Raw genomic sequence first — 72089 nt, forward strand, 5'->3', positions numbered from 1 at the left:
TTTGAATTCATAAAAAATACAGATACTTTACATACATGTACATAATTCAACTATATACTAACTTTTGGGAAAAATAATTTCATCACTTATTTCAGTCTTTGTTAGCTTCTCTCTTTCCATGGTGCAACATAATAAATAATAACTAACACCTTCTACATTTTTTGATTCTGCCATGATTGCAAAAACATTTCCTACACAAACTTATATATGTCAAAATTTTGGGTACATGTGTCATGTACATAAGTACATATATATAATAAAAATTAACCAAAATTATGAAAAATTTATACATGTACATGATCCAGGTATATATATAGTTCATACTTACCAACTCTAATCAATCTTAAAACATGGTTATAATCACTAGAAATCAATGGAATATCATCATAGTTTTCATCCTCAAACTCATTCGTATTAATAACATCTAGTGGCACCAAAGTCCATTCACCCAGATATCCACGTTCTTGATTAATGCAACCAGCATAGTCTTCATCAATACAATTAGGACAAAAACATGACTATTCTCTTATGTACAATGACCACACATTACTATTTGTACTCATAACTGAATGCAAAGATCGTGTCTTCTCTACCCTCTTCCATGCATGCATTGATCTTCTATCAACACCTTAATGTACACAAGGTCTGTAATTTAGTTAGAGATCACCTAAAGTAACATATTAAATATAAATTTAAGATTCAATTTAAAAATATGAACAAATTAATTTATATATACCTGATACCTCCCAAAAGACTCTAAATGGTATGACTCAATCCACTTGTGATGATGTGTTATCTATATTTGTTGGCAACAAAAAATGTGTTTTGCACCACCCAACCACATCCTGAGCATTATTAATGTGATATCCTTTATAGTCCATTTGATACTTTCTTAAAGCACATTTGATACAAGCTCCTACACCATCATGCTCACCCTTTCCATGTCCACTCTTAAAAAAAATCCAAATGTGTGGTATATTAAGGTATCGATGATATCTACATAATGCATAAAATGGTTTAGCTGATTTAAATTGTTCTGCACATCCATCTGACCATGCACAATGTTTTTATATTTTAATGTTTTTGTTTTTCAAATATTCAAAAACTGTCTTAAAATAATGTTCCACAAAATGTGTGTCATGTTCTTTGTCATCACTAATGTAAAAGTGATACTCTTTTTTAATGACTCGTGCTTGATTTGTACTTTCCACACCATCTAGATCAATTTGTGCATGTCGATAAGACACTTGAACCATAATAGTAACCTGCTCTATATAGTAGTATTTTGCTTCAAGTTGTTTTTGAGATACAAAAGAGTAATTCTTTGCAAAGTCAACAACAGATAGAATTGTTCTGAGTGGGAAAGTTTCTCCTAGTGTTTGGAATTGTTCTGCTTGCCACTTAGCAAAAAATGCAAGCTTATATATGGTTGAATCAATATACAAAAATTTGACATAAATTCTCAAGCCAATATCTCATCCTCTACTTATTCTAACCTTGTTGATTCTTTTCCAGCTTTTATTTTTGACTTTATGTACTTATATCTCTTACATTTTACCATCCTTGTTGTATTAGTATCTTCTCCTCTCAAAGGAAATTTAGTCAAGTTACCACATGTTTCACAAGTTCCTCTTATGTAGTCTATTTCACCTATTGCACAATCATTTGGTTTGTCACATAAGATTGATGTTATGAATTGACTCGGTCATTTAGGAAAAGTATTTTGAGAAGTTCCACCACTTTCTTCTATCATTTTTCTAAACCCTTCATAGTATAGATCAAATTCAACATGATATCAACAACAACATGTTTCAAAAGATTTATTTATCTTCACAAAATTGGACTTCAATCTTTCAAACATTGTTTGTCCAAACTTTATGTAAGGATTTAAATTACAAAATGAGAGATACAATTCATGTTGAGTGACATCCAACCAATTTTTTGCATGTTGAATATATTCCTTAGGCCCAATCCTCTACTTTATGATATCTCTTCTATTTGGTGAAGGACGAGTATTATCAATCCAAAATTGAATAACTAAGTTCTTAACTGTTTCCCCAATCTTGTCAGATTGAGGAGCTCTACACATTAGTGCCCAATTGCCTTCTAATGTACTATCATTCAAATTGTTTCTCCTTTTTAGATAATGTAGTATTGTCTTTCGACTATACCCGAAATGAGATGATAATGAAGAGATCTATCTATTTTGGGATGTTTTCTTATTTAAAATAGATGTCAGTATCACTCTTCATGCAATGGATTTATTTGCAAATCTAGTTTTTTCCCCAATGGAATCTAACCCTTCCTTAACACTTTCAACAATATCTTTTTCTAGTTTAGAAGTCCTCTTTTTTATACTTGTATCTATACCCAATAGTCTCAATGACTCTTTTAGTTCATCTTTAAAAAGTAAAATTGATAATAGTTGAGTTTTCTCCACTATCGACAGATTCTCAAATTGTGCAATTATGTCTTTAGACTTTTTATTCAATTTCCTCTTTGTAGTATGTGTAGGTTGATTAGCATATTCTCTCAATTTTTGCACATCCATTTCAATTAAATGATCTATGTTTCTATGATTAATTTTTCTCTTCAATCTTTGAGCTAGATTAACATTCTCATTTGTTGTTTGATCTTAGGCTGCACAAGAAAAAATGAAACAAAGTCTTAAGATACAATCTCTTTAGGGGACATATATGTATACATATATACATGTTTAACTTGAGTGAAATATTATGTACTTGATTAAATTATCTAACCTTCAAATGGTCCTTCTTCAATGTCCATTGCTTCATCTTCAATTTCCTCATGTCCAACATTTTCATCATCTACTAGAGTTGCACGTGCATGATATAACAAATAAAATCAAGTAATTTTATAAGGGGAAATATCGCTCGCTAAATTTAAAAATTAAAGATATAAAGTTTGATAGAGACTTAGAAATCTTGAGAGATCTATATTATATACTTGCACGAGATGCACATGTACTTGTTTGAACTTAGGACAAACCTTCTCCAATGTTGGTAGGTTGTCTTGGTTGACTACATCCTAAATAAATTCATTTATTTAAATTTTATCATAATCTAATAAACCTTAATGGACTATAAATTATTAACATAATTGAATAAACAAGGTAATTCCCATGCTAAATAAATTCATAATTTAAATTTATTCATAATGTAATATTTACCCTAAGGACTAAATATGGACATAATTGAATAAACCCTAATGGCCTAAATATTAACATAATTTCAAATAAACTCTTAATATTAAGTTAATAGTAATGCTAATTTAAGATAAATATCATATTCCTAATTGGATTTAAACCCTAATCCTAACTAAATAAACTAATTAAATACATTGGAAAAAAGATTGTGCATGTGTACCTGATCCAAGATAGTATCTTGCTAGCATTTTTCGATAATTTTCATCTTCTTGTTCCTTAGTTCTTCTTTGTGGATTTTTACTTACTCTTTTATCTTTATTGCCCATGTCATAAATTCTATCTCCAAAATTTGAAAATAGGTTGAAGTTTGTCAAATATTTCTTTCTTCCCAATTCAAAAGCCAATAACTTGCTTTCACATAAATGCAAATTGAAAAAAATGAAACTCATATCTATATAAGTTTTTTTATTTTTTAAAAAAACAACCTTATTAGCCTACTAGGAAAAAAACCCTAGGGCCAACTAGAGAAACACCCCTAGGGGTGGACTGGGCAAGATCCCACACTATCTTTTCCTAGTTTTGATCAAAACTACCAGAGTACTTTTGATCAAAACTATGGAAGGTTTGTTAACTATACGGTTAAACTGCCCATAGTTTTGATAGAAACTAAGTGATTTAGTTTCTATCGAAAGTTCAAAAAAAAGGTTTGATAGAAACTAAGTTTTTATTGAAACTAGCTAGATAGAAGGTTATATGAATAGTTTGAAGTTTGTTCAGTGATTTCCTTTCTTTGGAACTGAATTACTAGGTTCAAATGGAGCATTGAAGACCTAAAATTTTGCATGACTAAAGTACTCTGAATTAGCTTTCTAATGACTATGAATTTGGTGCTTTTCAATTTTTTTAGATATATATTTTTAAACGTGAATTGAATATAGGTTTATTATAAAAAATAAGTTGAGATATTCAGCGCTCATGGAAAAATAGTAAATAAAAAAATATTTTTTTTGAAAAATAAGTACGGTCTCCATATTTGTGTCACCTTTCAATCGATTTTTTTTTTGAAATTGGGTAAATATATAATAAGTCACATGTGTCAAAAGCCATGTATGTCTAAATTAGTGTTATGTCAACTTTAAACTATAATAAAATATGAAATACTAATGATAAAGATATAAGACCAACTCTACTATTTAGGTATGGATGTTAACAAACTAAATTCAAAAGAATCGCGTTGATATCTATCATAGAAATTTTTTTATGTGTGTCAAAAATAACTTCACTCTTTAAAAAGTAGGTTTTTGATATCATACAAATTTTCGTAGGAGAAAAATTAATTCAATAAATTCAATTTAAAATTTTTTAAATAAATATATTTAAAATCTAGATGAAAAATCCTAAAAGACTCCTGAGTTATCCATCCAAATGGCTCATCTTATTGGAGATTGTAGGAAAACTCACATCTGCATATGATAGAGTGAGCGAATAACATAAGAAGACATGGGTATGGCCTATTACAATAGGTCCATTTGAAGTAAAGAAAAAGTAGGATATCATGACCTTTGATGTAGAATGGGATCAATATCCCTTGGAAGATTACAAGTCTCCTCATCCATTTTTTGATAATATTGGCAGAGTTTAGCTTTTGGTAAGGAAGCAATTTGTTCATGAAGATGTAGTAGAAGATCATTGGATGAACATGATAGATGACTATGATATCCAAATAAGGGATTATTTTAGGATGACTCTATATTTGGTAGGAAGTTTCTTGAAGATAAAGATCCCATTGAAGGTTTTTTGACAAGACACTCAAGATGTCTTGGACCCCTTGTATAATCATGATAAGATATTTGATAGGCCAATCATGAATGAAGAGATTAAGAGAGAAGAGAATGAAAATATCATTCCTAGGGTGAGACACATAATACAATTGACAAGGGACTAGATCAATAAGCCCTTTAAGATGCACCTAGTTGCTCAGACTATCACCATTCCCATTAAAGAGTAAAGGTGGAAAAGTTACAATTCCAACATTCCATTCCTAGTCTCCACTTAGGCTATAGATGATATATAAACATAATAGGGATGTTGGGTACTTTAGAGTGGAAAAATGAAAGAATAAAAGGAAAAGATATTCTCCTATGAAAGTTGAGCCTAAAGCTAAAGAAAGTCAAGCAGAAGAGGCAACTCAAGTACCTGAGAATCAAAAGCCTCAAAATGAAGAAGCAACTCGAACTTAGGATACTCTACAAGTGCCTCCACTAGAACAAGAACAAGAGTAAGAATAGAAACCAAAGTAGGGAGCACAAGAGGTGTCACCACCTATACAAGAGGAAGATGCCTCTCCCTCAATTGCTAAGAAAGATAAGGTTAAACCTATGGTCAGAAGGACTAGAAGGAAAAAGATACAAATAAAGGTTATACCTATTCCTTTAGTCCCAAAAACCATCCCTGAGGTGGATGAAGAAGATGAGAAACATCAATAAGACAATCTCCTATTGAATGAAAGGAGACACTTGGAAGGGGCTACCTAGGAAGAGAAAAGAAGAAGTCCCACCATTATGTTGCCATCTATTCCCAAGCAACTTATTGGGGTTACAACTTTGGAGGATGTGAAGTAACAGTGGATGGATGAGCAAGTGGGGCATGAAAGAAATATTTTCAACATATTTGATTTCAAATTTATGCTAGTAGTAACTAAAATGGTGTGTGATAAAATATGAGATACACTCATGAACCAACCTCTGGGAGAGGATTGGAACCAAATGCCACCTCTACCACAAGGATCTATAGTTATCTCACCACCATCATTTTAGGATTTATCATTTTTGGACAAAGGATTAACCACTCCTCTCCCTCCTATTGCCAGAGAAGAATGAGTAGGGTATGAAGAAGAGCTAGAAAAAAGGCTAGCTTATGAAGTATTAGAGGAAGGAAAGAACCTAGAGAACCTTAGCAAATGTTTAATGATATAGAGGAAATAATATTGGATACTATAGATATAGGGATGCCAAATCTAGATCTCTCTCTAAAGGAAAAGACTCTGAAAAGGAGAGATAATGGAAAAGGGACTACAAGGCAACCCTCCTCTTCAACCAAATACATGTCTCTTATGGGCATTGCCTTGACTTGGCTGAAGGGGGAGGTTATGGTTTGACAAAAGAGGTAGCTAAACTTGAATGAAGAGGACAGTATGGATGCACTAGTAGAATCCATCAAGACACCTAAGACACCTATGGGTGATGCACAACAATTGACCTTCATAATGAAGAATAAAGATTAGGACTTACTTTTTCATATAGCCATTCCTCCTCCACATGCTGAGACTAAAGATTTCACTCCTAAGGACCATTAGATTAAAGAAGTCCTATTAGGAAAGCCCACAGTAGATATGACTAAAGTAATGATCACTATGGGTGTCAAGGAGGTGTTTAGGCATTGAGATGTAAATCAGAATGAATCGATAAAGGTGCACAAAGAGAATGAGCTACTAAGAGGCTATCTACATCGAATTGTAGGTACATTGGATCAAGATCATCCAGAGGTTACTCTCACTATAGAACTAGAAAGGAGAGATAAGAGATTGACCAAGTTGATTCATTTTTTGAAGCATGTCAACAATGGTGTGACAATTTTGAGTAGAAAGGTGTAGAGATAATACATGCTAATTTGAATTTGTTGCATAATGTTCACTCTTGTGTAGAGAAACTAGTATCTATAGTAGACTAGGATTTTGGGTTTATGGATGAGGTATATACTTGGGGAAAAGACCTTCAAGAACTCCAAACAATAAAAGGTAAAAGGTATCATACATTCACAAAAGTGTATACAATAGATGAGATTGATAACTTGATGATTGGATTGAAAAGATAGCTACTAAAAATAAGGTCATGGAAGAACTTCATGAAGATATTCAAAAGATAAAAGGTCAATCTCAAGAGAAAATTTTGGATGCAAATAGGTATTATGATGCTATTTCCCTTGATATTTTTGAAGATGAGTCAAAGATGAAGCTCAAGTCACTGCAAGCAATGGTTGAACAATTCTAAAGAATTTTTGGGGATGCTTCATTTGATGAAGATATTAGGCAACCATTTAAGATTGAAGAGGTATTACTTAAACTTACTATTAGAATTGAAGATTTTGTAGAAAATCAAATGGATATCAGTAATTATTGACAAATGGTCAAGAATAAATATGAGGTTTTATATTTTTAAGAATATTTCCAAGTGATGGAGATTATAGAGAAATTCTAGAGCAAACATCTAGACATCACTCTAGTAGAAAGGGAAAGAAAACCCAAAAGCTAGAAATTTAGTTTTGACACTTGAGAAAAGTTTGGATTTTTTGAACCTACCAATAAGGTGAACTAATCCAAAGGTGAACAAGGTACACTACTCCAAATATGTGTTAGAAATTTTGAATAAGTCAGAGGTGTGTTGACAGTTAATAGAGTTCTAATTTAGAACTTTATATGCTTTGAAAACACATTCTAATGATAGTTTAACCCCTAGAAACATTTAGAGAAGGCCAAGCTTCCATTTTTAGAGCTTCTAGTGACTCCTAGATCTTCTTATAGCTTCCTTCTTCTTATCCATTGCTTTTTTTTTTTTTTAAGACATGCAAAGGCTCATGCACCCATTAATTGATATAAATAAAGGTGGAGTCATACTTAGCACCATTTAGAGAGTCAGTTTATACATAAATCAATTTATTTTATTAGTTTAGAAGTATATGATTGAATTTAGAGATCTCTCACTCTCAAAAAAAATTGAGGAGATGATTTCTTATAAGTATAGGAATGTAACATGTATTCCAAGCCATTATTTTGAAGCAATAATATATGCTATTGGTGCTTCTATTATGAGTATAGTTATTTATGTCAGAGTGTGTTATTTTTTTGAGTTATTGTTCCTGATAATAATGGAGCCAATGGTTTTGTTTTGTTGATTTTATTGTGCAATGTTTTAGTTATAGTATTTGTCGCATGCTAATGAATTCCATTGAGATAATAAGTTGGAGAAGAGATCACACTATTGCTCCTACACAGCTTCTCATCTTGTATGAGCATACTTTTCATGGCCTTGTTATTTGATAAGAATAGAAACATCTTTCAATTTTACTGAATTCCCATTGACAATTACATTAGCGGATTTCAAGAAGTGTTACTCCTATTTTCATTGGTTTCCTACCTAATCATTTTTGACAATCTATCTCATAGATGTGTTTTTACCATTGTTTATGTCCTTTAGGAATGTCCACTTTAAGTTATTTTATTTCATCTCTTGTTACCTTATCTTCATTATTTTCTTTACTAACACTTGGTTAAATTAGAAATTCATAAAGTTGCATTGTTAGATTGCATTCATTTAAAAATATATAAAATACCAAAAACATATCTCTCTTGTGGTTATTTTAAAACACCAAGCAGATTGAACATCTTATCATAAATTGGTTTGAACCAAAATATCCCTCCCTATGAACAAATACATTTATCTTCGACCAAGAGGATTTGAGTAGGTTGGAAGATCACCCATATCCTTGGAGTTGATCTTAGATCAACTTTTCAAGAGAGGAGTTCAAAAGGATTCCTTCTATTAAGCATCATTCAAAATGATAGCTCAACACCTTCAAGTTTGATTAGGCTCCACATCACAATAATATCCCACTTGGAGACTAATATGACTCCATAATAATAACCTCCCACTTGAAGATTGGTCATAGCACTGCCATACCTATAGCTTCTACTAGAATATCAAACCACCCTGGACTCTATTGTCCTTTTATCATGTTTAGTCTAGATGAGGAACCAAATATGAAGAGGATTTTAGCTTCTCCCTTGTTACTAACTTAGTAAAAATATCTATTGGATTATCATCTATACATATCTTCTCTAGCTTCAACCATCCATCATCCAAAACTAACCTAATGAAATGGTACCACAACAATGTGTTTTGTCTTTGAATGTAGACAAGAATTATTGGCAAGATTAATAACACTCTAGCTATCTATAAACAAATAATTATCCCTCTGTGGGTGTCCCAATTCTTCCATGAAGAATTTAAGCCATATCATCTCCTTTCTTTCCTTGTTAGAAGAAACATACTCTCCCTCTGTAGTGGATAAAGCATTCACCTTCTATAACTAAGAAACCCAGCTCACTGCTACCCCACCAATAGTAAATAAATAACCTCAAGTACTCCACATGGTATTGATATGATGCAGTGCAAGGAAGGAGAATCCATAAAGGAGATGTCCTATCCCCCAACAAATAAGCACACAATGGAAACACAACAACAATTCAAAAACAATGCAAGGTCTAATACCAAATGCAACTCTTTATTTATAAAACAATTGTTTACATGTAATATGACTAACTATAAGGCCTTTTAAGTTACAAACAATTACAACAACAATCACAAAAATAATTCTACAAGATCCCTCAAGATCCAACTCAATCCTAGCTAGCCCAAATCTATAACATAATAGCAAGCTGGTAGAAACCTCCAAGATCTCAACTTGTGCTCATAGGCCACCAATCAACCTCCTTGTTTCCAAACTATAACCACTAGCTTTCCTCCAAAATCATAACTCCACCACACTCCTTCTCTAAACTACCTCCCATTCAACTCTCTATCCACAGATTTGGAAAAACTCACTCTTCAACGGCTCTCTAGACTCACTCCTACTATAAATGAATGGATCACTCCTTGAATGAATGAATAAAGAATCCACAAAACCCCTTACTTATACCAAACTAAGCCACAAGTCAGCCTAGTGATTACAAAATTAAATAAGCCCCTTGCATTAAATGCATATTTAAGCCACAAGTCAGCTCACAACAAGCATTAAATACAAAATGTTAACCCTCATGTTGACCCATAGTTAACACACAAAAACTACACAAAAATACTTAGGACAAGCCCCAAGTTTACAACCAAGATTAAATACACATAAGATAGATACCCAAGACCATAAATAGGTCCACAAAAACTCCTAGATAAATCCATGTCATGATCACACACTACATGAATTAAATGCACCAAGATCTCTAGTCGACACCAACAAGCTGTCGAGTGTCAATAAACTCCCAAGCATTGCTGAGCTCCCACAAGCATCGCTAAGCTCCAAGACCATGTCGAGCTCCCTTCAAAGACCAAGCACCTCAACCACCACTAAACTCAATAGTGACTAAGCACCACTCCAAATCAACTGATGAGCCTCCTCCCATGATGTCCAAAGTAGTCATCGAGAAAACCCAAGATGCTCCTACATCAAACTCCCTAGGTAAATAGAAAAGTGTGTCCCATACTTTAATGTCCAAAGAAAGATCAACAAATATATTCATCTTTATCAAAAGCTTCCAGTTCAACATAGACAAGAAAGCCAATTTTCACATCATCAACATTTGCATTATTCTATCAAACACCAAAATATCAATCATCCAATCAACATGCTCACTCCCAGAAACAAACTGAACATAATGCTTCAACAATAAGACCTCATTCACATCAACAACTAGTGAATTCACACTAGCAGCCAAAAACTCCACATTAGAAGCAATATATAGATCTCCATTAACACATTCCAAACTCACACCACAAACAATCTCATTGCTCACAACAAGATGTTTTGCAACACATAGCTCACCACCAACAACAATAGGATCATCCATGACCAAGTGCTCTGCAATTTCCATACCATACCCAACTAGCTAATATTGAGAACATATCTACATCTCAAAATAAAAAAGGTTAGGAATATCCTCAACAAGAACCTCTAGTTTCTCTATAGGTTTTGTATAAAATTCCACAAAATGATCAACAAAACCAATCTCTTCCACCTCAACCTTGTTATGCCACCTTTTCTCTTGAACAAGTCTTCTAACCAGTTAGAAAATTCTCTTCTAGATTAGTAGAATCCAAATCCACAAACATCAATGGAATTCCTTCCTCATTTTATCCTTATCTTGATCAGCCAAACTAGTTGCAAACTGAGTAGACACCTCCTTAGCTCAATGAACCAAACTAGCTTCAAACTGAGTAGGCATCTTAGAAAACCTCCCCTCCACCCCATCATGGAGATTCAAAATCATCTTAGGGTCTAATACTCTTATAGCCATCTCCCAAGGTCTTTGCAAACCCTCTATAATAAATTCTTTTTCATGTCCCCTTTTCAAATAATTAAAAAAATATAATAACTTTTGCTAAGGCTAGCAAGCTCAAAAAGTGAAGTTTTAGGAAAAGGGGCTAATCTTTGGAAACCAATGGATTAAAAAATTAAAATTAATATTAAAATATGTATTATTTACCCCTATTGTTCATGATTTAGGTTTATTCTCTCTTTTAAAGTGGTTTGAAGGCATTTCAAGCTCATTCTAGAACTTGATTTTTGCTCATTGCTTTGTTGTTCTTCAGAGGCTGCCAAACCTGTGGAGAAAGAGACCTAAGGATGGTAGTTTTAAATTTTCCAAGAAGGTTAAGGATGAGAATTTGAGTCCATTCCATGTACAAGCTCATGCAGAGTTTTCCCTTGTGTTGAACAATGCAAATTTGTGGGCTTTCAGGTGTGTTTCTTGTAAGAGTTTGGTGTTTCCAATTGAGTATTTCATATCAGTTTGATTTAATACTATATTGTAGATATTTAGATGTTAAAATAGATCTAAATATATGTATTGGGTTGTGGTTATACTTTTGTGATATAATATTGGTGTTATTTGGTGTTTTTAGGGCAATTTTGTGTTGTTTTCGGGAGCACAATGAGCATTGTTTTTGTCCTCTATTTGGGAGCTTTTGTGTAAACTCTATATAGATCTAGAAATATAATTTTTTAGGCTTTTATGATGGAAAAATTCCTATACAAATTTCTAATTTCAAATTCATTAATAATATGTGAAGCTATGAAGTTTTTGGCACTTTTTTGGGCATACTCGATTTGGATTTTATTGAGAAATTGGTTGATCTTTTGAAATATTGGTTGTTTGATTTTAAAATATGATTAGAGGTTTTAAATATCATATAAAATTAGAAAGGGGAAAATTTAGTGGTATTAGAGTCTATGATCTTGCCAGCCTAAGGGTTGTAGAAGTTTGTATGCAACTAAGTGAAAGAGAAAATAGATATTTGTAGCGAGAAAAGAATAAAGGAATTCTGATCAAGCCTCCAATTAAAAATAGAAGTACAAAATCCAAGGAAGGAAAAACTATGGCTGACCCAGATGAGATGGAAAAGAAATTCTTCCAAGACATCTAGGATACATAGAAGCAAATAGTGGATAGGTTGGCATAAACTAGAGAGGCTTTGCAGATATTGATAGAAAAACTGCAAGGAGTTGTATATACTAATGAGAAAGGGAGCACATTAGAGGAGCCAATAAATTTGAAACCCACACCCTCTAAATCAAAAAAAACTATTTTCCTACCTGTTGATGAGCCACCAGTACCAAATCCAACCCTTAGTCCTATGGAAGAGGTTACATGTAACTTGATTGCATTAAGAGCTACTTACAATGGCTTAGATGATGACTTTCACAGTTTAGTTCCTTTTAGAGAATATGTGGATATGATGAACACTCTGATGCCCAAGAAAGAATACAAGAGAGAGCATGAAATATGTGGAAGAGGGCTCAAAAATAAAATAAGAAAGTTTATAGAACCTACTTTTGATGGAACAAATAAAATTTCAGCTAGAGCATGACTATAAAAATTACAGAACTTCTCCACACTTAAACCCATGAAGGAAAGTGATGCCATTCAATTCGCAAGTTTACACTTGGAAGATGTAGCCTATGATTGGTGGTGTCATGGAATGACTACTCAAGGTCATGATTAGGTAACTACATTTGATGATTTTAGTCAAAGAGTGATAGATAGATTTGACCTCAAGGATGATGAAGAGTATTTTAAAGAATTGTCAAAGTTGAAGCAAATCAAATTAGTTAATGAGTATATAGAGGAGTTTCAAAAAGTTGTTGTTATGGTACCTGATATGAGTGAAAAGAGGATTGCTTATCTTTTTCTTGATGGGTTGGAAGATTTTTTTAATGGTTTGGTTAAGGCTTTCTCACCCTTAACCTTATAGGAAGCTATCAAAAGAAGCTTGCAATTTCAAACTTGTGTGCCTATGAAACTAGTCACTAATCAAAAACCCCCAAATCTTTGGCAACATAAGGGGAATTTTCAAAAAATAACTTTTCCATAACTACCACCAACGAATGTGATAAATGTAGCAAAAAAGAAGGTAGATGAAGAGACTAGGAGTGAATTACGAAGGAAAAAGCTTTGTTTCACTTGTAGAGAGCCATGGGTTCTAGGACATAGATATTTGGGGAAGGTCAAGTGCACTATATTGAAGTTACTTCAAAATCTAATTTAGATGAGCATGAGGAATTTCATGACACTAAGGAGGAGGAAGAAGAAGAGGAAGAAAATGAAATCAGCAAGGATGGCACTTTAGAAACATTATCAAGAGTCCCAAGATACCATCCCTTTCAAATTCAAGGGGTACTACTAGGGAAAAGGTTGAAAATTCTTCTTGATAGTGGGGCAACTAATAATTTTATTGATGAGGGATTTGTCATGAAAAGAAGGTTTAAAGAAAAAGATTTTAAGGGATTCAATGTTACTGTAGCTGATGGATTCACTATGCCCTGCACACAAGTGGTGAAACAACTTAGGATGACCTTAGGAGATTATGAGTTGTGTGATGATCTCTATGTTGTTTGCATTGGGGAGACAAATCTTGTATTGAGTGTTCAATGGTTGCACTCTATTGGAGGCTATTATATGAACCATCAAACTATGGAGTTGAAATTTCATTCCAATGGGAAAGAAGTCTTATTGAGAGGCTTATCAAATGGAGCACCTAAGGTGGTCACTACAAAGAGAATGGAGATGACTTTTCGTAGAGGACAAGTAGCATGGGCAATAGGAGTCATAATCTATCCAACAAGCTCTCCAAAGAATCAAGGTAATTTCCATTTTGAAATTCAAAATATTCTTGATAAGCATAGTATTGTTAGATTGTGGTGACTGATCAGGAAAGTACTATACATACTTCATAAATAGCGGGATTCAGAAAAAAATTTTTGGGCTGTGGCTAACATGGTAGCTGACATATTATGGCCAACATATGGCCGACATGTTATAACCATAAAGCAGTTTAATACTTGTATAAAAGGGCTTAGGGTTGGGTATTTTTCATTATGTTGTGATGCGAAATTGGTTCTTGTGGTAGTATTGAGCTGTAAGGGATTACAGATTGTAATCAGGTTGTAATCACTAGACTGTAATAAGACCAGACTTGCTGTTTGGTGGACATAGCACAGGGATTGGGTGAACCACATTAAATCTTGGTGCCTTGTGTTCATTTCTGTGTGATCTATTATTTTTTCAGTTATTGGTTATATTTGCATGTAGTTTTTTATTTTTGTCTGTGGTTTATCCTAACAAGTGGTATTAGAGCGAGGTTGTCTTTCAGTTATCCTCTGCAAGAAAGTCTCACGGTTAAGTGGGAGTCTCACAGTTGAGTGGGAGTGATGGTAGATGAGGGTAAGCTAAGGTTTGACAAGTTTAATGGGCAGAACTTCTAGTTATGGAAGATGCAAATGGAAGACTATCTATATTAGAAGGATTTATGGAAGCCGTTGGAAGGCAAAGCCAAGAATCAGGGAACTATGTCAGAGGCTGAATCAGATCTTTTGGAAAAAAAGGGACTCATAAGCATTTGGTTATGCTTGGAACCATCGGTGGTATTTAATATTACAAAAGCAAAGATGATAGAAGATTTTATGAAAAGCCTAGCGACACTATATGAAAAGCCCTCCGCTTCAAACAAGGTATTTCTCATGAAGCATTTATTTAATATGAAAATGGCAAAAGGTGGATCTATTGCAGATCATTTAAATGAGTTTAATACTATTAATAGTCAATTATCTTCTATGGGTATCAATTTTGTTGAAGAAATTAGGGCTCTCTTGATTTTGTGTTCTTTACCTAAAAGCTGGAATGGCTTGGTAATGGTTGTGAGTAATTATGTTCCTAGATCTAGTACCCTAAAATATGATGATTTGATTGGTTTTATTTTAAGTGAGGAAATTCGTAGAAAATCCTCAAGTGGATCTACATTAGGAAGTGCTTTGAATGCACAAAGCAGGGGCAGAATGACTGAAAGATGAAGTAACTCTGGAAATTGTGGAAAATCAAGAGGAAAGTCAAAGGGGAGGAGGTCTCAATTGAGAGGACCAAATGATTGTTGGTACTGTGGGAAACTAGGGCACAAAAAGAAAGATTTTTGGAATCGAAAGAAAAATGAAGGAGATAACTCAAATGGAGACAAGGAGGAAAATGTGGTAAGTAACAAATCTGAAGAGGATGCTTTGCTTCTGTCTTTAGAGAGTGTTGATCATTCATGGGTTTTAGATTCTGGTGCTTCATTTCATGCTACACCTCATAGAGGTTATTTCTTTGATTATGTCCAAGGGGATTTTGGGCTTGTTTATTTGGGGGATAATGAACCCTGTCAAATTGTTGAAAAGGGAAAAATTAAGATTAAGTTGCAGAATGGGAATCATTGGCTACTACATGAGGTAAGACATGTTCCAAAACTAAGTAGGAATTTAATTTCAGCAGGGCAACTCGGTGATGAGGGTTGTGTAGTCACTTTTAATGATAAAAATTGGAAGGTTTCAAAAGGTTCCCTTGTAGTAGAAAAAGGTGTGAAAGTAGGCACCTTATATCTCTGTATAGGTCATATTGTTCCTTCTACTTTGATTGTTTCAGAGAAAAATGAATGTTCAGGAACAATTGCTGCAGTTGAGCAGGGAGAACAAATAACTGTTGTAGATTGTAATACATCGTTGTGGCACAATAAACTTGGGTACATGAGTGAGAAAGGTATGAAATTACTTCATTCAAAGAAAGTTTTACCAGATCTAAAATGTGTGAATATGGATTTTCATGAAAGTTGTGTGTATGGAGACAAAAGAGAGTGAGTTTTGTAAAGACTGGGAAGGAAAACAAAAAGGAGAAATTAGAGCTTGTGCATACAAATGTATGGGGACCAACTCAAGTATCTTCCCTTGGTGGCTCTCATTATTATGTTATATTTATTGATGACACAACTAGAAAAGTATGGGTTTATTTCCTTGGACAGAAATCTGATGTATTTCAAACTTTTAAGAAATGGAAATGCTTGGTTGAAAATGAGACTGGTAAGAAATTAAAATGTCTCAGATTTGATAATGGTGGTGAGTATTGTAGTCATGAATTTGAAGATTATTGCTCCACTAATGGTATTCATAGACAGAAAACTATTCCAAGGACTCCACAGGAAAATGGAGTGGCTAAATGCATGAACAGGACTATAATGGAGCATGCAAGGAGCATGAGGTTGCATGTTGGGTTGCACTTACACATGTGGGTGGAGGCTGTTAATACTGCAGTAAATTTGATTAATAGAGGTCCCTGTACTCCTTTGGGCTGTGGTATTCCAGAGGAAGCATGAACTGGTAAGAAGGTGAGTTATTCTTTTCTCAAGATCTTCGGTTGTGAAGCTTTTGCTCATATAGACTCTGAAAATAGAACCAAGCTAGAAGCTAAATCAAAAAAATGTGTCTTTGTTGGATATGGCATTAATGAATTTGGTTATAGGCTTTGGGATTTTGAAAATCTTAAAATTTTTAGAAGTCGAGATGTCATATTCAATGAGAAAGTGTTGTACAAAGATCTATTGTAGCAACATGAGAAGAAAGAAGATGATTATGTAGTGTTGGATGATACTCCAAAAGCTGATGTTCCAGCCATTCCTCATGATGTGAAACAATTGCAACAAAAAATACCACACACTAGTGAATGTTAGATGGTCAACAAGGAAAATTAGACCTCCACAAAGGTTTTCTCCCTCTTTGTATTCTATTTTACTTACTGATGTTGGTGAACCTGAAAGTTATTATGAAGCTATGCAGGTGGATACTAAGATTCAATGGCAGTCTGCAATGAAAGATGAAATGGACTCTTTGCTGAAAAATAGGACATGTGATTTGTGCAAGTTCTTGCAGGTAAAAAGGCTTTACAGAATAAGTGGGTTTACAAGTTGAAAGAAGAGGAAGGAGGTAAGAAAAGATTTAAGGCCAGGTTAGTTGTAAAAGGATTTGCACAGAAAAAGGGAATTTATTTTGATGCGATATTTTCTCCTATTTTTAAAATGATTTCTATTCGTACTGTTTTAAGTCTTGTGGCTACTAAAGATTTGCATTTGCATTTAGAGTAGATGGATGTTAAAACAACCTTTCTTCATGGTGATTTGGATGAAGAAATATATATGGCTCAGCCATAGGGTTTTGAGGTCAAAGGTAAGGAGAAATTAGCGTGCAAATTGAAGAAAAGTTTATATGGCTTGAAGCAAGCACCTTGGCAATGGTATCTAAAATTTGACAGTTTTATGCATGAGCATGGATATAACAGGTGTCATTCAGATTATTGTGTTTATTTTAAGAGGTTGGATGATGATAGCTACATTATTTTATGTTTATATGTTGATGATATGCTTGTAACTGGGTCTAACATGGATTATATTAAGGGGCTGAAATGCCTGTTAGCACATGCATTTTCTCTGAAGGATTTGGGGGCAGCAAAACAAATCCTTGGTATGAAGATTTTTAGAGATAGGAAGAACAGAACATTGACGCTATCTCAAGCTGATTATGTTGAGAAGGTGTTGCAACGTTTCTCTATGGAGAATACTAAAGCTGTCAACACACCTTTACCCAGTCATTTGAAATTGACTAAGGAAATGTGTCCCAAGACACAGGAAGAGGAGGATAAGATGTCCAAGGTACCCTATGCTTCAACTATAGGAAGCTTGATGTAAGCTATGGTATGCACTAGGCCAGATATTGCACATGTAGTGGGAGTTAGCAGGTATATGAGTCATCCATGATTTGAGCATTGGAATGTTGTCAAGTGGATTCTCATATATTTGAGAGGAACATCCAATAAGTGTTTACACTTTGGGGGCTCTACTACTAATTTACAGGGCTATGTTGACTTAGATTTGGCTGGGGATATTGATACCAAGTGAAGTACTATAGGTTATGTCTTTACTGTTGGTGGGGCAGCCATGAGCTGGGTTTCTATTTTACAAAAGATTAATGCTCTATCCACTACAGAGGCAGGGTATGTTGCTGCTACAGAGGCCGCCAAGGAGATGATATGGCTTCAGTTCTTCTTGGAAGAATTGGGACATCCTCAGAAGGATAATTATTTGTTCACAGATAGTCAGAGTGCCATTCATCTTGCTAAGAATTCAGCTCTGCATTCTAAGACCAAACACATACAGTTGTGGTACCATTTCATTCTGTCAATTTTGGAGGATGGAAAGTTAAAGATGGAGAAGATACATACCAATGACAATCCAACAGATATGTTGACAAAGGTTGTAACAAGGGAGAAGTTGAACTCCTCTTCAGCTTCAATTGGTCTTTTAGACTGAACATGAATAAAAGAACAGTAGAGTCCAGGGTGGTTTGATCCAGTGGGAGCCCCATGTGGTAGTGGTATTGCTACAGGATCAGTCTCCAAGTGGGAGATTATTGTTTAGTGTGGAGCTTGATCAGTCCCCAAGTGGGAGATTGTTAGATTGTGGTGACTGATCAGGAAAGTACTGTACATACTTCATAAATAGTGGGGTTGAAATTTTTTTTTGGCTGTGGCTGACATGGTAGCTGACATATTATGGCCGACATGTTATAACCCTAAAGTGGTTTAATACTTGTATAAAAGGGCTTAGGGTTGGGTATTTTTCATTATGTTGTGATGCGAAATTGGTTCTTGTGGCGGTATTGAGCTATAAGGAATTATGGATTGTAATCAGATTGTAATCACTAGATTGTAATAAGACCAGAGTTGCTATTTGGTGGATGTAGCCCAGGGATTGGGTGAACCATGTTAAATCTTGGTGCCTTGTGTTCATTTCTGTATGATCTATTATTTTTTTAGTTATTCGTTATATTTGCATGTAGTTTTTTATTTATGTCCTTGGTTTATCCTAACAAGTATAGTTTTTAATGATTTGCCTCCAAGATTACCACCAGATAGAGGTTTTGAGCATGTTATAGAGTTAGAATAGAGTACCAAACCAATTATAACAACTCCATACCACCATCCAAGAGGTCATAAGGAAGAAATAGAAAAAACTATTAAGGAACTCATAGACATGGGATTCATAAGGCCTAGCTCTAGTCCATTTGCATCATTTGTGGTACTTGTCAAGAAAAAGGATGGTACATTGAGAATGTGTATAGAGTATAGAGCTCTAAACAAGAAGACCATAAAAAATAGCTATCCCATCCCATGCATAGATGAACTCATTGATGAGTTACATGGTGTTGTATGCTTCTCAAAAATTGACTTAAGATCAGGGTACCATCAAATCTGCATGAGGAGAGAAGATGTGGAAAAGACCATTTTCAGATGTCACTATGGGCACTTTGAATATTTTTGTTGTGCCATTTGGCCTCACTAATGCACCAGAAACATTCCAATATTTTATGAATAAGATATTCAAAAAGCATCTTCGAAAATTTGTTTTGGTATTTTTTGATGATATCTTGATTTATAGTAAAACATGGGAAGAGCTTCTAAAGCACATAGACACTATTTTGGGAATCTTGGAGCAACAATCCTTCTATTCTAAGCTATCTAAATGTGAGTTTGGTTTGATAGAGATCCTATATTTGGCACATATTATAAGTTCTAAAGGAGTACAGGTTGATCAACAAAAAATTTAGGCAATTTTGGATTGGCCTCCACCCACTAATCTTATATAATTGAGAGGTTTTTTCGGGTTGTATAGCTACTATAGGAGATTTTCCAAGGGATTTTCTCAGCTTTCTGCCCCCTTGACTGATTTGATGAGGAAAGGAGCTTTTATTTGGATAGAAGAGGCACAAAAAACATTTGATAAGCTTAAGGAGGTAATGAGCTCATGCCCTATGCTTGTAATTCTAGATTTCTCTTTACCTTTTGTTGTTGAATGTGATGCTTCTAGAGAAGGTATAGGGGTTGTCATAACTCAAAGGGGACATCCAATAGAATTTGAGAGTAGAAAATTAAATCAATTAGAGAAAGGTTACTCCATCTATGATAAGGAAATGTTGGCAATCATGTATGCACTTCATAAGTTTAGACAAGATTTAGTATGTGGGAGATTCATTGTAAAGACAGACCATAATAGCCTCAGGCTCTTCTTCAGCCAAAGGGATTTGAATGATAGTCAAAAAAAATGGGTAAGAAAATTGCAAGCTTATGATTTGGATATTGAATGCATGAAAGGAAAGAATAATTTGGTTGTTGATGCTCTCTCAAGAAAACCCACTTTGTGTTTCTTAAACATCTATCTCTACTAATTGGAAAGTCTCCATAATTTTAGAGTATGCTAAAGATTCCTTTGCCACCAAGATTTTGGATAAGTTAGTGGATGATGATAGGTACAAGGTTGTTGATGAATTGATTTATTACAAGAATAGGATCTTCTTAGTGCCAGGATAAAAAACTAAGGAGAGGATAATGAGGACCTTTCATGACACACCTTTGGTTGGTCATCAAGGATACTTTAAGACATATAGGAAACTTCAAGATTAGTTTTCATGGAAGGGTGTGAAGGAGGATGTCCTTAAACACATTAAGGAATGTATGGTATGCCAACAAAGAAATAGTGAGAAAATTTTTCTTGCAGGGTTGTTGCAGCCACTTCCTATTCTTGAACAAAAATGGGAAAGTATTTTCATGAACTTCATCACTGGGTTGCCCAAGGTTCAAGGTAAGGATTGCATATATGTGGTGGTAGATAGACTAAGTATGAACATTTCTTTCCCATCACATTTGATTTCAAGGCATCACAAGTGACCAAATTGTTCTTCAAGGAAATTTTTAGGTTGCATGGCTTGCCTAGAAACATCATCAGTGACTAGGACAATAGATTCCTCAACTCTTTTTGCAAGGAGTTCTTTCATTTGGTAGGAATTGAACTCACTCCTTGTACTATCTATCACCCTCAAATAGATGGACAAATATAGATAGTTAATAAATGGATAGAGGGATATTTGAAGAATGATGTTTCAAATCAACAACATGCTTGGGTGAAATGGTTGCACCTAGGGGAGTATTGTTACAATACATCTCATCACATGTCTATTTTTATGCCTCCTTTTCATTATATTTATGGTTATGATCCCCTTTCCTTTGTTGATATAGTACTTTCAGATAGCAGAGTACTTGTAGCAAGTGATTTTGTCAAGCAAAGACAAGACATAGTAAGATCCCTCAAGTATAATCTACAACATGCACAGAACCAATAGAAGTTGTATGTTAATAGGAAGAGGACTAAAATATATTTTGAGGTGGGATATTTGGTATTTTTTAGGATGTAGAAATATAAGCAAATCACCTTAAAGAGGAGTGGGGTAGAGAAGCTCAAGCCAAGGTTCTATGGGCCTTATAAGATCATTAAGAGGGTAGGAGAGGTAGCTTATGAATTGGAGCTCCTACTAAACAACAAAATACATAATGTTTTCCATGTCTCTTGCCTAAAGAAGGTTCTATGCTATAAAATCATAGTGTCTACAGAATTACCACCTCTTGATGATGAAGGGAAATTAGTTTTGATACTAGAAGAGGTTTTGGATACAAGAGGGAAAAGATTGAGAAATAGGAGCATCATAGAGGATTTGTTCAAATGGAAAGGATTTCCATTGAAGGATGAAACTTGGGAAGGATAAAATTTTCTTGAGCATCCCAACCTTAATTATTTGAGTACAAGCAATATTTTGGATGGAGGACTTGTCATGTCCCCTTTTCAAATAATTAAAAATAATAATAACTTTTGCTAAGGCTGGTAGGCTCAAAATGTGAAGTTTCAGGAAAAGGGCTAATCTTTGGAAACCAATGGATTAATAAATAAAAATTATTATTAAAATATGTATTATTGACCACTCTTGGTCATGAGTTAGGTTTATGCCCTCTTTTAAAGGGGTTTGGAGGCATTTTGGGCTTATTCTAGAACTCAATTTTTGCTCATTGCTTTGTTGTTCTACAGAGGTTGCCAAACCTATGGAGAAGGAGACCCAAGGATGTGATGTTTTAGGTTTCTAGGAAGGCTAATGATGGGATTTTGAGGCCATTCCATGTGCAAGCTCATGCAGATTTTTGCCTTGTGCTGAATAGTGCAAATTTGTGAGTTTTCGAGTGTGTTTCTTGTAAGAGTTTGGTGTTTTTGGTTGAGTATTTCATGTCATTTTGGTTTGCTACTGTATTGAAGACATTTATATATTAAAATAGATCTTAATATATGTATTGGTTTGTGGTTATACTTTTTTTGATAGATTATTAGTGTTTTGTGGTGTTTTCTAGGCTATTTTATGTTATTTTCAGGAGTCCAATGAGCATTGTTTTTGTCCTCCATTTGGGAGCTATTGTGTAAACTACATAGAGATCTAGAAATTTAATTTTTTAGGCCATTATGTTGGCAATTTTTTTATAAAAATTTTTACTTTCAAATTTATTAATAATATGTGAAGCTGTGAAGTTTTTGGCACTTTTTCAGGCATATCCGATTTGGGTTTTATTGAGAAGTTGGTTGATCTTTTAAAATATTGGTTTTTTGATTTTAAAATATGATTATAGGTTTTAAATATCATATAAAATTAGAAAAGAGACATTTAATTCTTTCATTGTTCATTGTGATAATCTCAAATTGACTGCAAGTTAGATTGCAACCTGCCAACTTGCATGAACAAATAGGAACAAATCACAAGTCTAGGAACATAGATCTACAATACACAAACTCTCTATGATCATGTATCAAAAAAGCTCAATATTCCATCTTTGCATCCATCAAGCCATATACAAGCCCTCTATAATTACAAGTCTGAATCATGATCTGTCACCTTACAACCAAGAGATTTAGGATTGTAGAAAGAATAATCCATCACCAGATCAAGATCAACTCAAATTCAACCCAAGTCTTGGTGCAAACTACCTTAACTTTAGTGATCTATCTACACACTTGGGGACAACCTTCACTCTTATACCACCTAATGTAGTGCAAGGCATGAGAACCCACAAAGGATATGTCCTAGCCCTCAAAATGTAAACACTTACTATATGTTCCTCTCAAATATCTAAGAATCCATTTAAGTGTATTCCAATACTCAAGCCCTAGATGACTCATATACTTGCTAACAACTCCTACTACATGTGCAATATTTGGCCTAATACATACCATAACATACATTTAAGCTTCCTATAGGTGAAGCATAAGGTACCTTAAACATCTTAGCCTCCTCTTTTGGTGTCTTTGGACACATCTCCTTAGTTAACTTTAAATTACTGGGTAAAAGTGTGCTAACAACTCTAGTATTCTCCATAGAGAAACATTGCAACACCTTCACAATATAATCAACTTGAGATAATGCCAATTTTCTATTCTTCCTATCTCTACAAATTTTTATACCAAAGATATTTTTTTTCTTCCCCCAAATCCTTCAAAGAAAATGAATGCTTTAACTATCCTTTTAACCCCTTAATGTGATCTAGGTTAGACCCAATGACAAGCATATCATCAACGTACAAACATAAAATAATGTAGTTTTCATCATCTAATTGCTTAAAATAAAAAAATGATTTGAATGAAACCTACTATATCCATACTCATGCATAAAACTATCAAATTTTAGATACCATTAACCAAATTTATCAATGTCATATCCAAGAAGTACACATTTCCTTGACTTAGCTTCCAGCTTGGTTCTATTTTTAGAATCTATATGTGCAAATGCTTTACAACCTAAGGTTTTGAGAAAAGAATAACTCACCTTTTAATTATTCCATTCTTCCTCTACAATACCACAATCCAAAGGAGTAGAGGGACCTCTATTAATCAAATATACAATAGTATTAATAGTCTTTGCCCACATGTTTAAGGGCAGCCCAACATGCTGCCTCATGCTCCTTGTAAACTCCATTATTGTCCTATTCATGCATTTACTCACTATTTTCTTGTGGAGTCATTGGAAATTTTTTTTTTCCATGAATACCATTAGTAGAGAAATAATATTCAAATTTTTTGTACAATATTAACCACCATTATTAGATCTAAGACATTTTAATCTTTTACTAGTCTTTTTTTCATTCAAGAATTTCCACTTCTTAAAAGTTTGAAATACATCATATTTTTATCTAAGGAAATAAACCTATACTTTTCTAGTTGCATCAATAATAAATTTAACATAATAACTAGAGCCACCAAGGGAAGATACCTAAGCTGGTCTGCATACATTTGTATGCACAAGCTATAATTTCTAATTTTTTTCTTCCTTCCCACTCTTTACAAAACTCACACTCTTTTGTTTTCCATACACACAACTTTCATAGAAATCCATGTTGACACATTTTAGACCCGATAGAATTTCTTTGAATGAAGTAATTTCACACCTTTCTTACTCATGTGTGCAAGTCTATGGTGCCATAGTGCTATATCAAAATCTACAACAAGTGTTTGTTCTCCCTACCTAACAGCATCAATTTTTTTTGAATATTCATTTTTCTTTGAAACAATTAAAGTAGAAGGAACAGTATGACTTGTACAAAAAAAAAATTATTACTTTGTAACCTTTGCTACTACAAGGGAACCTTTTAAAACCATCCAATTTTTATCATTAAACACAACTACATAACCCTCATCACTCAATTGCCTTGCTGAAATTAAATTCCTACTCAGCCTTAGAACATGTCTTACCTCATGTAGTAGTCAATGATTCCCATTTTGCAACTTAATCTTAACTTTTCCCTTTCCAAAAATTTGACAGATCCCCTAAATAAACAAGCCCAAAATCCCCTTGGACATAATCAATAAAATAACCTCTATTGGGTGTAGCATGAAATGAAGCCCTAGAATCTAAAACTCAAAAATCATAAATACTTTCTAAAGAAAGAAGCAAAGCATCCTCTTTGGTTTGTTACTTACCACATTTTCCACCTTGTTCTCTTCTCATTTATCTCCTTCATTGTTCTTTCAAGTCCACCAATATTTCTTCTTATGTTTTGGTTTCTCATAGTACCAAAAATCTTTTGGTCCTTTGGATTGAGACATATTTCCCTTTGACTTTCTTCTTGATTTCCCATGATTTCTAGAATTGTTTCCTCTCTCAGTCATTAAACCTCTACTTTGTGCATTGAAAGCATTTCCTAATGTAGATCTACCTAAGGTTTTCCTATGAGTTTTCTGACTCAGAATAACACCAATCCAATAATCAAAATTTATGGTATTAGATCTAGTAACATAATTACTCACAATCATTACCAAGCCATTCTAGCTTTCAAGAAAAGAACACAAAATCAAGAGAGCCCCAATCTCTTCATAAAAATTGACATTCATAGAAGATAACTAACTAGTAATAGTATTAAACACATTTAGATGATCTACAATAGATCCAACTTCTTTCATCTTCATACTAAACTAACGATTCATGAGAAATACCTTGTTTGAAATGGAGGGCTTTTCATACAACTTTTATAGGGTTTGCATCAACTCTTATGTAGCATTCTCTTTTGTAATGCCAAATGTCACCGGTGGTGCCAGACAATCAAATACTTCCAAGTGCTTCCTGATGCAAGAGCATCATGGGTGTAAGAGCAATCTTGCATCACCCAAAAATATTTCATTTTCAATCTTTTCTATTTTAATAAGGACTAGTAGATAGGGTAAAACTATTTATGGGAACTTTCTACTTTTAGTAAGTTTGTCATATGAGCTTGAAATGTTCGCATTCTTTATAGGAAGGTTCATTTTAGAATTGTAAGCCTACCATAAAAATCTCATTGCTCAAGAAAAAGTATCAAAGAATTTATTACAAATTTTCAGTGGAAATATTTATAAAAATATCTTTAGGCTCACCATTGGAGGCCTTAGGGTGCCCAGATGAGGTCTAAAAACTCAATGGAAGGGTGCTCGCACCATTTCAAGCTTATAGATTAGGATTTGGCATTTCCAAAAAGTGGTTATAATAGTTATTCAGAGCAATAGTTGAGAGTTATGGCCTTCCAAAGTTGGGCTACCCAAAATATCTAAAATAATTGTCAAAGATGTATTTGGCCAACTCTATATGTATTGTTAGGGTCTGTTGGCCTTAAGTATTAAGTTTCAATGGTTAGAACCTTCCTAGGTGACATAAAATTTCCTATTTAAGAAAGACCCGAACCTTGTCTAGGATAGCTCCAAGTGGTAGTTCATAGCTTAGTCTTGTAGATTACTGTAATGAAGGTACCAATGTGGGTTAGCATATTGTACTTATGAATTCTATAATTTAGCATTTTCAGTCTAAATAAGAAGTCCATATTTGATTCTTGCATTTGTTTTTGTTTCTTTATTTCTATTATGAGTTTATAGTTTTAAGGGGAGCATCCTTTATCAAGTGCTATCAGAGATAGAGTTCTTGAGTGTGTGGATAGATTGTTGACTATGAGGTAGTTCATATAAGGACTGTGGTTTGGGTTGATCATGTAGACAAATCATCAATTGAGAGGTAGTTTGCACTAGGGTTTCAGTCGAAGCATGAAAATGCCTCACGAAGAGAGCATGGTGGAAGGGTTGTTATAGGTGTTACACCTTAGGGTTTTAGAGCCCTCCAAAGACAAATGAAAGCATTGGAAGAAAAATTGTGTAGAGGATTAAATCTTCCTATAAGAGATGAAAGCAAGGATGAGGATGAAGTAGAAGAAAATGCTGAAGTAGAGGCAATTCTAAATCTAGAGGAAGAGAGGCTTTTTATGGCCATCTCCAAGATTGGAAAAGGACCTAGGTTTGAAGTTCCTACATTTTTGGGAAATCCTAACCTAGTGGAGCTGATCGATTAGATCAATGAAATGGAGGAGTAGTTTGAGTATTAAGATCATGAAGATCCTAATAGGGTCAAGTTTGTGAAGGTAAAATTGAAGGGACATGCAAAAATCTAGTGGCAAGAGGTTCAGTTGGAGTGAAATAGAAAGGAAAAGGAAAAAATCACCAAATGGGATCTGAAGATAGCTAAACTAAAGTGATAATTTATTCTCATGGATTATGAGATTGATCTATTGAATAAAATGCAAGGGTTGAAGCAAGCTAGAAAATCTATTCAAGAGTATACATAATAGTTCTACCAAGTTCTCATTGTAATCGGCTATGCAGAAGCTGATAAGGAGAAAGTGGCTTGTTATCTTTATGGGTTAAGGCCAAGAATTCAAAATGACCTGATTCTAGTTTGAATTAACAATATTAAGGAGACATACCAATTTTCCCTATAAGTTGAGGAGAAACTGAGTAAAAAGTTTGACAACAAGAATAGTGGAAGAGGTCAATGTGAAAGATCTTGTAGATGATCTTATGGAGGCTGTAATGATGATCAAAAGAACAAGGATGAGGCTAGAAGTAGTAATCAAAACCAAAGCATAAATAATTCCAATTGTTTCCATGATCAAAATAGTAGAGATCAGAGAGGAGAAGGTAGAGGACAAGGATCTAGGAGAGGAGGATTCAGTCAAAAAAATTTTCACTATGGAGAAGAAGGGCATAGAGCATTTGAATGTACCTAGTGCCAAGGAAGGACAGATTGAAGAACTAAAGGCTAGGCCAGAGTTTCAAATGTTGATGAAGATGCCTAATCCTCACATTTTGAAGATGTTGAAAGAGGAGAAGTTCTATTTAATAGAACAGTCCTACTAAGTTGTGAGAATGAACCTAATCAAAGAAGGAGCTTGTTCCAAACAAGGTGAAAATGTGAAGATAAGTGTTGTGATGTGATCATTAATTATGGAAGTACTGATAATCTAGTGTCAAAAATGATGGTCAACAAGTTGAAGCTTAAGAGATGGAAACACCCACATCCATACTATATTGCTTGGGTGCAAGATGACCACAAGGTCATAGTCAATGAGCAATGCTCAGTGAAGTTCAAGATTGGAAGCTACCAGGATGAGGTACTATGTGATATCATACATATTTACATATGTCATATGTTGTTAGGTAGGCCATGGTAGTTTGACAGGCATGCTATTCATGATGGGCAAGAAAATACCTAAACTCTGACTGAGCATGGAGTGAAACATAAGTTGAAACTATTGAAGGATAAAGAAGAAAAGGAATGTAGTGCTACCAGAATATATTTTATTGATGGAAAAGAGTTTCTCAAAGGTATGAGGCATGAGCATGTGTGTTTTTCTATAATTCCAAAAGATAGTAAAGAAGAAACAAAGAAGGTACTTGTAGAAGTTATAGATATGTTGGGAGACTTTTATGATACTGTATCAGATACTATACCTAGTGGATTGCTCCCAATGAGGAAGATTAGTCACCAGATGGATTTGGTTCCAATAGCTAGTTTTCTAAACAAGGCAGTGCATAGAATGACACTAGCCAAAAGTGAAGAGTTGAATAGGAAAGTTCATTAGTTGTTGTAGGAGTGGTTGATTCAAGAGAGTTTGAGTCTATGTGTTGTACCAATAGTATTAACACCAAAGAAGAATAGAGAATGGAGGATGTGCATAGATTCTCATGCTATCAACAAGATAACAATCAAGTATAGATTTCCATTGCCAAGGATGGATGATATTATGGATTTTTTGAGTGGAGCTGATCATTTCACAAAGATATATCTAAAGAGTGGGTGCCATCAAATTCATATCAGAGAAGATGATGAGTGTAAGACTACTTTCAAGAAAAAAGAAGGACTGTGTGAGTGGTTAGTCATGCCTTTTGTCTAACCAATACACAAAGCATTTTCATGTGGCTCATGAATGAGGTATTGAAGGAGTTTCTTTGTTATTGTTTACCTAGATTATATTTTGATCTTTAGTAAGACATTGGAGGAGCATTTGATCCATATTCAAAAGGTTTTTGATAAGTTAAGGGAAGAAAAGTTGTTGATAAACCTAAAGAAGTGTAGTTTTGTAAAGAAGGAGTTGGTGTACCTAGGATTTGTAGTCTTAGTAGAAGGTTTGAATATGAACCCAGAGAGAGGTAACTCTAAGGAGTGCAACATAGGTAATATATTTTCATGGATTTGTAATTTTTATAGAAAGTTCACAAGAGGTTTCAATAGAATTTGTGGACCCTTGACTAAAACAATGAGAAGGGATAGGAAAGAATTTTTGTGGACTATAGGAGTAGATAAGAGTTTTAATCTATTGAAACATAAAGTTACTGAGCAACCTTTTTTAGCACTTGTTGATTTTAAAAAGGTGTTTCAAGTAGATGGTGATGCTAGTGGTACTACAATAGGAGTTGTTATGAGCCAAGAAGGTAGACCTATTGCTTATTTTAGTGAGGTGTTGAATGATGCAAATAAAAAATATTTTGTTTGTGATCAAGAATTCTATGCTATAGTTCAAGCATTGAAGAAGTGGAGACACTATGTTCTTCCTAGAGAGTTTTTTTTGTATCTTGGTCATCAAGCTTTGCAATATTTAAATAGTCAAGGAAAATTAAACCAAAGGCATTTTAAGTGGATTGAGTTTTTGTAGAGTTATACTTTTTTTTTGAAGCACATGAGTGTAAAGTCTAACAGAGTTGCAGATGCTCTTAGCAAAAGACAACTTTTGTTGCTAGACATGCAGATAGAGGTGGTTGCATTCAATGTACTCAATACTTTGTATCTAGCTGATCCTAATTTTGGTGAAGCATGGAAGGCTTGTAAAAAACCCATTACACTTGAAAGGACAAAGTGGTTGGATTTCATGATCCAAGATAGTATGTTGTTCAAAGGAAGCTAGTTGTGCATTTCTAGAAGTTCAATGAGAGAGAATCTCATCAAGGAGAAGCATAGTGGAGGATTCGCTAGATATTTTGGTAGAGATAAAACCATAGCTTTGGTTGCTAAGAATTATTACTGGCTACAGCTATAGAAAGATGTGAAGAAGTTTTTATAGAGTTATAGAGTATGTCAAATGGAAAAAGGAGAGAAATAGAATATAGGGTTGTATCAACCATTACCTATACTAGAAAAGTCATGGGAGGATGCCAACATGGATTTTGTTCTTGGATTATTGAAGAAAAAATATGGGCATGATTCTATTTTTGTGGTGGTTGATAGGTTTTCAAAGATGACAAATTTTATTCCTTGCGAGAAGACTAGTGATGTTTTTCATGTAGCAAAATTGCTTTTCAGAGAAGTGGTGAGACTACATGGTCTACCAAAGAGTATAGTTTCAGATCGAGCTACCAAATTTTTTGGGTATTTCTAGTGTGCATTTTGGAAGAATTTGAAGATAGATTTCAAGCTTATTTCATCACATTATCCATAGACTGATGGATAGATAGAAGTTGTGAATCGTAGTTTGGGAAACTTGTTGACATGTTTGGTTGGCGACAAGCCAAACGGATGGGATTTGATTTTATGAAAAGTGAAATTTACATATAATAATTCTATCAATAGGAGTATTGGTAAATCATAATCTCATATTTTATATGGGATTAGTCCTAGAAATGCTTTTGAATTGAGGCAATTGGATAGAGGAGAGATAAGTAGTGCTGAAGTAGAAGATTTTGCTAAAAATTTGAAGAACATCCATGAGGAGGTGAGGAAGAATATTATAAAGATGAATACATAGTATAAGGCTAAGGATGATGTGAAAAGGAGGTATAAATAAGTTTATATTGGGGATGAAGTCATGGTTCATTTGAGGAAGGAGTATTTTCTAGTAGGTACATATAATAAGATGAATATGAAGAAGTTTGGACCATGCAAGATAGTGAAAAAGCATGATTCTGGAAATGCATATGAAGTGGAGTTTCTTGCTAAATAGACTATTTCACTAGTATTTAAAATTTCATATTTGATAGAGTATTATGAAGGAGGTGATGGGGATGAAGTTATAGAAGCACAATGGATTATTCCAACAACTAGTTTAGCTACAAAGGAGATTGAGGAGATACTAGATACTCATGTTGGTAAAATTACTAAGAACAAAACTTATGAGGAATACCTAATCAAATGGAAAGGGAGTCTAGTAGAGGATTCATCATGGCTAGCAAGGGAGGAGGTTAGCCATCTTGGTTTTCCTCTAAACATTTGAGACGTGATGGAGTCACTTCTCAAATTACCTTGGTTGTTTAATGCAGAAGCATCCTAGGTGTAAGAGAAATATTTCATCAACCAAAAATACTTCATTTTTAGTCTTTTCTATTTTAATAAGGACTAGTAGATAGGGTGGGTACTATTTATGGGAACTTGCTATTTTTAGTAAGTTTGTCATATGAGCTCAAGAATGTTCTCATTTTCTACAAGAAGGTTCATTTTAGAGTTGTAAGCCTACCATAAAAATCTCATTGCTCAAGCATAAGCATCAAAGAAGTTATTGCAAATTTTTGGTGGAAATATTTGAAACAAAAATCTTCAAGCTCACCATTAGAGGCCTTAGAGTGCACAGATGAGGTTTGAAAACTTGATGGAAAGGCGCTAGCATCATTCTAAGCTTATATATATCACAAGTTAGCATTTCCAAAAAGGGGTTATAATAGCCAACTGAAGAAATGGTTTGAGAGTTATGGCCTTTTGAAGTTGGGCTTCCTAAAATATCTAAAATAATTGTCAAAGATGTATTTGTCTGACTTTATATGTATTGTTAGGGTCTTTTGGCCCTAGGTATTAAGTTTCAATGTCTAGAACCTTCCTAGGCAGCATAAAATTACCTATTTAAGAAAGACCTAAACATTGTCTAAGATAGCTCTAGGTGGTAGTTCATAGCTTAGTCTTGCAAATTACTATAATGAAGGCACCCATGTGGGTTAGCATATTGTACTTGTGAATTCTGTAATTCCACATTTGTGGTGCAAATAAGAAGCTTATATTTTGTTCTCGCATTTGGTTTTGTTTCTTTGTTTCTGTTATGAGTTTATGGTTTTAAGGGGAGCACACTTCACCACTTCCACTCTAGAATCTCCCAGTCCTTATTTGTCATAGTTCCCTATTTCTTGGTTTTTCCTTCCAATGGCTTCCATTAATCCTTCTGATAAAGATAGCCATCCATTTGCATTTTCCATAATTGAAAGTTTTTTCCATTAAACTTCTCAACCTTTAGTTTACCCTCGTAAACCATCACTTTGACTCAACTATGAGACTTCCACTCACCCATGTGTCCTTCATGTAGAGGATAGCTAAAAAAATAACAATAGTATGTGTCTAATACCACTTGTTAGGATTAATTGTACATTGAAATAACAATTACATGCAAATTGATGAGTCTAAAAAATGCTTTTATTTTGTTATGTTTAAAATACTTTGTGATACTCCGTTTATCCTTGTTTTAACACTTATAAGCCTATGTTTGATAAACCTTTGATGATTTATGGGGTAGAAAAACTATGTCATCTTTTGCCTAAATTATATCTAATATGCAGTATTTCATATAAATATCCAAATGTACGTTCTTATGCTTGAATTTAGTTTGATGGATGTTTATTTGCAAATATGTCTTATATCATAACTAACTTGATGATAAAGATTAAAGGATGAGCGGAAGAATCTAGAAGTTGGTTGCCGACAACATTCAAGGAGAAATGACCATCAAGGAACAACCACGAAAAGGAAGTTATAACCACTCCAAGAAACATGGCAGCAAATAAGGAGGATCTTTTATGAGCCATTACCTTCTCTGCATTTACGTTGTAACAAGTGGATGCTGAGACTTCATTGCTCCCTCCTCAATTTCGTTATCCTTCCTTACCACTTTCAGTTGTTCTCCTATATTCTCTCCTACGGACTTAACTTAGGATAGTTACTTTTCTATTATGTAATAAAGAGTAGATTCCCTATATATGTCAGGATCGACTCCTGTGTGTGAAGTTTTTTAGTTTTGGTTTTTGATAAGTTTTATCGAGTAAGAGAGAACACTGATTCATAGTTTGTTGCAGTTGTGTTTTACAATTCTGAATCGTGTAATGACTGATTAATGAAATGAATTAGTTCTCTTTAGCTTCTATCCTATGTTGGTAGATTAGAGAAGCCAACCAAGGGGGCCCACTTGGAAGGTGGATTAGATTAGGATAGAATAGATTCATTTTACTAGCATTAGCAGTATTTTAAGTAAGACGTAGCTAGTTAATTCCTTCCTGTAGCATCACACTTCATGAACGTTCCTGCAGCATTTGCAAGAATAGTCTAGTGGATGAGTCAAGATGGAATCTCTGTTATCTTTTCATTGTGTTTTCAACATTCATAGATTCAGTATTTTCCATTCCACAGCAGTAGTGTAGTTTCCTTCCTTTGCATTTTTACTTTCCTGCAGCACAAGCATAATGACTCATCAAGGTACCTAGTGCACATACTGTGCCAACCATTTCAAGTATACATCCTTGGGTTGACAATCTAAATGCACCTCATGGTAGGGGAAAATTAGTCCTTATCTTGAATAGATTATTCCTAAGCCAAGCCTAGCGCATGACTATGGAACACCTATTGTGAGGCGGTTCACAAATGCAAACAATATCATGATCAACAAATGATATCAAACAAAGTACTATTTTATATGCATGGATTAATATATATATCTAGAAATTTGTACTTGCATTCCTCAAAAAGCTAATATTTTTTGAAATGGTTAGAGCTCTAGTAGGCGGGAATCTAGAAGGAGGGAACTCAATGGTAGGGACTAATCCTGGAGGGGCAGGGATCTCATCAAGAATTGTAGGGTTGGACATGATTTGTGATGGATCCTTGGAAGAAGAAGACAAACCATAGGGTTCCTTTTCCACAAAAGGTGGGGATGAGGATGTTCTTTCCATTCCTCTATCACATTCATAAAAGGGGCCCACTATAGGAAAGGAACTTCTCTGAAGGGGTGGATAAGAATGCAAATGTTTGTAGTGTAGAGGACCAGAAGAAGGAGAAGTTGGCAACTGATCAACATAGGTGGTCTTCTTTATTTGGGAGAAGACTTGTAGGACAATCTTCTTTTCCTCCAGTTACATCAAAATCCTTCAGGGAAAAAGGTGAGTTTCAAATCTTTATACTAGATTTGATTGTTGATTTTTCTATCTCAAAAATATATTTTACTCTAGTTGGAAAATTTATGGGGGCTAGGCCTAATATTGATGCATTGAGAAATATGATCAAAAGGAAATGGGCTCTCCATGGTCAAGTGGATATTGCACTTATGATGAATGGTTTCTTCTCCTTTTCTTTCACTTGCAAGGAAGATTTAAACATGGTGGTATGTGAAGGAACTTGGCTATTTGGTAATAGTACTCTAATGATTAAAATGGGAACCCAATATGGATCTTTCTAGTGCCATCTTCCTAACTACCCTGTTATGGGTTAGACTACTTGGCTTACCCCTTGAGTTCTAGTGTGAAGAAATCTTCAAGTGGATAGCTGGAGCTATTGGTGAACTTGTAGGTATTGACAATGTTATAGCTTTAAGATCAAAGCTTCAATGTGCCCAAATCTATGTGAAAGTAACTCATCTAAAGAACCTTCCATAGAAGGTGGAATTGATTTCAAAACTTGGTAAAAGGATGCAAGAGATAATCTTTGAATATCTTCCAAATGCCTATTTTGTTTGTAAAAAATAGGGCCATTGGGCAAAAATTGCCCTTTGAAAATTAAAAATCAACCTAATTTTGTAAATGTGGAAGAAAAAAAGATCCAGAGAAGGGTATGGAAACCAAAAGTGATGCTTGAGAAGGTGATTGAAGGTAAAGATATCCTTGATAATCAAGATTCAAGAATGAAGATGGAAGTAGAGGAGACTTCAAGTGTGCTAGAAAAAGAGAAGATTGTAGATCCAATAAATCATATGGTTATTTATCAAAAAAATGAGCTAGAATTGGAAGATTTAGAAGAATTAGAAGAGATTGAGGAAGGAGAAATTCTTGAGGAAAGGAGACAAAAAAATCCATGATCTATTTGGCTAGATGATGGTGACAAAAATACAAAAAAAATTCATTTGTCAACTTTAAAACATAGAGCCAAGACTCAAATTTCTAGTCTTAATAATGGAAGTACTAAGTTAACTGATGAAAAAGAAATTTTAGAGGAAATGATTTTCTTTTTCCCTTCTTTGATGTCGTCAAATCTTGGAATTGATTTGAATAATCAGGCTGAGTTGTTGGATGTTATTCCTTCTTTGGTTTTCACATGCTATTTTATTAGAAAGAATGGAATTTGGTTGGTAAAGATCTGTGTGATGTCATTAAAGAATTATATGGGGCTAAAAGGATGTTGAAGGGAATTAATTCTACTTTCCTATGTCTTATTCCTAAAGATGATTGGTGTTGATTCCCTAGATTAGTTTAAGCCTATCAGTCTTTGCACTTCAATTTATAAAATTACTTCTAAAGTCATAACTTTGAGATTGTTGCATATGCTTCCTTCTCTTATATCTGAGCAAAAAAATGGTTTTATTATTGGTAGACAAATCCTTAACCCTATTATCTCTATGCATGAGAATATCCATTCTTTATCTATCTCTAATAATTAGGGGTTTATTATGAAAGTTGATATTGCTAAAGCCTAGGATAGAGTTGAATGGTCCTTTCTAAATAAGATCTTACTATCTTTTGGTTTTAGTGTCAATGTGGTTAAGCTTATAATACAAATGATCTCTACTACTATGGTTGATTTTTGGTTAATGGGCATTCTTCTACTTTCTTTAAATCGACAAGGGGGTTGAGACAAGGAGATCTTTTAGCTACTATCATATTCACTACAATGGCTAATTTTCTAGACATATATATTGGGAAATTGGTCTCTTTAGGGGAAATTAAAGGCTCGAGACATTCTTCTCATCTTGTTATTTGTTTTCATGACTAATTTGTTGATGATACTATTTCTTTAGGTAAAGCTAAGGTTAGGGAGGGGAGGAACCTCAAAAAGGTCCTTAATCTCTATTCTTCTACTTCTAGTCAATTGATTAATTGGAATAAGATCTCTTTGTATTTTATTAATACCCCTATTTCTAGATCGGGTAAGATTGTTAATATCCTAGGGTCATTTCCTTGTATTTACCTTGGTCTTCCTTTGGGACCTAATCCTTTAGATTCTTTTTGGGAGGATCTTGTTAAGAAATTCAACGAGAAATTGATAGGTTGGAAAGGTAATTTTTCAAGTCAAGATGGTAATGTCACTCTTCTTAAGGCTTGCCTCCAAAGAATCCCTACTTATGCTTTGAGTCTCTTTAGCATTCCAGCCAAATATGTTGATACCATTGACAAAATCCAAAGGAATTTCCTTTGGTTTGGATATGAGGAGAAGAAGAGAATGACTTTAATTGCTTGGGAGAAAATTTGTAAGCCTAAATTAGATGGTGGATTGGGCTTTAGGTCTATCAAGAGTATGAATAGAGGTTTACTTGCAAAGAAAGGTTGGAGAGTTTATCATGACAATAAGGAGTAGAGTTTTATTTGGAAACATAAATACCTCTTTTTTGCTCCTTCTTTGCCTATTTTTCTATTTTATCCTAATGTCCAATATCATTTTGCTATTTTGGGTGCTATTCAAGGAGCCAAAAATATTTTAATCAAGGGATACATCTGAAAAGTGGGAAAACAACATAAGATCGGGTTTTAGGATAATGGGCAGCTTCTGGATCATCCTTTGATTGAGGATTTTGAGGATAGAAAACTTGTTGAAAGATGTAAACAAAGTTTTGGTATTTTAGTAGAGAATTACTAGATTAATAATGAATGGGTCAATCTTGCTGAAATTAATATGGTTTTTACTTGTATCCAATTAATCTTGAATGCTTTTAGCCTTTATCCTCATATTGAAGATAAAATCATATGGGGAATCAAACCAAGAGGTTTTTTTAAAGTCTCTTCTATTTTTAGAACCAAGGAAAGGGAATTAGACCTTTATAGACTAAAGCTCTAATTAAAGGTCTTATTCCTAAAATTAACTTCTTCTTTTTCTAGATCTTGCTTCAAAACAAAATGTTAACTTTAGACAATTTGTAAAAAAGAGGGATTTATGTGGTAAAAAAATGTTGCCTATGAAAAAGGGAATCTAAAGACATCAAACACCTTTTCTTAAATTGTAGGTACAATTAGAAAGTGTGGTGTTATATCATTCTCTATTGGAACTTAGATTGGGTTTGACATAATAATATTGATCAATGTTTCTAGAGTTGGGCATGTCCTTCAAAGGATGTTGATATCAATTTTTTGTGGAAAATTTCTCTGCCTCATCTCTGGTGGGAAATATGGAAAGAAATAAATAATAGAATTTTGAGAGACAAAGAAACTCCTAAGTGGGTTCTCAGTCATAATATTATCAGAGTTATCAAGGAAAACTTCAATTCTTGTAGCAAATTAAGTGATGAAATCCAAATCAATAATCCTAGAAAGACTAAGGAGTATAAAACTAATTTTGATTATCAGACACAGAATGTAAAATGGGATTCTTCTCCTGTGGGTTGGATTAAAGGTAATTTCAATGGTGCTACTAAAGGTAATCCTTGTAAAGATGGGTGTGGAGGGGTTTTGAGAGGCCATACTAGTAGAATTTTTGATTTTATTGTCATTCCTATAGGGATATTTACTAGCCATAAAGTAGAGGCTACAGCTCCTTTATATACTATGAGGATGGTAGTGGATTTTGGTTATTGGAATCTTTGGTTGGAAGGAGATTTTCTTAACATTATTAATATGCTTAGTAAAAAAAGCCTATTTACTTAGACTATTGAGGGAAGTATAATGGAAATAAAAAATCTTATTAATAAATTTGATAATGTATTATTTTCTCATTTTTTTGGGAGGGTAATTCAATTGTTGATCGGATTGCCAACCAAGCTATCTATAGGGAAAGTAAGTTGAGGTGGCAAGCTGACCTATGCAAGGAAGTGGAGATAATAGCGATAGTTAATTATGAAAAGGTACATGCTAGAGAAGGAAAGATTTCTTAAGATTGGAAAAGTTATTAAGGGGAGTGATGGGTTTATGGAGGATAGTTTGAGTTTCCCTAGAAAGTAGTTTAGTGCTATTATGATCTGCATTCGATACGTAAGTAAGGTTAATAGCTCCTTGATAATCATAAAAAAATTATTCTTTTTTTGGTTTCTATTTCTTATGTGAATTGCAGAGGAAAACAAGATTTTGAGATGGGAGGGGAACCTAAAAAGAAAGTACCAAGCAATTGTAGAGAATGGAAGGAAAATACTTCTGTGTGGGAGATTTTCCATAAGGGGAAAGTGATGACCTACATTTGGAGACTCCATGGGTATAATCCTCACCTTAAAGAGGCCTTCATTAAAAAATAAATTGAAGAAAGGATCACTTTTCATGGGGTCACACTGAACTTGACCAAATAATTTATTTTTGAGCTTATAGGGCTTCCTATGGAAGGGATAAAATTCAGTAAGGAGACTAGTATCTCGAACATGACTTTTAAGAAATTCTCAAAGACGAAAGATAAAGAGAAAAACTTGGAGAAAAATAACAACTTCTATGCCCTAAAACAAATTAAGGTCATCTGGAGGGATGTGTTGTCATGTATCCACGAGTATTTTATTCTTGATGGTAGAGAAAAGAGAGTCCATAAATTTCACTTTGTTTTCCTTAATCATTTTAGGCACAAAGATAGGATTTCCTTTTCATTTTATTTGAAGTATTCTTTGCTTCAACGCCTCTATGGTCATAGGAAGAAAGATTCCTATCCTTTGCTTCATGAAGGTTTAATATTACTTCTTGAATATTTTTGTAAAAGTAAGGCCATTAAGCCCTCTCTGATTTCAGAGAAGAGGAAAGGGTCTGGCAATGATCCTCATTCTAAGAGAATTAAGGTTAAAAGTGAGGAAGATACTAGTGATACTAAGAAGGTTATCAAAAGGGAGAGGACTAAGTAAAACATGAAGAAAATCACAAAATCTGAGAACTCTAATAATGATGAAAAAATATAAACGGGGGAACTTAGTTCCAACCTGGATGGATATTCTAAGAGTAAAGGGGTGTCAACAGGTAAAGATAAAGTGGAGGGAAGCAAGGAAAGAATTACTAACTCGAATGTTGGGTCAAAAGCCCTTGGAGAAGATGAAGAGAAAAAGATTGATCACCCTTCCCACTCGAGGAATGTCAGTGAGGAGAAAATGGAGGAGGATACTGTTAAGGAAATTGAGGAGAAAGACCTTACCATTAAGGACAACAACTAGATTAAAGAGGAAAAAGAGGAGAGAATGGGGAAGCAAGATATCAATACTAATATCCAGATCAATATAGTTACCACTACTATTGACTCTAAGCTCAGGCTACTGTAGATGTTAGGGATGATTCTCAGGGAGCAAAACTTTCCTTCCTTCACACTGCTAAGCTTAAAGAAAAGGCTTCCCTTTAGGGTGATTCTTGGCTTTACAGTAAAATTATGGTTCATAAGAAGAAAATGGGGGTTATGTAGAAAGAGTTGGACTTAGAATGCACCATGAGAGCTCAGATGGAAATATAAATTTATAACATCCCTAAAAATCTCAAGGAATATGAGTAGGAGCTTCATTACTTAATTAAGAAATGTGCTCAAAGAATGGAATAGGTCACTTCTAGTCTATGTGCTATGGCAGCTAGCTTGGGTAAGAAGAGTAACAAGGAGATAATGTCTCTTAGTAATGTTGGGATGTGGAGTCCAGGAGGTAATAGAATGAGGTAGAGCATGTGGAAACAGGTCACTGAGGCTCTTGAGGCTCCTATTATAGCTTTGGATGGCATTATCTAGAGTACTACAAAAGTAGGTAAAGAGGTGGCGAACATCATCAAAGAGTTGTTGTAGGTGTTGGTTGCTATTCTAGGCAATTTTCTTGGTTTTTGGTTTTTTTTTTCAAGCTTCTTTTAAACTCTAGGTTCTAGGTCCTATTGAGGTTCCACAACACACACCCCATTCCTTACTCAGAATGGTGACCCGCTACTTTTTTTGGGCCCTCGAACTCATAGTTCAAGATCTGAAGAAATGTTACAGAGTCAAAAATCAAAAAAGACAAAAGGAAATCATAAAAACTATAAAAGACCAAAAAATTGAAAAAATCAAAAAATCAAAAAATTTGAAAATTAAAAAAGCCATAAAAAAATATAAAATTTGGGAAAATATATAAATTGTAGAGAGAGAGAGAGAGAGAGAGAGAGAGAGAGAGAGAGAGAGAGAGAGAGAGAGAGAGAGAGAGAGAACATGCACACAGAATAGGGTGCAGGGCTCACACCACCCACATGGTCCATGTCGTGCACCTGCACACCCATGCAGTGGCATGTCATGCACCTTGTAGTGTGGGCAGGGTTATAAAAGCCTCCCCACGTAGACTTCCTCAAACTTTTTTCATTGTGTTTTCAAACTTTTAGCTTCACAAGCAGTGTGCTCTCCACACTTACAAATAGGTGTGTTCCACCCCCATTGGCATCAAGTGCCCACCTTGTATGGCATGGAAAACTTAGCACTGTGCCCCCATCTTCATTTAGCATCGCATGCCCCATTTTTATCACCACTACACATGTTCAATGTCATGCACTCATTTTTATTACACCACACACATGTTTAAGTGTTGTGTGTGTGCTTCCCCACACCCAAAAACCTCACCACCAACCTTGCATCTGTCGTGCATGCTCTAAAATAGTGCCACATACCTCCAAAGCGCTATCTATGGCACACACTTCAAAGTGGTGCCATGTACCTCCATAGGCTTGTTCATTGCGCATGCTCCAAGGTGGCATCACGCACCTCCAAAGCAGCACCTTGCACTTCCATCTACCATCATGTGCCATGCAAACCCTAACCACACGCATGCTCTCTTGCACCTACACCCACACACAACCAGCTTTGCCTCCCCATTGTTTTAATAACTCCAAAAAAAAATTAGAAAAAATTCAAAAAAAAAACCAAAAAAAAAAGAGAAAAGTAAAAAATATATATAAAAAGAAATAATAATAAATAAATAGAAAGGTAACTTAGTTTATTTTTTATTTTTTTTATTAACAATTAATTAGAGAATAAATTTAAGGCTTTTATGTTTTTCTAAGTTTTCATAGTTTCAAACTTATAAACATTTTTTTCTCATGTCCTACAAATATTATGGCATCCACTTCTGGAGAGAAAATGGCACCGAGGCCCATTATGTTCAAATTCCAAGGCATGTTTTCAAAGTTCATATTTCATGATAATCATGTAGAAATCAAAGACATCGACTTTGGAGAATTCCTTAGAATTTGCAACAAACTCACTGAAATATTAGCTCTAGCATCCACCTTGATCCATTCTAGTTTGGTGAGTGCAGCTTCCCACCCAATATCGGTACAATTGGCAGACTTGATTATGACACTAACACAACACTTTGTCCCAGAGGAGAGAGTGGTTAAGAGTGTGATAGGAGAAGTGTTCCTTGACCTTCGACCTGACAACATCAAAATGGTTTTGCATCTCCTAAGGGTAGATTAGTTTATAAGACTCTCCTATGAAGCAGTAGAGAGGTGGTACAGGGAACTCTAGAAAGAGGCGATCAAAATTATCTAATCATCTTACCTCATTCAGATGCCTCTTTGGGGTAGGATTATAGGAAATATGGACATGACTAGGGGATACATGAAGGATGACATTGGATATTCCATCATTTTTTTGAGCAGAGTCATGGGTTTACTAGCAGCTCGACACCTCAATGTTTTCATGGTTAATTTAATTGAGACAATGAGGACAACGAAGATGCCACTGGACTAGGCAACTACACTAACTGAGAACTTGTTTGACTAGTTGGGTGTAGTTAAGGAGAAGAAGAAGTTTTATATGATTTTATACATGGTTTATCTTCTTGTATCAAGGGTGAAAAACTACCTATGTTTGTACAAGAGAGGCAATATGCAAGATCCTAATGCCTGGCCCTATATTGTTTACCCTTAGTTAGTGAGGAAGAAGCTCTCAGCATAAAGCAAAGAATAAAAAATCATGAATGACGCATTCATTTTTGTAGTCATATGATTCATAGAGGGACATTATGCAAAGAGGTTATCCGATGAGGCAAAAGCACAGTTAATAGCTCTCAGGGCCTACTTCATCCAGTTAAAGACATTCACATATCTATGGGTAGGTAGTGCCACTATTAACCCAAAGAAGCTCACCAAATATCCAAGTGACAAATTGGTGTTATTGGAGATTTCTCGACAGATTGAGTCTGCATATGAGAGGGTGAAGAGACAATAGAGACCTTGTTGGGCATGGCCCATGGTCATAGGACCATATCAGGTGAAAGGAAAACAATATATTCCATCCTTTAAGTGGGATTGGGAAAATTATCCCCTCAACGAGTACAATTCTCCTAGGCTCTATTTTGATAATACTGGGAGAGTGGAGAGTTTGGCTGACAAGAAGTTCCATCATGAAGATGCCATAGAAGATCATTGGATGAACGCCACAAATGACTATGATGTCTGCATAAGAGACTATTTTAGGAAAACTTTGTATCTAGCAGAGAAGGCTCTCAAGTTGGACATCCCAGAGGAAATAAGGAAATAAGATTCATAGGAACTATTGCACTCCCTATTCAACTCAGACAAAATAGGGGAGAGGCCCATTATGAATGTTGACGTTGATAGGGAAGAGGGTGATGATATTAATCATCAGGAAACACATGTAGTTAGAATGAATAAGGATTGGATCAAGAAGTCTTTTCAACTTTATCCAATACCTAAAACTATTATCTTTCATGCTGAAGCCCACCCTGAGAAAGGTAGAGGGAGGAAAGTTACAATTCCTACCTTTGCAGCCCAATCTCCCATCAGGCCAGAGACAATAAGCCAACTAGAATTCCCATTTGGATACTATCATCCTATAGAGAGGAAGGGAAAGAAAAAAAGGAAGAGGACCTCCCCTAAAAGGATTCAAATAGAATAGGGTGAAGCACAAGTACCTCCCTAGCAATAGGAAGAGAGTGTACAAGGGTCTTAGGATACTGGTGCTTCCTAAGTCTAGGATAACCCTCAACTGCCTCCCTTTGTGCCTACCCAATCAGAAGAGGGAGAGAGTTAGCAAGTTTCCATTCCTCCTTGATAAGAAGAGCCAACATCCCCTTCTACCTCCATAAAACTAAAGAGGATCAAGATCTGAATGAAGAAAAGGAAAATGGTCACAAGGAGAATGGTGCCTCTTTTGTCTATTCCCCAAACCATTCTTGAAGGTGAAGAGGAGGAAGAAGATAAAATAGATGAAGAAGAGTAGCTACCCTTGTAGAAAAGAACCAGGCTAGCCAAATCCATCAAGAAAAAAAGGAGAAGAAGTATCATGGGTACATCGCCATCGACCCCAGCAGGACCCTTGAAAGCCTCTTCTTTAGAAGATGAAGTACAACAATGGGTGGATGAGCAAACTGAAGAGGGTGATGATGTTTTCAAAATGTCAAATTTTGATTTTATGCCCCTCAATATAGAGTTAGTTGGGGATAAGACCATGCATACCCCTATAGGTGAACCTTAACAAGAAGATTGGATGTAAATGCCACTAGATTCATAGGGTCCTAATCTTACTCCCCAATATCCACCACAAGTCACAGTGGTAGATAAGGGCTTGGTTACTCCTATACCCCCAAATTTAGAAGAGGAATACATTTAGAGGAACCAAAATAGGAGGAAGAACTTAAACAAACAAAAATTTATGAAGCATCAAAGGAGACACAAATAGTAGAGTATTCTCAATTACCTTCCCAAGACACTAAGGTGCAAGCTACAGGGTCCACTAAGATAGAGGCTAGAAAAGAAGAGCCCTCACAAAGGGAAACAACTCCAAGGAGGAGTGATAAAGGGAAGGAGGTAGTAGAACACACCCCTTCATCCGCAAGAAGAAGGTCTTTAGTAGAGCACATCCCAAGATGGCTCCAAAAAGAAATAATGAGAAGTACAAGACCTCAATTTCATGCTATTGAGGAAGACATTTATGACATTGCAAAGATTTTGAATAAACTTGAGTCCCCATCAGATGAGGCAAGACCATTGGCATTTGTCACAAGTACATAGGGCCAAGAATTTTTTGTAGAAGTGGTTGTTCCTCCTAATGACATAGATGTAGAAAGCCTTGGTCCCAAATATTATCAACTCAAAGAGGTTATGTTGGGAAGACCCACATGGGATATAGCCTGATTGATGGTGACCATGGGAGTCAAAGAAGTCTTAAAGAGCATGGGGCAGGATGAGGTTGAACTTCAAACACTTTGAAGGTAGATGGAGATCCTGAAGGGATATTTAGCCGAAGTAATTGGTCCTCTAGATCCTAAGCACCCCAAGGAGACTTTAAATACTATACTTAGAGAAGGTGGGAGTATGTAGTTGGAACCATTTTTGAAAGCCTACTAGCAATGGCAAGAAAGTTTTGAGGAGAAAGGTATTTTGATTATCATAGGAAATTTGAAGTTGCTACATGCTATGTAGGAGAATGTGAATAAAATTATAGCAATTTTGAAGCAGGACTTTAGAATTATGGATGAAGTAAGCGCTTGGAGTATCAACGTACAAATTCTACAAGCCATAAACGAGCAAAGGTATTGGATTTTGACTGATCTATATACAAGAGAAGAGTTAGATATGATTGATGATTAGATAGAGAAAATAGCGGATAGCAATAAAGTAATGGAAACATTGCACGAGGAGATTCATTAGCTTAAGGACCAAGCCTAAGATGAACTTTGGAATTGGAGAAACACTATAGTGATGCATGCTTGGATATTTTTGAAGATGAGGAATGAGAAAAGTTGTTGCCTATAGAGGCAGTGGTAGAGAATTTTAGGAATTTTTTGTGTGGAAGATGCTGATGATAAAGACATTCGACAAGCCTTCATGACTGAGGAAGCATTGTTAGAATTGGATACCAAACTCGGGGATTTTTCTGACACCTAAATTGAGGTAGACAATTACAGACAAAAGGTCAAGGAAAAATATGAGACTTTGGATTTACTAGATGTGGGTAAAATTACTGAGATTATAGAGAAATTCAAGGCAAACATCCAAACATAGCTTTGGCATGAAGAAGAACAAAACCTAGATGCCAAAAATTCAGTTTTCACACTTAGTAAAACTTTGAGATTTTGGATCATTTTGAGGTACGCAAATCTACAGGTGCACATGTTCAAAAAGGTTCTGCCAATAGTTAACTATCAGTTTCAAAAAGAGTTTTCCATGCATCAGAAATGCATTCTAATGGTAGTTTAACTCCTACAAATGCCTTCTGAAGGATTAGCTTCTATTTTTGGCAGTTCCAGACTCTTTAACTTCGACTTGGAGCTTTCTCATTCTTTCCTCTCTCATAATTTCTTTGTTTTTGACATGTAAAGGCTCATGCATCCAATTAATGAATATAAAATGGATAGAGTCCTACTAAGCACCAATTAGATAGTTGGTTTGTATATAATTAGTTTGTTCTATTAATTTTAAAAGCATATTATTGCATGAGGAGATCTCTCTCTCTCTCAACAAAAATTGAGGAGATGATTTTTTATAAATACCCCATTGTAATATGTAATCAGGGCCACCATTATTTTGCAATAAAATTATGCTTTTGGTGTGCACATTTAGAGTGTAGTAATTCTTTCCTAGATGTGTCATATTTTTGTGAATTTTGTTCATGGAATTGTGATTGATCCAAAGGTTTATTACTTTGTTTATGGCTGTTTGATCATTTAGTTCTCGTGTTTGCTATAGTTTGAAAAATTCTACTGACATAATGAGCTTGAGAAGAAATCATTGAATTGTGCCTGCATAACTATCTATCTCACATCAGTGCACATTTTTGTGGCCTTGTAATTTGATGAAGAGTGAAATATCATACGATCATTAAAGTTGCTCACCAACGATTGCATTAGTGGAATTGAGGAAGGACTGCTCCTACTTTCATTGGTTACCTACTAATTTCTTTGAAAGCTTAACTCATAGATGTGTTGTTTTCTATAGCTTATGTCTGTTAGGATTTCAATTTCACATTATTTTCTTTGAATTTCATGTTATTTTCTTTAAAGTTCTTGTTATTTTCTTTATTAACCCTCTTGTTAGAATAGGATTTCATACTAGTTGAACTATTAGATTGCATTCATAAAAACACAAAATACAAAAGAATAGTTCTTTTTAGTGTTATTTTTGAAACAGTGTGTAGATTCTTCATTTTATCTGAAATCAAAATGAATTGGCAAAGGCCTCCTCATGAATATTCACATTTATCTTCAACTGAGTAGATTCTAGTAGGTCGTAAGATCACTCAAAACCTTTGAGTTGATTCAAAAAATTAGCTTTTCAAGAGAAGATTTTACAATAATTCCTACCATAAAAAAATAGCTCAACAAAAGTGGTGCTAGAAGGAGAACCGCACTTTTAGACCTTGAAAAAAAGTGGAAAAATTACCAAATATTTGAAATTCTACACTTTTTGCAAAAATTTGTGCTTCACACAAGTTCAAAAAAATGTCTAAGTTTTTGAGAAATTTACGTGTGTAGGTGTGCAGCTCTATAGGTTCATAGATCCATAGCTATGTAGGTGCACAGGTGCACAAAACTCTGTGGTGCACAAAATTGAGTGAGGTGAGAAAGTGTGCTTCTGCAGAGGTGCTCTTTTTCTAGAATTGATGCAAACTGGAGCGTTCTCATCCAGAATCCCCATTTTAGTGAGCATTAAGGTCTATGTGAAGTGCACATGAGTTTCTTGAGCTTACCCACTTCCACAAACCACATAGTGACAAGGGAATACCCCAAATTCAACCACTTCCATTCGAAGTTTCATCATCTTCTTCAACTCCACCTCCACTCCAATCCCCTAGTGGATTACCACATATTCCAATAGCTACACCTCAACAACCATTGTTACGTCTGCCAAACCCTCTAATGGCCTTTTTCACAAACATTGTAGATTCACCAATAAACTTGAGAGTTGCACTCCATGACCTCCATAAGAATCCCAAGAAGTTTTGCCCAAGATTCATCTATGGTGAGACATGAACTATCGAAGATCACATCAAGGTATTCAAAGAAATTTGCAACCACAAGTAGGTTGCTAACAAGGATTTGGTTCTTCATTTATTCCGCTACTCTTTGGGGGAAATTTCCTTCAATTGGTATGTTAATTTCCCAACTAGATGTATTGGAGATTGGAATACTTTTGAAAAATTATTCCTGGAATAGTTCAAAACATTCATCAACCCAACTATAATACATCAACAATTCATATCAATCAAAAGGGACCCAGTTGAGATATTTTCACACTTCAACCATCACTTTCATATGGCATATCACAATCTAGAGGCACTATACACTATACTAGCTGAAGCCGCTATTTAGATTTATCTAAATGCTATGGACCATCTTACTACCATCTTTTTGAGAACACTTCCTACTATAGATATCGATACATTGGATAAATTTGTTGTAGAAGCAATTACCTTCACTAAGCAAGCTAATTCTAATAGAGGGGGACTAATGCTCCCACTCCACCTATCACAACAATGCCAATAGATCCTGCAAGAGTACCAATGATGCCTAATCAATTCATACCTATGAATCTAGTTCCATTACAATAGGAACCCACTCTTTATAATCTCGCTCTAACGTATCTAGGGTTTGAACCTCTGGAAGCTACCTTCTTTGAGCAAAAGGTAGCAACACCTACTAAAGCAGAGAATGGTTTTATTTCTAGATTCGATCAGATGAATAAGACTATGTCCCAAATGAATAATGAATTGACTCATCTAAGTTTATCACAAGGATAGAACAACAACTTCCAAAGGAACAATGTTGGTCCCTGCAATAAAAATTATGGCCAAAATTATAACAAGAACTTCAGTGGAAACAACAACAGTAATGTAGGAAACAATAATAGGTGGAACAACTTCAATCCTCCTAATCATAATAATGGCTTCCAAAGACAAAATTGATAGTGGAACACTCAACCCAATAATGGAAGCATTCCTACTGACAACAACAATAACAATGTTCAGTATGCAGATATTAACCAATATGACGACAGTTAGAATGTACCCAACAATGATGGTTCATATTATAATGAGAATCAAGAGATGAATCAAAGCTCACAAGAAATTGACAATGCTCCTCCTATATAATTTAATGCTATGCTACTAGAATCATATGATTCTACACAGAATGTACAGGTAGAACAACTAGCTAGCAAAGAGTTCTCTTTTCCATTTAGTTAGGAACCTAATCATCAGCATGATGAGGTGTTTTCTTTTCACAATGAAAATCAAAATACATATAATTTGAGAAATAGAAAGGAACCTTTGATAGATGGAATTCCTCTAGCTTTACAACCAACTCCTCCCATCTGAGAGCAAGTAATAATCTAGTTCCAATTAGGCTACCATATGGAGGATAGCAGAATCAAAACCAAGTGAATGTGCCAACAATATTGAAGAATCCTACTTGGTCTACTAAAAATTATAATGACATCAAAGACTTGAAATGAACCAAAGCAAAGATGTCCATGTTTGACATGTTGCAAAATTGTCCACAATAGTGAGAAGTACTCATGAAGACTCTAGATCATACAAAGGTACCCCATAATATGAATATTATCCCTCAAAAGGTAGCATCTCAAAATGTCAATGCAATAGAAGTGATGCCTACTATGTTTAAAGACAAGGTTGAAGTACCCCCACTTTTGCTCAACATTAGGATATATAGAAAGAATCTCCACAATTGATTAATTGATTTAGGAGGCTCATGTAATTTCATGCCACTATCAATAGTGCAAAGGTTAGGGGTAAGTCCTCAACCTTCCAATTGGATAATGATATAGTTGAACAAAATAGAGGTGAAAGTCATTGGCATATTGAAAGATGTTTGAATACAATTGATAGTCAATCCCTAGATTCAAGATGTCATTGATATACATGTCATGGACATTCTAGAGATGTATTGGTTGCTCTTGAGTAGAGAATGGATGAAATGTCTAAGAGGATGGTTTTTTACAAATTTCAATCAATTATAGTTACCATGGAAAAGATTGAACAATCAAATCAAGATAGATGTAGAACCCAAATTGAAAATGATGGTCATAGAATACAATGCTCTGAATGAGGTGGCAGTCCTCCAATTAGATTTGGGCTCATACAAAGTGATGGAATTTGATACGATCCCCGCCAAAAAATCAAGTGATCAAGATAAAGAACTCAAGATATTAATCCCAAAGGATGAGATCATGACACAATTCATAGACAACATCATGACTAATTTGCAATGCTTGGGAGAAGAAGTCAATCCTAGTTTCTTACTCCTCCTACGATTTTTTCGATTACACAAAGTTAGCCACTCTGAATTTGAATACTCATCATGCTAAGAAGTGGTCACAAAGGTGTTAGCATATATGATGCAAGGAAAGGACAATCAAATTCCTTAAAAGAGACTTGTGGTAGATCAAAGTCCTATAAACTCAACTAATTCAATAGGGAAGATTGAAGAGGAAAACAAGGATCTAAATTTATCATATAGTGATACCTCTTTAGATGGTGGAGGTATATCTTCTCCTCCCCCAAGGATGATCAAGGTTCAAAGAAGAAGATGGTACATGAAAGACCAAGGGTGGACTTTGGTCATCATTCATCCTGAACCCAAAATAGATGAAATTAAAGAATTGATAGAGGAAATTCAAGACAAACAAGGAAAACATACATTTCCTCTATCAATTTGCTACAATGGGGAATCATCAATTCTACCCCATGAGAAGTTGTAATGGGTTCCCAAGAAATAATCTTTTAACTCTCAAGTTAAAGAAAATTTAAGAATGAACAAACACAAGGTTAGAAATCCCAAGGAAGATCCAATTTGAATGCTTTGCTTTGATAGTTCTAGAAGCAAATTAGGGGCTAGAGCAGGCATAGAATCTGTTAATCCAAAAGGTAGTCCTTTTATGTAGCATATCAATTATAGTTTAGATGTACTAATAATGTTGTAGAATGCAAAGTGTTGATCTAAGGAATTCTCTTTGTACTTGAGAAAGGAGTCATGACTCTCATAATTAGAGGAGGAGACTCTCAGTTGGTTATTCGGCAAGTAAAATCATTATACTCTTGTAATGACAAAAGGTTACTTTCTTATAGGAAAAGAGTATGGGATTTACTAGATGATTTTAAAACTCTAAACATAAAGTCCATTCCAAGGAGGAAGGACATGGTGGTAGATGCTCTTGCTATTTCAGCAAGTGCATTACAACTAGTCAAAAGTACAAAGTTGAAAATATTTTCTGTAGAGTTGGTTGCTGCCCCATCTATTTTGGACAATATTACAAACTTTCAAGTCTTTCAGGACAATCAACACATACTTGAATTTATCATGTGCAATGGTCACTTCAAAGGGCAACAAATTGATGACAATCTAGATGACAAACTAGAGGACAACAAACTTAATGACAAAAATGGGATCTTGAATTTAAAGACTAACACTATTCCCAAGTGGATGGTTGAGCTAGAATGTATTTTTGATCATGATGAATCAGCACTTAATAAAAGAACGATCCAAGAAAAGGGGATCAAGGAGTGTGATGAATATAACTTAGGAACTAAAGAAGATCTAAGGATGGCCCAAATAGGGAAATCATGAAATAAAAAAGAAAGGAAAATAAATTCTTAAGTTGCTTACTGAGTATAAGGATGTCATTGCTTGGAGCTATGAAGAGCTAAAGACATATGACCCTGAGATTATAACTCATGACATCCCATTGAAACTAGATGCCAAACCTTTTTGGAAAAGACAAAGGCCCATTAATCCTATCATTGAACCCCTGATAATGAAAGAAGTTAAGAAATTATTAGATGCCAAGATCATATTTCCAATTCACCTTTCGACATGGGTGGCTAATTTGGTTCCTATGCGGAAGAAGACTAGAGATATTTGCCTTTGTGTTGATTATCGTAACTTGAACCTGGTATCTCAAAAGGACAATTATCCTCTACCCTTGCTCGATAAGGTTTTAAAAATTGTAAATGGTTAAAAAATGATGTCTTTCTTAGATGGATATTTAGGATATAATCAAGTGATGGTTGATGAAGGAGATCAACTAAAGACAACTTTCACAACTAAATGGGGAACTTTTTCCTATAGGAGAATGCCTTTTGGACTAATTAATGTAGGAGCTACATTTTAGCGAGCCATGGATGAAGCTTTTAAGGGATTGGTAAATAAGTGCATAGTCATCTACATGGATGATTTAATCATCTTTTCAAAAGATCAAGCACTCACATTTCTGATTTAAGGTGGGTATTCAATAGATGTTGTAGATACGACATATCCCTCAATCCAAAGAAATTTTCATTTGGGGTCACTAAAGGAAAGCTCTAGGGTCATATCATTTCTAAAGTTGGAATCTCTATTGATCTTGATAGAATCAAAGCTAGTCTAAAGTTGTCACCTCCCCATAGTCGAAAAGAACTCAAATCTTTCTTCGGGAAGATAAATTTTATGCAAAAATTCATAAGCAAATTTACAAAAATAGTTCATCCCCTTAATGATTTACTCAAAAAGGGGGCTAAGATGGAATGGGTTCCAGAGATTAAGAAATCATTTAAAGATATCAAAGTGGTCATTTATATGACTCCAATTTTTGTAAGTCCTGATTATGAGTTACCCTTTAAAATATATTCCTTTTCTTTAGAACACTCTTGTGCTAGGATCCTGACATAGAAAAAGGAAAAGGAAGATGAAAGACCAATTGCTTTTATGAATTGCCCTCTGAAGAATACCAAATTAAATTATTCAAACCTTGATAAATAATCCTTTCCATTAATCAAGGCTATGAAGAAGTTATGTCATTACATAGTAAGAAGTAAGGTGTATGCAATTGTACCTGATCCAACAGTAAAGATGCTTTTGATGTAGAATGAACTTGGTGAGAGGAGAGGTAATTGGATGGCCATACTTCAAGAATTTGATTTGGAAATTCAACCTTTGAGATTAGTCAGAGGTCAAGGGTTGTCAATAATGATAGCTAATAACTAGGATGGAAATAAAAAGGAGTTCAAGTTTGATAGTGAAACAAATGAGGATGATTAGAATAAAATGATTGTATCTCAAATTGATATTGGTCAAGATGTGGTGATAGATGTTTGGTATCAAGACATTGTTTATTGTCTTCTACAAGACCAATGTCCTAGTTCAATGAATAGTTCTCAATGTAGGGGACTCAAAATGAAGTGTGAATCCTACATGCTACGTGACAACAAGTTGTATAAGAGGAACTATGAAGGGATTCATCTGAAATGCTTAGATCGTGAGGAAGCAAAGGACGTCTTAAAAAAATTTCACAAAAATTATGGTATAGAACATGGTTCAGTAGAAGCAATAGTTGACGTGATTTTAAGATTGGGTTATTTTTGGCCCTTGATTTTCAAAGACACTTTCGAGCATGTGCGTTCTTTCCATATCTGTCAGACCAGTGCAAATAGAAAAAGGCACCCGAAAATGCTGTTACAACTAGTATATGAGGTGTGCCCCTTTGAAAAGTGGGGGCTAGATTTTATTGATTTGGTTAATCCACCATCATCAACTAGACATGCATTTACTCTCATAGCTATAGATTACTGCACATGATGGACAAAAGTAGAAACATTAAGAAATTGCACTGCTAAGGTGGTAATAGATTTTTTGGAAGAACACATTATTACCAGATTCAAAATGCCTTTCAACCTTGTATGTGATAGTGGGTTTGCTTTCACATCTGCATTCTTGACCTAATGGGCATTTGAAAATCAATTCCTTATCAAGTTCTCTTCAAATTACTACCCATAAGGAAATCGAGTAGCAAAATCTACAATCAAGAACTTAATCACAGTAATAAGACAATTGTTGAAAGAGAACCCTAGAGATTGGCATACATAACTCAAATATGCCTTATGGATGAATTGAGTAAGAGTAAAAAATGCTTTGGGGACATCTCCATACTTTCTCATTTAAGGGTAAGAGCTAGTATTTCTGCTCAACCTCAAAATTCTTGTTTTGAAGTTCATGAGTGGATATGCTAAAGATGTTGAAAAAGTACAAATTAAATTGATGAATCTTTTAGAAATGGACAAAAAAAGGACAATTGCATTGGAGCACATGGATAAACATCAAGCTATCATGAAGAGATGGTTCGACAAGAGGGCCATGATAAAATCATTCAAGATTTTTGACCTTGTTCTACTATGGGATAAGGCAAAAGAAAAGTTGAGTAGTCATACCAAGTTTCAATGCTTGTGGAGAAGTCCTTATCAGATTGTGAAATTCCTTGGAGAAAATACTTTTAGACTTAGTTCCTTACAAGGGTAATTTCTTCCCTTGTCTGTAAATGGGCAATTTCTGAAGCATTATTTTGAAGCCTAAAAGTAATAAAAAAATTAGCTAGATTTTAATTCTACATTTATGATTTTATTTTTGCAAGTGTGTTTATTTTCTACAAGTGTGTTTTGCTTTCATGTTGTGTGTTTGCTTTCAGTCATGTGTTACTTTTTGAAGTTGTGTCAGTCCTAAGGGGGTAAGGTGTACTTGAGATTTTATCTTGAGATATTTCATTAACCACTCTTTGGTTTAAATTTTAGGAAGAGGTATTTCTTTGTCAAAATATCTGGACAACTATGTGTTTTATACCAATTGAACAATGTAAGTTTCCTACATAAATAGGGAGACTTACAGTCCTAAGTTCAAGGTTTTGAACCAAAAAGCTCTCAAAACTTTGTAAGCTTAAGAATCAACCATATTAGGTGTTGTCAAATTAAGGATGAAGGCAACAAGAGACAATTCAAACTCTAATTGGTTCAAATAGGAGGGGTCTTCTCGAAGGGTTGCTAAGATTATTGTTTGGCATGAGAGTTTCTAAAAGTTCTAAAAGAGGAACATAAGGGATGTTCACAAAAGATCAAATCCAAGAAATGACACTAATGTCCTGGCTACACAGTCTAAGTGTAGTCAAGATACAGAAAAAAAGAGAGAGAAAATAAAAGAAAAGTATGGAGTTAAGTCTGAAGGATTCTAAAGATCTAAAATGGAAAAAGGATATGTTTTCAAAATAAAGTATCTTGTAACCAAAACACCACTTCATCAAAAATTAACACTATGAACTACATGGACTAATTATTCAAATTTTCCAAAAAGCTAAAAAAAGGTGACATCCTGCTAAGAGCCCTCAAACTAATTCTCTCATCTAGTCAAGCAATTATTAATAAACAATCTTCTTCGAGGTTCTAAATGGATGAGCTAGGAGGAGTCAAAGATTTTTTCCAAGTTTTCCAAAAACTTTGATAGATTACATTCTAGATGTCGAAGGGAATGAATACATGAATCACACACTAAGCTTTAAGGTTTTGAATTATGGAATTTTGATTGTAAAGTCCTCCAAAATATGCTCAATAGTATTTAATGTTTGGTTGGTGTTTGACACACATTCCAAGGATATTTGCTAATGAAGAAATGCCTTTGTCATTTCTTTCTTTTTTTTCCAAGCTATTTTTTGTGGTTCCACGACACACACCCCATTCCTTACTTGAAATGGGGACCCCCTACTTTTTTCAGGCCCTCGAACTCACACTTTGGGATCTGAAGAAATGTTATAGAGTTAAAATAAAAAATGACCAAAAATCGTAAAAATTATAAAAGACCAAAAAATTGAAAAATCAAAAAAATTGAAAATTGAAAAATTCATAAAAAAATATAAAATTTGAGAAAATATAAAAAATTGTATAGAGAGAGAGAGAGAGAGAGAGAGAGAGAGAGAGAGAGAGAGAGAGAGAGAGAGAGAGAGAGAGAGAGAGAGAGAGAGAGAGAGATGCATGCACCATATAAAGCACAGGGACTTCCTCAAACTTTTTTCATTGCATTTTAAAACTTTTAGCTTTGCAAGCAGTGTGCTCTCCACACTTATAAATAGGTGCATTTTGCCCCCATTGGCATCAAGTGCCCACCTTGCGTGGCACACCCAACTTGGTGTTATGCACCCATCTTCATCCAGCATCACGTGTATTAAGTGTTGCTCACCCTTTTTTTATCACCATTGCACATGTGTTTAGTGTTGTGCATGCTTAAAGTGTTGCGCGCTCATTTTTTAATGCTATGCACGTGTTTCAATGTTGTGTGTGCACTCTGCCATGCCCAAAAATCTAAAGCACACTATGTGTGTGCTCCACCATGCCCAAAAACATAAAGTGTGTTGTGCAACTCAAAATCCACCATGCCCAAAAGTCTCACCACCACTCCTGCATCTATTGCGCACGCTCTGAAACAGTGCCACATGCCTCAAAAGTGCCATCTGCGATGCACGCTTCAAAGTGGCACTGTACACCTCCATAGAGTTGTTCATCATGCACACTCCAAAGTGGTGTCGTGTGCCTCCAAAGAGGCTCCCTACACTTCCATCTACCATTGTGTGCTATGCAAACCCTAACCAGGCGAGCGCTCTGTTGCGCCGCGCACTTGTGCACGCCCATCTTTGCCTCCCCATTTTTTTTAATAACCTAAAAAAAAAAAAAAAAAAAAAAAATTCAATTTTTTTTCAAAAAAAGAGAAAAGTAAAAAAAAAAAAATAAATAAATAAATAATAAAAAATAAATAGAAGGGCCCAACTTAGTTTCATTTTTTTAATTTTATTTTTCATTAACAATTAATTGGAGAAGAAATTTAAGGCTTTTGTGTTTTTTTCTAAGTTTTCATTGTTTCAAACTTATAAACATTTTTTTTTCTTGTGTCTTGTACATATTGTCACATCCACTTCTAGAGAGAAAATGGCACCCAAGCCTGTCGTGTTCAAATTCCAAGACATGTCATCGAAGTTGAGATTTCATGACAATCATGCAAAAATCAAAGACATCGACTTGGGACACATATATTTGGGAGAATTCCTCAAAATTTGCAACAAACCCACTAAAAGATCAGCTCAGGTATCTTCCTTGATCCATTTCAGTTTGGTGAGTGTAGCTTCTCACCTAGTATCACCATAATTGATAGACTTGATTATGACATTGGCATAACACTTTTTCCTAGAGGAGAGAATGGTTAGGAGTATGATAGGAGAAGTGGTCCTTGACCTCTAACCTAAAAACATTGAAAGGGTTTTCCATCTCTCAAGGGTGGATCAATTTATAAGACTCTCCTATGAAACAATAGAGAGATAGTACAAGGAGCACCAAAAAGGGGTGACCAAAATTATCCAATCATCTTACCTCATTGAGATGCCTCGTCGAGGTAGGATTATAGGAAAGGTGGACATGACTAGGGTATACATGAAGGATGATATTGGATATTCTATCATTCTTTTGAGTAGAGTCATGGGTTTATCAGTAGCTAGACACCTCAGTTCTTTCATGGTTAATTTCATTGAGACAATGAGGACAACAAAAGATGCCATTGGACTAGGCCACTACACTAAGTGAGAACTTGTGTGAGTAGTTGGGTGCAATTAAGGAGAACAAGAAGTTTTATATGACTTCTTACATGGTTTATCTTCTTACAACAAGGGTGAAAAACTACCCAAGTTTATACAAGAGAGGTAGTATGCAAATCCTAATGCCTGGCCCTATATTCTTTACCCTCAACTAGTGAGGAAGAAGCTCTTAGTGAAAAGCGAAGAATATAGAATCATGAATGATGTATTCAGTTTTGTAGTCATCTAATTCATAAAGGGAGATTATGCAAAGAGGTTATCTGATGAGGAAAAAGTAAAGACAATATCTCTTGGGGCTTACTTCATCCAATTCAAGACATTCACATATCTATAGGTAGCTGGTGCCACTATCAACCTCAAGAAGCTCCCCAGATATCCAAGTGACAAATTGGTGTTATTGGAGATTTTTGGGTAGATTGAGTCTCCATATGAGAGGGTGACGAGACAATAGAGACCTTGCTAGGCATGTCCCTTAGTCATAGGACCATATTAGGTGAAACAAAAACAAGATATTCCATCCTTTGAGTGGGAATGGGAGAATTATCCCCTTGAGGAGTACAATTAACCTAGGCTATATTTCGATAATAGCAGGAGAGTGGAGAGTTTGGTTGGCAAGGAGTTCCATCATGAAGATGCCATATAAGATCATTGGATGAATGCCACAAATGACTATGATGTCTATATCAGAGACTATTGTAGGATGACTTTGTATCTAGCAAAGAAGGCTCTCAAGATGGACATCCCGAAGGAAATAAGGCAATAGGATTCATGGGATTTGTTGCACCCCCTATTCAACTTGGACCAAATAGGAGAGAGGCCCATTATGAATGCCAAGGTTGATAAGGAGGAGAGTGATGATATTAATCATTGAGAAAGGCACATAGTTAGAATGACTAAGGATTGGATCAAGAAGCCATTTCAACTTGATCCAATACCTAACACTATTATCTTTCATGCTCAAGCCCACCCTGAGAAAGGTAGAGGGAGGAAAGTTACAATTCCTACCTTTGCAGCCTAGTCTCCCATTAGGCTAGAGACAATATACAACCTTGAATACCTAGTTGGATACTATCATCCTCTAGAAAGGAAGGGAAAGAAAAAAAGGAAGAGGACCTCCCCTTAAAGGATTCAAATAGAATAGGATGAAGTGCAAGTACTTCCCCAGCAACAGGAAGAGAGTGTACAAGGGTCTCAGGATACTGGTGCTTCCCAAGTCTAGGATGACCCTCAATTTCCTCCCTTTGTGCCTACCTAATTAGAAGAGGGAGAGATTCAACAAGTTCCCATTCTTCCTTCGCAAGAAGAGCCAACATCCCCTTCTGCCTCCACAAAACACAAGAGCATCAAGATCCAAATGAAGAAATGATAAAAGGTGACTAGGAGAATGGTGTCTTCTCCATCTATTCCTAAGACCATTCTTGAATGTGAAGAGGAGGAAGAAGAGGAGACACATGAAGAAGAGTATCTACCCTTGAAGAAAAGAACTCATCTAGCTATAGCCATCAAGGAAGAAAGGAGAAGTATCATGGGTACATTACCATCCACCCCAGTAGGACCCCTGAAAGTCTTTTCTTCAAAAGATGAAGTACAATAGTGGATGGATGAGAAAACTAAAGAGGGTGATGATGTTTTCAAAATGTCAAATTTTGATTTTATGCCCATTGGTACAGAGTTAGTTGGGGATAAGATCAGGGATACCCCTACAGGTGAACCTCAACAAGAAGACTAGATGCAAATGCCACCAGATTCATAGGGTCCCAATCTTATTTTTCCATCTCCACCACAAGTCACAGTGGTAGATAAGGGCTCAGTTACTCCTCTACCCCCAAATTCAAAAGAGGAACAAATTTAGAAGAAACTAGAATAGGGGGAAGAACTTGAACAAACATCAATCAATGAAGTGTCAAAGGAGAGACAAATAGTAGAGTATTCTCAATCACCTTCCCAAGACACTAAGGTGAAAGCTACAAGGTCCACTAAGACAAAGGTTGCAAAAGAAGAGCCCTCACAGAGGGAAAGAACTCTGAGGAGGAGCAATAAGGCAAAGGAGGTAATAGAACACACCCCTTCAACCTCAAGAAGAAGGTCTTTAGTTGAGGACATACCAAGATGGCTCCAAAAAGAAATAATGAGAAGTACAAGACCTCAATTTTGTGCTACTAAGGAAGAAATTTATGAGATTCCAGAGATTTTGAATAAACCTAATTCCCCATCACATGAGGAAAGACCATTGGTGTTTGTCACCAGTACATGGGGCTAGGAATTGTTTGCAGAAGTGGTTGTTCCTCCTAAAGAAATAGATGTAGAAAGCCTTGGTCCCAAAGACTATCAACTCAAAGAGGTTATGTTGGGAATACCCAGATGGGATATAGCTTGATTGATCATGACCATAGGAGTCAAAGAATTCTTAAAGAGCATGGGGTAGGATGAGGTCAAACTTCAAACACTTTGAAGGCAGATGGAGATCTTGACTGGATATTTAGCCAAAGTAGTTGGTCCTCTGGATCCATAGTGCCCCGAGGATACTTTAAATACTATACTTTGAGAAGAGTGAAGTATGTAGTTGTACCCATTTTTGAAAGCCTATCAATAGTGGTAGGAAATTTTTGAGGAGAAAGGTATTTTGATTATCATAGGAAATTTGAATTTACTGCATGCTATGCAAGAGAATGTGAATAAAATCATAGCAATTTTGAAGTAAGACTTCAGTATTATGGATGAAGTAATGGCTTGGAGTAAGGATTTACAAACCCTGCAAGCTATAAAAGGGTAAAGGTACCAAATTTTGACTAATGTATATACAGGAGAAGAGTTAGATATGATTGATGATTGGATAGAGAAAATAGTAGATAGCAATAAAGTAATGGAAACATTACATGACGAGATTCATCGGCTCAATGACCAAGCCCGAAAGAAAATTTTGGAAGTGAGGAAACACTATAATCATGCATGCTTGGATATTTTTGAAGATGAGGAATGAGAAAAGTTTTTTCTAGTAGAGACAATGGTAGAGAATTTTAGGAATATTTTTGTGGAAGTTGTTGATGATGAAGACATCCAACAAGCCTTTAGGACTGAGGAAGCATTATTAGAATTGGATACCAAACTTGGGGATTTTTCTGACACCTAAATTGAGGTAGACAATTATAACAAAAGGTCAAGGAAAAGTATGAGGCTTTTGATTTACCAGATGTATCTAAAATTACTAAGATTATAGAGAAATTCAAGAGCAAACATCCAAACATAGCTTTGGGATGAAGAACAAAACCCAGATGACAAAATTCTAGTTTTGACATTGATTTAAAATTTTGAGATTTTGGATCATTTTGAGGTGTGTAGCTTTGTAGGTACATAGGTTCATAGGTAAGTAGGTCTTGAGCCCCGTAGGTGTGCATGTTTGAAAAAGTTCCTCCAACAGGTAATTGCCAATTTCAAAAATAGATTTTTCCATGCGTCAAAAATGCATTCTGATGGTAGTTTAACTCTTACAAAATCCCTATGAAGGATCAACTTCTATTTTTGGCACTTCCAAAAACTTCCACTTCAACTTGGAGCTTTCTCATTCTTTCTTCTCTCATAATTTCTTTTTTTTTACATGTAAAGGCTCATGATTCCAATTAATGAATATAAAATGGATGGAGTCCTACTAAGAACCAGTTAGATAGTTAGTTTGTATATAATTAGTTTGTTTTATTAATTTAAAAAGAATATTATTGCATAAATATATCTCTCACTCTCAACACAAATTGAGGAGACAATTTATTATAAATACCCCATTGTAATATATAATTAGGGCTACCATTATTTTGCAATAAAATTATGCTTTTGGTGCTCGCATTTGGAGTGTAGTAATTCTTGCCTAGATGTGTCATATTTTTGTTAATTTTGTTCATGGAATTTTGATTGAGCCAAAGGTTTATTGCTTTACTTCTAGTTGTGCAATCATTAAGTTCTAGTGTTTGCTACAGTTTGATGAATTCCATTGATGTAATGAGCTTGAGAAGAAATCATCAAATTTTGCCTGCATAACTCTCTATCTTGCATGAGCACACTTTTCATGGCCTTGTGATTTGATGAAGAGTGAAATATCATACGATCATTAAAGTTTCTTACTGACGATTACATTAGTGGAATTGAGGAAGTGCTACTCCTACTTTCATTGGTTACCTACTAATTTCTTTGAAAGCTTAACTCATAGACGTGTTGTTTTTTGTAGCTTATGTCCATTAGGATTTTGATTTCATGTTATTTGCTTCAAATTTCATGTTAGTTTCTTTAAAGTTCTTGTTATTTTTTATATTAACCCTCTTGTTAGAATAGGATTTTATACTAGTTGTACTATTATATTGCATTCATTAAAAACATATAATTCAAAAACATAGTTCTTTTTTAGTGTTATTTTTAAAATAGTGTGTAGATTCTTCATTTCATCCAAAATCAAAATGAACCAGAAAACTCATGAACATTGACATTTATCTTTAACTGAGCATATCCCAGTAGGTCACAAGATCACCTGGAACCTTGGAGTTGATTCACAAAATCAGCTTTTCAAGAGAGGATTTCACAAGAATTCCTATCATTTAGCATCATGTAAAATGACAACTCAATAGGTCTTTGTAAAACTTGGCTATTTTTTATGGTTTAAAATTTTGGTTTTAGGTCCCTTTAAAACCTAGTTTGTTTGTTGAAAACTTTAGGTTTCAAGTCCTTGTAAACTTGGTGGTGCTTAATATTGATCTTTAGTTTTTTGTAAAGGGTTTTGTGTCCTTTCAAAACTTGTGTTTACCTTAATCTAAAAAAACAATTACATGAAAATATAACCAATATTAGAAAATAATAGATTTCATAGAAGATACCACAAGACACAAATATTTAATGTGGTTCACCCAATCCCTAGGCTATGTCCATCAATAACAAGTCCAATATTATTATTATCTAGTGATTACAATCCATAATCTCTTACAACTAAATATTGTCACAAGAAGCTACAATATTTAACATGCATTATGAAATCCCTACCCTAAGCTATTTTATACAAGCTTTTTCCACTTGCAAAATTAGGACTAGAATAAGTCATCCAATAGAAAAATAACATCTGATACCTTTTACAATATAAGATCATTTTTGGGTTTAAGGGCACTAACCCTTGACCCCACCATGTACTGTGATAGGGAGTACACCTAGGGCACTAGCCTAGGACTTTGCAAGGGGTGCTACCCCTTGACCCTGAAGAAATAATCTAATGGGAAAACCACACCAAATAAACCTCTGAGTTTGATTAGACTCCACATCACAACATTACTTTCTTGGCTAATTAGAAGGTCTTTCTACCCAACTAACTTAGTATTAAATTTTTCCACAAGAGAAACCCAAAAATAATATGGATGCTTGATTCTAAGATGGAGACCCAATTAAGTCCTAGGAAAGGAAGCCACAAGACAACCCATTATGTTGGCAATCTTAGCCTTTCTTTCAATTACAATATTGATGAAAAAGATATAAATTTTATCACAATTAACTAGCTAACCTAAAGCTTTAGTACAGAGATTAAGGCCCCCCTTAAAGCTTTTAGCTTCCTTAATAGAAGAAATCCCCATAAGGATAGTATCATCCGCAAACTATTAATGAGAAAAAGTAAATGGATTGGATTATGGTAGAAACCCATGGATGGAACCATTCCTAGAAAAGCTACCATTGTACCTCCCCAAAATTACAGTCATAATGGTAAACCAACTAGGGGAAATGAGATCTCCTTTCCTTAACCTCTAGTAGACTTGGAAAAATTATAAGAAGCTACACTAACCATAATAACCAGAGAAGTAGTAGTAACAAGTTGAGATACAAGTTGAATGCACCTATTGCCAAAACCATTTAAGATTCCAATACTTTGCAAGGAAAGCTCCAATTCACTCTATTATAAGCCTTGGAAAAATCCACTTTCATCACAAAACCTTGATTGGAAGAGGAAAACATAGGATGAATTTTCTCATGAACAACAATGATAGAAATTAAAATATGCCTTATGGGAACAAAATTGCTCAGTTAAGGAGAAATAATATTCAGAAGCACCTTAAGAAGCCTTCAAGTGAGCACCTTAGATATAATCTTATAGGATGAATTACAAATATTGATAGGGATAACAACATCTAGAGTGTTAGCACTTACCTTTTTGGAAATCAATGAAAGAAAAGTGGAGTTTATTTCTTTTAACATCCTACTAGCCCCAAAGAATTCTTTCATTGCATCATGGAATTCCTTTTCAACCACCTCCAATAAAACTTGAAAGAAGAACATGGGAAATATGTCTAGGCCAGGAGTTTTATCCCATTCAAAAGAAAAGAAAAACTAACTCTTCTTATTTCCTCGCTCAAAGGAAAAGCCATAAGAAAAGAATTCTACCATTATGGATCAGAGAATGGATAGACTCGAAAATGAAATTATGAGTCTCTTGAGAGATGTTGGGGTTTGCTAATAGGATAGAAGGAAAAATGTTTCTCATATGATTTGTTATTTCCTCATCATGTTAATATCTTTTGAATCAACATTAAAGGAAGAAATTCAATTAGTAGCTCTATGTTTCATAGTAGTAATGTGAAAGTATTTTGAATTCCTATTCCCTACTTTGAGCCAAACAGCCTTAGATCATTGAGTAGACACCAAAAAAGTACAAACTTGCGAGTTTACATTTAACACACTAATTATTCTTCTATTAATTAAGGGTTCTTTTATTATTAATTAATCATATTTATTCCACTGTAATCAAATATTTGCATAATTTAATCTTCCCTAATATTAACTAAATAATTAATTATATTTATTGATAAACCTTTAATTAATTAATTATTATCAATTAATTAAATTCAATTCCACATAATTTAAATAATAATAATTATTTATTTAAATTAGCTAATTATACCTCTTCATTAGCTTAAATTCTAAATTTAATTTAATTTTATCTTCATATCACACCAATTTCAATTTCTGATTAATTTCTATTTAATTTCATCTTTCAATTTAATTGATTTTTTAATTCTTCTAAAATCTGAAAAATTAATTTTATGAGGAATTATAACATTTAAAAATTAGAAAATCTTCATAAACTAAAAAATTAGGTTTTTATGAAAACCCAAAATTAGAATACATTTTAATATTTCCATTTTCAATTTTTGGAAACTTTATATCTCCAAAAATTGAAAGTATCTCATATTTTATCCTTTTTCTTTTTCGATTTAAAATTGAAAAATTTCCTATTATTCCTCTAGTCTCTTTCATCCTTGCCCATTGATCATGATTTTTCCAAATTGATCTCAACCATTTATGGATTTCCAGAAACTCTATATAAACAACCCTCCCATCTCTTGATTTGATCACTGAATTTCACATTGAACTTCTATTAGTTTTTTATCATCTTGGTATCATTTGAAATCATTTTTTTTTATCATATTTCTCGGAGCTTGGAGTCTAAGTGTTGCCAAAATCACATCTAAGTGCACACTTCATACAATCAAAGAGAAGCAACAAAAGCTTGGAGTATTTGATTGGTTTGCATGTTTTATTGTGTGTTTCCAATTATTTAGTGCTTCTTAATTTGTTGATCATAGCCTCATATTTAGTAGTTTGATTTAATCTATTTTACTATATTAATCAATGCTACTACCCTCATTTCTTGAGTGTGAAGATTTAAGCCTATAGATTTTTGTGAACATGACATGAGTTTGACAACCCCGATAGGATCAAATTATCAAGTTCCAAAGATTTGGCCATAACTCTCAAACCATGTAGAATTTATTTGTGAATTTTTTTTACAAGTCGATGTTGACATTAAGAGACCATAGAAAAAAAAATCAAATTTTTTTTAGAGTTTTTTCTTTTTTTAAATAATTTTTTTAAAATGTATTTTCATAAAAATTAATTTTTGGTGCAAATTAGAGAATATTTCTAAATTTATTATATTGAGGGAAATGTCTTACAATTATAGATGGGTTCTATTCTCTATGATTTTATTTTTAATGAACAAAAATAACCAAAATTATTAGATCTTTGAAAATTAGTCTATTTTGATAAATCAGGTCCCTAGGCCTCAAATGATAATATTTTTTGATAATTCTTCTATTTTGGAGAAGCTAACTAATTTTTGATGGGGACACAACCCAAGAACAAAATGGAACCAACAGAAAGGGAAAATTATATTAACTGAGAAAATAAGCTAGTACAAACAGTACAGAGAAAATAAACTTCAAAACATGCCCTAAGGGCTTACAATAGCATAAATCTAGAGATAATTTCTCCTTTTAGGACCTCCTCCCAAACTCCACTCTGAACTTCCTTTTACAATGCCAACAATCTCCTTAGATAGACTCCGGAGGGTTAAGGACTAGGAGTACATTCTAGAAAGTGCTAGTAGGCATCCACCGACCAAATAGAAGGTTCTGAAAGTTGCGTTAGAAGTCGGTGCAAATCTAGAAGAATCCAGAAACGGTAACCAAACTTCTGGGAGCATAATTTTGAATCATAGCTCCGATTGACAAACCATTTACATTTTTGGAAAGCTCTCGAAGCGCTCTATAGCCCTATGGACGAGCTTCGCTCGTCCCCCATTTTTCAACCCTTTTCGAGGTCATTTAATGCCCCAAACCTGACTTTGAAGCATTCTTAGGAGGTCTCCAAAACCTGAAAAACTGCAATAACTTTCAAACCGTGGGGCCTATTGACCTGTTCTTTTTTTGGAATGCTCTAAATCATTATTACATTCATCTGGCCAATTCACACCTTCTAGTTTACCGAAATGATGGCCCAAATACATGCTCCTATTTTTTTGGGATTTTCAAACGCACTGATAGTTGAACTATGAGAGTTGGAACCTTTATTTGACCCAAATGGGTATCCAAAAATGTAAAGACATGAAACAAAAACTAAGTCTAAGTACATTTTTTGGGTGACACAGGATTGCCCTTATACCTCTGGATGCTCCTGCATTAATTTTTAATGGGGTTTTCTTGTTTTCACTTTAGTTTTTTAAGATGAGAAATAAATTAAAAACTTGTATCTTTATGACTAGGTTGAAAATCATTAAAAAATCACATTAAATATGGAGTAAAATATCAATCTATGTACTTCTCCTTTCTAAAGTTCATTATTATCCTTCACTTTTCTATTCTTGTTTTGGACTAACATTTTGGAAGGTGATGTGGATGCTAAGGAGCTAGAATGATTGCCCAGGTATGTGTAAATAATAAAATAATCTAAAAAATGTGCCTAGGCTTGCCTAGCTTCAAATTAGGTAGGCCTAAAAAAATTTCTGTGTCATTTCTTGGTGAAGGGTGCTCCCCTTAATACCTTCAACAAATAATAAGAACAAAGAAGTGACAAAAATTTGCAAGAACAAAATATGGGCTTCTTATTATTTCCACAAATGTGGAATTATAGAATTTAGAATTACAATATGTTAATTCAAATTGGCACCTTCATTACAACAATCTGCAAGACAAAGCCGTGAACAATTACCCAGAGTTGTCCTAGATAATGTTTGGACATTTCTTAAATAGGATATTTCAAGCCACTGGGAAAGGTTCTAGATTCTCAAACTTAATACCTAGGGCCGTATACCCTAACAATGGATATTCTGCCAGGCAAATATAGCTTTGCCATTTATTTTGAAGGTTTTGGTTGGCCCAAACTTAGAAGGACATAACTCTCAGACCATTGCTCTAATTGGCTATTATAACCACTTTTTAGAATCCTCATCTTCTGATCTATAGGCTTGGATTAGAAAAAGTGCCCATCCATCTAGTTTTTGGGCCTTATTTGGGCACGTTTAGGCCTTTAATGGTGAGCTTGCAGTTTATATACCAAAAATGCAAACCAAAAATCCTCAATAATTCCATGAATATGTGTGATATGGCATTGAGCCTTAACTAGTTGGATGATATATCCAAGATGAACTTCCACCTCTGAAATTAGGACATTTCAAGCTCGTATGACTGACTTACTAAGTAGCAAGCCTCTATAGACAACACATTTGCATTAAGACAACCCTTATTCAAATAACTAAAATTAAATGTTTTTGGTTGATGCAAGATTTCTCTTACACCCAGGATGCTCTTGCATTAGACATCTAGTGTAATTTGATAGGTGACCTAGTCATGTCTCAAGTATTCAGAGGAAAACCAAGATGGTGAACTTCCTCCCTTGCTAGCCATGATGAATCTTCTACTAGTCTCCCTTTCCATTTGACTAGACATTCTTCATAAGTTTTGTTCCTTGTACTTTTTCCAACACAACAATCCAAAATCTCTTGAATCTCCTTTGTCATTGAACTAGTTGCATGAATACTCCACTACACTTTTGCAACTTCATCTCCATCACCTCCTTCATAATACTCTATCAAATTTGAAATATTAAATAATGGTGAAATATTTAGTTTAGCAAGAAAATCCACTACATAGGTATTTCAAATATAATGCCTTCTTAGTATCCTGTACATTCCAAACTTCTTCATTTTTAGCTTATTATATGTACCCACTAGAAAGCACTCCTTTCTCAAATGAACCATGACTTTATCTCCAATCTAAAATTCCTTATAACTCCTTCTCAGATCTTCCTTATCCTTCTACTATGTATTCATCTTTGTAATGTGCTTCCTCACCTCCTCATGGATATTCTTTAAATGTCTAGCAAATTCTTCTGCTTTAACACTACTTATCTCTCCTTTATCCAACTACATCAATTCAAAAGCATTTCTGGGACTAGTCTCATATATAATATGAAATAGTGATTTACCAAACATCTAAACAAGTTTCCCAAATTGTGATTCACAACTTGTGACTGTACATTAGTCTGTCAATGATATGATGAACTAAACTTCAAATCCATCTTCAATATCTTCCATAATATATGCCTAAATTACCTAACAAACTTGGTATCTCAATCTAAAACTATACTCTTTGGCAGACCATGTAGTATCACCACTTCTCTAAAAAAAAACTTTGCCACATGAACAACATCACTATTCTTCTTGTAGGGAATTAAATGTGTCATCTTTGAAAACTTGTCAACCATAGCAAAAATAGAATCATGCCATCATTGAGTCCTTGGTAATCCAAGAATGAATTCCATGCTAACTTCCTCCCATGACTTCTCTAGTACAGGTAATGGCTGATACAATCACATATTATGCTTCACTCCTTTTTCCATCTGACATACTCTGCAACTCTACACAAACTTCTTCACACCTTGCTACAATTATGGCCAATAATAGTTCTTAGAAACCAAAGCAATGGTTTTACTTCTACAAAAGTGTCCAACCAATCCTCCACTATGCTTCTCCTTGATGAGATTCTCTCTCATATAACTTTTAGGAACACGCAAATAACTTCCTTTGAACATAATATCATCTTGGATTATGAAATCCAACCACTTCATCCTATCAAGTGTAAGAGGTTTTGTACAAGGCTTTGACACTTCACAAAAACTAGGATTTTTCTGGATACAAATTCTTGAGTTCTTTGATCCCAACCACCTCAATCTATATCTCTATTAGCAAAAGTTGTCTTCTACTAATAGTATCTACAACTCTTTTAGACTTCCTATTCCCATGTTTTAAAATAAGTTTATAACCTTGCAAAAATACAACCCACTTCAAATGCCTTTGGTTCAATTTCACTTGACTGTTCATAGATTGCAAATCTTGATGTTGAGTATACAAAAAAAACTTCTTTAGAAGAATAATGTCTCCACTTCATCAATGCATGAACTATAATATAAAATTCCTATTCATAAACATGATATTTTAGTTTGGCATCATTAAACTTATCACTAAAATAAGCAACAAATCTAACTTTTTGGCTCAAAACAACTCCTATTGTAGCACCACTAGCATCACAATATACTTGAAATACCTTGTTAAAATTTGGAAGCTCTAAAATAGTTTGATCTATAACTTTATGTTTCAATAGATTAAAACTCTTATATTCTCCCATAGTCTACTTAAATTATTTCCTATCCCCTCTCATTATTTCAGTCAAGGATCCACAAATATGGCTAAAACCTCTTATAAAATTTTTATAAAAACTAGCCAGTCCATGAAAAAATCTTACCTCCATAGAACTCTTTAGAATATGCCATTCAAGGATAGCCTTCACTTTCTCAAGGTCCATTTTTAAACCTTCTACTAAGACTAAAAATGCCAGGTACACAACTTCCTTCTTCACAAAACTACACTTCTTTAGGTTTATTAGCAACTTCTCTTCCCTTAACTTATCAAACACCTTTTGAATATGCAAAAATTTCTCCTCCAATGTCTTTTTAAAGATCAATATATCATCTAGGTAAACAATGACAAAATTCCCTAGGAAACTCCTTTAGTATGTCATTCATGAGCTGCCTAAAAGTGCTTGGTACATTGGTTAGCAAAAAAGGCATGAATAACCAATCTTACAGTCCTTCCCTTGTCTTGAAATTAGTCTTCCACTCATCTCCTTGTCTAATGGGAATCTGATCATATCCACTCTTCTAATCTATCTTTGTGAAATACACATCTCCACTCAAATAGTCCATAATATCATACATCCATAGAAATAGAAATCTACATTTGATTGTGATATTTTTGATAGACCATGAATCTATGCACATCCTCCATTCTCAATTCTTATTTGGTCATAATACAACTGGTATAACACATGGACTTAGACTCTCTCAAATAAACCTCTTTCACCAGAACTCATGAACTTATCTATTCAAGTTTTTACTTTTTACTAGTGTCATTCTATACACTACCTTCTTTGGAAAATTGGCTTCTAGAATCAAATCCATCTAGTAACTCATCTTCCTCACTTGGTATAATCCATTAAGTACATTATCTAACAATATTAGGAAACTTTCCTAACAAATCTACAACTTCTATAGGTACCTCCTCTACTTCTTCTTTAACATCTTCTTGGATTGAAAAAAAAACCATATGCTCATGGTTTAGACCTTTGAGAAACTCCTTTCCATCAACAAAACATGTTTTGGTAGTACTAAATACCTTTTCTTCTTTCTCCTTCAATGGATTCAACTTATGTTTCACTCCATCTTTTGGTTAAGTGCAGGTATTTTCTCACCCATCATATACATCATGTCTTTCAAACCACCATGACCTACTCAGAGACATATGACATATGTCCATAGGTTTGATATCACACAACACCTTATCCTAGTAGCATCCAATCTTGAACTTCACTAAGAGTTGCTTATTGACCATGACCTAGTGGGCATATTGGACTGAAGAAATACAATATGGATGTGGGTGTTTCTAACTCATCCGCTCCAACTTTATGACCATCTTTTCTAATGCTATATTTTTAGTGCTTCCACCATCATTGATTGCATCACAATAGTTATTTTCATATTTGTACCTAGTGCAAAAAAAACTCCTCCTTTGATCAAGTTCATTCTCTCCCCTCAACAAGACTTTCCTATTAACTAGGACTTCTCCTCTTTTAGCATCTTCATAATGGAATGATTTGGCATATTCACCAACATGTATAAATCTAGCCTGGCCTTCTATTCTTTGATCTATCCTTCCTTGGTACTAGGAACATTCAAATGCTCTATGCCCTTCTCTAAAGTAAAAGAAATTTCTATGGAAACCTCCTCTTCAAGATCCTTTCCCTCTACCTCTTCCTATTTGATCTCTATTTTTTTGATCATGTAAATGATTGGAATTATTTCCCCCTAGTTCTAACTACTACTACTTGCCTCATCCTTGCTCTTTTGATCATCATTTTGGCCTCCATAAGTATAATGCCCACCCAAAGATCCTTGGAAACAAGGATAAATATAAGCCAAGATTTTTTTTTTGAACAAGTATGAATGCATACAACATAAAACATACGAGGATCACAACAATCAAAATAGAAGACTAACCAAACATCCTCACACCAATGGATCTCCAAATGCCACTACTGACCAATACAACTGACAATAGAAGACACATAACTGAATTAAAATTGAAACATTCCGAATTAAAAATCTGACACCAAAGGATTGAAGAGAACCTAAGAGGTAGCCAAAATACTTCCCAAAAAGTTTGGGATTTACTGAAAAGTGCTCGTTGTCCTCTCAAATAGAATTTTGTAAGTACCATGAAATACTTTAAATTAGCACTAGGTGATACTTTCTAGTATTGTGTGACATTTCTCAAGAAGGGGCACAACACTTTTAGGGTTTAGGTGACACTCCTCCTAAGGGTGTACAATACTTTACAAGTATCATATGACACTTCTTTAATCGGGGTTTGATATTGGAAAGTATCATGTGACATCTCTCTAAGAGGCATGCAACACAATTAGGGAACACATGACTCCGAAAACCTCTTCATACCCTTACTATGATAACCACCCTAAGAGGGTTCTTATTGGGCTTGTCCCTTTTCTAGAATACTGAGTGAAATGTGTGTCCTATCCTAAATTCCTTGCACCTTGGTTTTGAGAATTAGATCTGCTACTGAAACCTCTAGCTATATTCTCGTTTGTAATGCGTGCCTTCTCAACAACAAGAACAAGAGTCCTAGGCTGATACATATAGAATTCTCTAATAAGGGCATCCTTAATGGCTTAGATGAAACAATGAGCGAGGAGTAAGTCATCATGTTGTAACAAGAATACTACCTAAGCTTAAAGAACTAGATTTTGTATTGATCCACTATCATGTTCCCTTGTCTAATTGCATGAAACTCATCAACATGGGCTTCTCTGAATTGAGGAGATAAGATTCTCTCTTGAAAACTCTCCTCAAAGACTTCCAAGGCAAGATTTGAATTGTTGATTTGAAGTTTTTGACTCTCAATATTCCACCATACGAATGTGTGGTTTGTCATTGCATAATAGCACAATGTGCCTTCAACTTGGTTCCATATGGGTACATGGTGAAGTAGTGTTCCATGTCCAATAACCAATTTTCTACCCTAAGGCCACCTCCCTTACCATCGTACAATGGCAATTTGGATTGATGAAGAGAGTTCATGATATTCAACCTAATGGAATATTCACTATTCTAGTCCCTACCACCCTAACAGTGCCCTCTACCAACTGGTAGAGTAAGAGAACACTTGCATTCATGTTCCTCCTCTCTATTCTCTAAGTGATAAGAATCCCCATGATGGGACCCCTCCTCTTGGTTATAATCATGTCGAAGTTCCTCTACATGAGGGCCCAACTGAGCAAGAATCTCTTGAAGCACTGGCATCAATGACCCCATGCCATTCTAATTAGCATTATTACCCTATTCTCCTCTTCTTCCTAGTGTCCCTCTTCTTAGTGTTCTTCTTCATAGTTACCACTATGGGTACCACCCTGAACACTAGGTTTACATGTAGGTGGCATTATTATGGGAACAACAAGATAATGTCAAAACAATTGGGTCATGAGCATAAGAGTCAAAATAAAATGAACCAAAAAGATATCAAATAATAAAAAATAATATAACAATACACAATGGAAAACAAAACCATAGTGGGAGCATAACGCAGAGATCGCAAAGTTTCAACATGGGCTCTGATACTAGATGTAATACCTTGCTTG

The sequence above is a fragment of the Cupressus sempervirens genome, chromosome 4, assembly GCF_028749045.1.
Source record: "Cupressus sempervirens isolate cs-2001-9-10 chromosome 4, ASM2874904v1, whole genome shotgun sequence".
NCBI classification, from domain to species: Eukaryota; Viridiplantae; Streptophyta; class Pinopsida; order Cupressales; family Cupressaceae; genus Cupressus; species Cupressus sempervirens.